Genomic DNA, 56,702 nt, shown 5'->3' with positions numbered 1-56,702 from the left:
TACTTGCAGTTCCTAGGGAGCAAAGAATGGGGAAACTCTGCATTGGAGATTCTGCTTTCTTTGTTTTTCTTTTAATACCAAAGCGAAAATATCCCATTCTTGTTCACAGTTCATCAGGAAAAGTGCAAATCGGAAAAACTGTGGAAGCCTCGGGCGGTGATGGAGCTGGACAGAGGATGGTACCGCTCTGACACCTGACTCCAGGTGCTCCCAACGGGGTTGGCCAGGAGGCAGGGTGTCCTTACTAATCAAAAGGCTGGTGAAGTCCCCTCTCCACCAGAAGAGGCGGCCAGCGAAGTCGGTCTAGAGCCCTCTGCTACCGGCTGGTACCTTAGTAGCGCGGCGACAGCAGACAGGTGCCGGCCCAACAGCGTGCCTTTGCTGGTAGCACAGCTGCTGACACAGTGCTGCTGCTGCTGCTGCTGCTGCTGCTGCTGCTGCTGCTGCTGTAAAATTGTCCGAGCGGCGGCGGACACGTTCAGCAAAGGGCCCTGGGGGTGCAACAGGCACGACGGGTGCTGGAGCAGGCGGCAGTAGCCCCATGGAGTCGGGGGCAGACTCTGCGTGGCCCTTCTTCCCTCAGCGCTGACTCCTTGCATAATACTCTCAATGCTGAAGGAGGTGTGCCCGCCTCTAGGCCGCGACACCGGGCCCTTGCCCTCCTCCCAAGGCTGTGAGCCCAGCGAGGGCTGCAGCGACTGGAGAGTGCTGGGAATTGCCAAGTCCGCGCCTTCCGCACTCCTGGGCGCTTCAGCGTAGGCCGGGGCTGAGAGCAGCAGGTAGCGTAGTGGATGTGGGTGCAGCAGTGCACACTGGCGGCTCCCGGGTGTGGTGGTGGGATAGGTCCCCGGGACAGGCTGCGTCGGGACCGGGGACCCTAGCAGGAGGCCTGGGTGGGGGCCGTGCAGGTTGGCGGGCGCGGCAGGCTGTGGGAAAGGGTGGTACAAGTGACCGCCTTGGGACGGGTGGTGGCGCTTGAAACGCTTCCTACGTCGAAGGAAGCTGCCGTTGTCAAACATGTCCTGGGAGGCGGGATCCAGGCTCCAGTAGTTGCCCTTGCCGGGATGGCCCGGCTCGCGGGGGATCTTGACGAAGCAGTCGTTGAGAGAGAGGTTGTGACGAATGCTGTTTTGCCAGGCTGGGAACTTGCGGCGGTAGTAGGGGAAGCGGCCGCTGATAAAGGCGCAGATACCGCTGAGCGTGAGGCGCTTGTGCGGGCTCTGCAGGATGGCCATGGTGATGAGTGCGATGTACGAGTAGGGGGGCTTGGTCGGCTGCGGGGCATCCCCAGAGGTCGCCGCGGACCTCGTCTGAGTCCTGAACTTGCTGACAAACTCCGAGGAGTCGCTCTGGCCATAGCCGCCCTCGGTGCGCTCTCTGGGAACTGGAATCGCAGCGGTTCGCGCCCCCTGAGGCTCGGGCTGGTGCGGCCGTTCTAGGTGTTTCGGGCTCCCCTCCACCTCCTGGTACTCCTCTTCCTCCTCGTCTTCATCTTCCTCCTCTCCCAGGACATCAATTTCACCGTCTTCTCCATCCGACCTTCGGAAGCTGGGCTGCGGTGTGAATCGACTGCGCTTGGCTCTTGGTAAGCTCATGGAAGGGCAGTTATTGCAGACGCAGGGAAGGTGACGGTGACTCACCTGGCTTGGAGTATGTTGCCTAAGATGAGTGTTTCAAGAAGCAGAAACGCTAGTACCTTTTTAGTCTTCGATTGTTTGTTTCTTCTCCTTTCCAATACCATTCGGCAAAGATGCACTTTGCCTTTTATTAAAGCTTCTTTGAAATCTTGAGTGCCGGATCCCCCCCCCCCCTTTATAACCTTCTTTCCCTACCTCAGAGCGGTGCCACTTCCCCTGACGCAGTCCAATAAGGAGGGTCAGCAGCGCAAACATTACTCAAGGGAAGAGCCCTCAGCCCCCTCCTCCTTACAGCCACCCGCCAAATGTTTGGCTTTTCGAGTTTAACCAGCCCACTAGCCCTGGTATTGCCTGGGTTCTGTGAACATGTTTTAAAACTGTGTAAATGAAACTGAAGAAAATATGGTCTTCAGCGGCTACCTTGACGTTCGGACCTTTCTGCAAACAGAATTTGGCAGTGGGGTGGAGCACTGAAATGTATATGGTGTTGAATTATCAGTAAAAGGATTTATTTGAGGAGAGGGATATTTCTTAGATGGTTAATCACCCACTTTCATTGGTGGATTTTGTCATCATCCAGAATGGTGGCCTTAATTATTTTTAAATATTCAGCCCAAGGAGTCTATTGTCCTATCTTCCATACAAGTTTCCCATATGCTCTCCCTGACAGGGAAACAAAAAATGTGAACTTTAGCTAATGATAATAAATCAAAGAAACCTTACACTAATTGTACAAAGCTACCATACCATTGAAAGATGTTAATAGTGTGTGCATAGAGGGAAACTACTACCTGCTTAATCTACTGTAAATCTAAAACTTTCCTTTAATAATACATTCTTTTAAAAAAATAAACATGGAGAATAAAAGGATCTAAGAGACAAAAACCAGAAACTTAAATGCCCATCAGCTGATGAGTAGATGAACTAAACATGACATATCCATACAATGGATATTATTCAGTAACAAAAAGGAATGAAGTACTGACACATATCACAACATGGATGAACCCTGAAAACATGATTCATGAAAGGAAGTTAAATAGGCAAATCTAAAAAACAAAAAGATTTGTGTTGGCTGGGGGAGGGGACAATGGAAAGTAACTGCTAAAGGCTGTAGAGTTTCTTTTAGGGGTAATGAAAATGTTCTGGAATTAGATAGTGGTAATATCTAACTGTAGGTATACTAAAAAACATGAAATTTATACTTTAAATGTATCGATTTTATGGCATATCAATTATATGTGAATAAAGTCATCCCCCAAATCAAATGTTAAAACAAAAGGGCTATAGCAATGAAAACTAAGTTGTATACGTTGGGAAAACTTAATAATGGTACATCACTCTAAACAAGAAAAAGGAATTCCTAACTTCCCACTCCATCAATTCCATAGTGTTGCCTTAAGAATCAAGTCTTAGCCGGGCATGGTGGTACACACCTGTAATCCCAGCTACTCAGGAGGCTGAGGCAAGAGGACTACCAACAGTTTGAGGCCAGCCTGGAAAACTTCGTAAGTCCCTATATCAAAATAAGAATGAAAGAGGGCTAGAGATTTCGCTCAGTATAGAGCATCTCTGGGAAGTATCCCCAGTACCATTAAAAACAAACAAAAGAATCAAGTTTTATTTTGTAGCTTCTACAACATTTAACATAGTGCCTTACTGGGCACTCAAGCATTTGGTGATCACTTATTTGTTTTAATTTTGTTTTGCCAGAACAACATTCTAGTTTGAAAACCAAACCTTTCTAATCTAATCTTCAAGAAGAATGATGATGTTTAGTTTTTCTCCATTCCACTCTATAAAAATTTAAGGTAATTTGGTCATCAACAGAGTTAAAAGGTAAAATTGATTCTACTATTAAGACTCATTCTGAGAAAATAATTCTAATATCTTTTTTTCTCATTCAAATAGGGTGAGTTGTCAGATAGTCAAAAACAGAATTCACTTCTTTCTATATCACCCCTAACAATTTTAAGACATTTCTGGAAGTGAGAAAATCTTCTTAAAGCAATCTAAAAATATAGTTTTCCCACCTACCAGTAATCTAAGGGAAACAATTAATCAATTAGCAACCAAACCCATAATGTTCTAAAGTAGTGAAAATCATTAGGGTAAAAAGAAAAATCATTAGCTTTTGCTTTACTTGTTGACAACTGCTTTTAACATTCACTATCTAGGAATTAAAAACTCTAAAAGATATTTTTGTTTATCCTAATTTCTACCCGCAAGTCTATAAAATGACTAAATTTCTCTTTAATTTTAGAATGTTATTTATTTATGCATTTGGTGCTGGGGAGTGAACCCAGGGATTTGGCCAGGTTAAGCATGTGCTCTACCACTGAGCTACAACCCCATGCCAAAGGATACTTTTTTTGTATGGTGCTGGGGATCCAACCCAGGGTCATGCTCATGCTAGGCATTCTACCACTGAGCTACACCCACATCCCCCAAGACAACTTTTTAAAAATAAAAATACTATAATTTGAATAGAAGCAAACCCCCCAAAATTAAAAACAATACAACTCTGGGTAGCAAGAAGGGAAGGTGATAAAAAGCCACCTCCACCCCCACCCCACAAGTCTGCTTAGGAGTCTAACAAAATGAAATAAGCTATCTTTCTAACTCACACACCATTGGTAGTCATTAGGACAGAGAAAACTTTGAAAGTTTTTACCAAGTTGACCTCTTAATCACCCGGTCCACCCCTCACACCTTATGCTGATACCTCCCTATATCTCTCATAAACTCAGTACCAATTTTCTTGCCTCTTTTTAACTGGAAAAGGCCTCCCAAGGAAACATTTGTTTTAAGGTGTGCAGAAGCCTTAATTGTATATGCAAAAAAAGTCTTGTAGAAAAGGGAATTCACATTTGTTGAGACTCTATTCAGGGTGTTTTAAAGTTGAATTCCTGGAACAATCCAAAGAAAAGTTGCCTTGTTACTTCCATTTTATGAAATGAGGCTCAGCAAGTATTGTAATTTATCCTGTATCTCACAGGATAAAATTTCAGATGAACCACATCTAAACTGTGATGATAATGATCATCATCATATTACCCTACAGATCTTCTATAGCATAAAGAAAGGTCCACATTAATATTATTATCACTTCCCAAACCTCTACAGAATATCTTTAGCAAGTTTCCAGTGTCCTGAAGGTATAGACTAAATTATGGCTCTGATAATTGGAAAATATTTTAGGAAAAATAATGAATAATATACCCTCAACTCAAGGAAGGAATAAATGTAACATACAATACAGTATAAAATCCAAAATAATCCATGAGATGCCAGTCCATTGTGATAGACAAGTTTCAGAAAATGTGTACTGCCTTACACTCTGAACAAAGGCAAAAGATAACAGTCTTTTGGAAGGCCAATTAATCAAAAGCTATTAAAAATTTTAACGTGCATATCCTAGAAGCTAGTGATTTCACACTTAAATATCTACTCTAGAAAAACATGCACACAGAGGTGTGCACAAAGATCACACTCAAAGTCACTTACCAGTGTACTAAGAATAATCCTAGCTGGGCACGGTGCCACACACCTATAATCCCAGCAGCTCAGGAGGCTGAGGCAGGAGGATTGTGAATTCAAATCCAGGCTCAGCAACTTAGCAAGGCCCTAAGACAGGGTGAGACCCTGTCTCTAAATAAAATATAAAAAAGGGTTGGGTATATACCTCAGTGGTTAAACACCCCTGGGTTCAATACATTGGAATTCATAACAGAAGTAATGAAGATAATAGATGATTGAAATACATCCAGTAGGAAGGATCCTAATGTTTAACTCTGTCCTACAAGGAACAAAAATCCTAGCTGCTACTACCCCTGCTTTCCACCGGACCCCCGTCTCCAAAATACATTATTATCTTGCCTACCTAAATGACTTACTCTCTTTATGTGGAGCTCCCTTCCTTACTTTGTATGAATGACTACTTTTAATTCAGTTCTCAATTTAAGGGCCACCTTCCATGACCACCCAATCTAAAGTTTATCTTTATATCAGCCTGCTTAGGACTGCCTCCTATTTTCTCATTTATGTATATCCCTCCACAAGACTGTAAGCAATGTGAGAATTTGGCCTTTATCTATTATGTGCTGTTTCTACACCAGCACTAATACAGAGGTAAACTGGATGGTCTCTATAAACTTAAAAAAAAATAAAAATAAAAAGTATTCTCTAATCTAAATTTCTATGCAGCAGTTAAAGAATAAGACAGATTTGTAAGCACTGTCATGGAAATGTCCTTGAGGGTATCTATGACAAATGTCTAAGTTCCCTGAAGAAGCAGCTTAGACTGGCTGTGATCCCTGGGAATCCCACTGTTTAATTCTGGGAAACAATGTATAAGTGAAAAGAAACAATGAATAAGGATGGAACATTGGTTTAGGCCTAAGAAGTGACAGAGATGAGGGAGGAGAGAGGGAAGACTCACTTTATCTGTAATGTTTGCATTCTTAAAACATACTCATATACAATACTTGTATAATGAAAAACATTTAAAGATTAATTTAGTACACTTCAAAGGAAACAGATATTCATGAGTGTTATAGATATTCAAGCATACAGATTAATATTATTTCAGAAATTTCTCCTACAACTAATGATAAAGCCCTTTTTCAGGGTCTAGAACAGATCGATTTAGACACTTATTATTTGCCAAAGAATATTATTGTGAACACATTAGTTATAAAACAAATTTAAATTGTTAGGAAGAATAAAATATTTCTATAGGCTCTGCTATGTGCCAAGAGCTGTGTTGGATGCATTATAAACCTATTTAATCCTGGAATGATTGCTATTATTACCCACTTGATAAATAAGGAAACCAATCTCAGGGTAAATACTTCGCCAAAGATTACACAGCTGAGAAGCAGCACAGCTAGACTTAAATCTCAGATCTGACTTAAAAATCAGTGTTTTATTGGGTTGATTTATTGTCTGTCACAAAATATTCTTTTTCTTTTGTTCTTGTCTTTTTGTTTTTTGTGGTGCTAGAGTCTCACACATGCTAAGGAAGCACTCCCACTGAGCTACATACCCCCAGCCCCTCAAAATATTCTCTTACACCTGAATTAAAGAGAATGGATTCAAGAGGCAATAGGGTGGTTATAGAGAAGTTATATTTTTAAAATGTAGAACAGAATAGAAGGAAGATTAGGATCAGCAAACTTACCAGCAGACTCCAAAAGAATGTAACAGCAATAACCAAATCAAGGTAATTTAATCCATTAGCTTTCTCTTTTCAACCATGACAACCATTCAAAACACAGATGTAACTCCTTAACTTAAAATGTATGGAAAAAAATCCAAAATTTTTTGATAGTCTTTTGATAGTCTTCTATCATAGCTAACAACTATTAGTTCGTGAAAGCTCTTCATTAAATTCTACCTACGCTTTTCCAACAATCTGCGTAAGTTATGCTGACTTGGCCCTTTAGATTCCTCAGTCATTATGTACTTACACACTAAATAAAGATTATTAAACTGTAGTTAGAGCTGATGGTTTGTACCTCATCACTTTTTAGCTCATAATTAGAATTAAAGAAGATGAAAATAATCAAGATGAATTTAATACCAGTAGTAAAATTAGCTTAGAAATTCTAAAATTGGAATCTCCTAAATATATTACAAAATAGCTGAAGTTTCATTACAAGATCAGTAAGGCTTGATTATAAATAAGAGATGACTTAATATCTTTGACTCAAATTTCTTCCAGATTTGAAGTCATTAGGGACAACAGAGACTTATTTTATTTCATGTAACAGAAACTAAGTGAAAATAATTGTTCAGAAAAAAAAATTTGTTAATAATCATATCTCTTGAGTCAGCTGAAGTTTTAAGGGAAAATGAAAATGTTCAAAGGCTTAATATTAATATAAATAATAAAGGGTAGGAATTCCACATATATCAACTTCAAATTGTGAAAAATGAATTGTGAAAGAAATTTTTGTGAAACATTTGGCTTTCCCCCATTTTAAAAAAAAAAACTTCAGAGGTTTTTTCTTTTAAATTTTATTGTGTGAATGTCAAATGTTTTATAGTACTGATTTACTAAATTTTATTAATTCTGTAAAATAAATACTATCTTAAGATACACTGGAATTCATAACAGAAGTAATGAAAATAGTAGATGATTGAAATGCATCCAGTAGGAACTTATTCTCATTTTTACCATCTGGTCCTTTTGATAAAAAATGCTTCTAGTGTTATGGACATACTTGATCTTCTTTGAACTGTGTTGTCCACTGCTTTTCTGTTTCGGTCACTGTAGCAATAAATAGTTGTTTAAGAATATTCTTATCTAAATTCCTGCCTGCAAATAAAAAAAATAGCATAATTATATTTTGCTTATTAAAGTAACATAGTTCACCCATCAACTTCAGATTGTTAAATGCTTAATGATCTTCAGAAATCTATAAAAACAACATAGTTAAGTGATTCCTTTTTTGATTTTCTAATTAAGCCTCAGAACCAAATTGGTACTTAAGAGTAATCACTTTTCTAAAATTATTTTAAGTGTAAAAGGCCTAATGAGTATCTGTGAATGTTATTACATGACTAAGACAAACACACTAACCACAAGCTTATTTTAATTAAAATAAAGCACATAATATCCTACTTATAAAGCATATAATATCCTTTTCAAATCTTTTTTTAAATTTTGCTTTAGAAATTTTATCCTTTGCCACTTACCAATAAAGACTAATCGATTGGTTCTCTCAGTGTCATCTTCCCAGCTCACTGGAGTCTCTTCCAGGTCATAGAGTTCATGGACACCTTGGACAATCACTTGTTGTGGTTTGTCTTTGATCGACACCAATCCCTGCTTCACAGAGAGTGATCAATCAGCCTCAGCTCAAAGTTAAAAGCAGAAATGATGCATCACTATGAAAGGCTTAATTTCTGCCATTTTTTTTTCAAAAAATTCATAAATCTGGGGAAATTATTTTACTCCAATTATTGTGCACTGAAAATAGTTTCCTAAAAGATAAATATTCTTTTTTGAGAGAGAGAGAATTTTTTAATATTTATTTTTTAGTTTTTGGTGGACACAACATTTTTTTATTTTATTTTTATGCGCCCCGCGCATGCCAGGTGAGCACAATATGGCTTGAGCCACCTCCCCAGCCCCAATAAATATTTTTTTTAAAAGGACTTGTGTACATTGATTTTTTTTTAAATCCTTTTTTCTAATAATAGAATTAACACCTATAGTAGGGTATTCTTTTTTTTGCATTATTTTTGGTGATACTGTGGATTGAACCCAGGGACACACTACCACTAAACTACATTTTTCAGCCCTTTTTGTTTTTTTATTTGGAGACAGGTTCTCACTAAGTTGTCTAAAACATATTTTTTTTTCCAGTACTGGGGACTGAACCAAGGGCCTGGTGCATGCTAGGCAAGCATGCTAACATTGTGCTACATCGCCAGCCTAAAAAAGTCTTTCAGTGTTATTGATCACAATCTAAAACGGAAACAACAAAATGATAAAATGTAATATATCACATACTATTGATTATTCTGCTTTTAAGCAGAATTAGTGAGAAAATTTGAGAAGTTAAAGGATTTGGGTGATTAATTAAATTATCTGTTCTAGAAATGTTTTGCAATAAATGGAGTAGAACTATTATGTTTATCTAAAGTTCACTTTGTATTGATTTACAGAAATGGGAAAGAAATTATCTGATACACTGGCTGCTATAGGGATGAAATTAATTTCTCTGAAATGTCTGTGACATATATTTTCACATATATATTTTTTAAATAGGAGACAAGCCGCTCACTCATTCCTACTATACAATTTTTGTGGGTTTTTGGCATACTTGTTTATTTGGAGGATATTTCCTTTCAGGGTTTTTTTTTTTTTTTTTTTCCTCCTATGTTCAGTTGTGTGATCTGCTTTTTAAATTTGAACTTTTGGAATAAGAGACGCCTTGGGAAAAATTATGCAAGCATCAGTTTTCTATTATTTATATAAAGATTGTGAAACATCAGCTGTTACTAGAGTTAACATTTTAAACATGGTGATGATTTTACGACTAATTCTTTTTAACAGAAAAGACTGTTTTGCTCCAGAATCACTTAGTGTTGTGATAGGAGGAGGGCCAAAGGCAGAGCCAAAGGAGGACAACTGCTGAGAAGGTGTCACACATTTTAAGGGCAAAACTGAAATTGAGATAGTACAAGATAAGATAATGAACTCTACATAGGTCATGGTGCAAGCATTAGTATAAATACCCAAACTTTGTCTTTCTAGATAACCACCCATGTATAGTACCTAGGGGATAAAAGCAGTTATGGGAAGAAATGTGTTCTGCCGGTTGAATCATGGGAAGTTGCTGGTGTTACAGTCATAAAGCAGCAGCAAGCAAGATCTGGGTTATTTCCTCTGAGTGGGTGGGATGTGCAAGTAGACCAAGATTCACCTGTATCACTGTGCAGAAAATCCTAGGCAGAGCCCCAGGAAGTTAGTTGTTAACTAGAGAGAGAATCTAGTTATGAACAGTAATAGAAACTTGATGCACACTTGTGAGATGACAAGAGTATACACTGAAATGACTGATTAGTTATGCACACACCTTAGAACCACTCCATTGAGAGGAAAAAATACCTTTTGACATATATACCCAAATGTCAAGTGATATGAATGACTTTCCACATAGAACAAGAATTCTTCTAGTCCTTAGTAACTTTGTATAGAGTATGATAAATGTTTAGTGTCTGCTGAATGAATCAAGAAGCATAAGGCTCAGCAGGGGAAGGATTTTCAACAAAATTTCTCTGTTAAATGAAGCTCTCCTGGAAAAATAAACACAGTTTTCTCTAAGTGACCAATCTCTGGTGCCAAGGGGAAGAGAATATGATGGAGTCAAGCTCACTAGCCAAAGAACTGCTCAGAACACCTGGGAGTAGAGAACAGGGACTAACATTTCAAAGCACACAGGTTGTTTTAGCAGCAATACTAAAATGAAGCTGTGCAAATAAATCATGCTTTTTGCAGTGATTTCCAAAGCTCCTTGACAGCAATGGGAAAAAATGAAAGTCTACAAAGATATTTGTACCAAAACCAGTGTTTTAATTTAAAATCAAATATAGTTTTTATTTAACAGCCAAGAAAACGACTTTGTCCAAAAGTCTACAAGGGTAATATTGCATACTGCACCTTAAGTCGTATGACCTCCATGCAGTGATTGTCCTTGTTTCTTACATTCTTTTCCCACAGGAGATTCTGTATCAAGTGAAATATTTTAATAAGACCAAGCATTGCTAATAATAACAACTATGCAACAAACAGCTGATCAATCATTAATCAGTTAAAAACTGTATTCACCTGAATAAATATATTTAGACTGTCTTCCTTCACATTTCCTGGTACTTCAAATGTGATTGTAACAATACTCTGTAAATCAACAGAAATAACAATTTTATATTAATATCAAATTTATTTTAAAATATAATCCATTTTAAGATGAAAAGTAAGGAACATATTGGGAATTTTATGTTGCCTTATAAATATGTTAATTATATTTTTCTTACTATAAGTGCTGAATTTTGGAATTAGCAACTCCTTTTATATTCTGCAGAGTTGATCAATAGTTTAATATTTACACAAAAACCTCTCATGAAAGGACAGTCATTATTTAATTCCTGCTCTTTAGGACTCTCATGAAAGAAGGAATGTTAACATACATTGTGGACCAAGTCCCGAGCCAGGCTCTTTTGCCTGTGTCATCTTGTTTCCTCTTTCCATTTACTCTTCACAGTGATACTGGTGAGTTCCTTTTCATAAATTGGGTAAGATGAAATTCAGCAAAATAAACTATCCAGAGCCAAGGTACTACTGCTCAAAAGTGAAAGTGTGACACTGATCTCATGGGAAAATAAGTACAAAGGAAAAGTTCATTTTCTCTCTAACTGAATAAGCAAGGGCTGAGTGGAAAAGAGATCGTAGAGATGAAAATGACATTTTTGGCTTAGAATGTTGAAAACATTATGTACAGAATATAGACTCTGAGATGCATATTTCCTCCTGATCTTGACAAATCTCTTGTCTACAGAACCAGAAGTTTAGGATTTCCTTGAACAGATAACAAAATTCAAACTCCTTTTTGCCAATATAACCCAAAATTTCAAATTTAGTGACAAAAAATTGCATAAAGGCTAAGCATAATGATAAAAATATAAACTTCACCTTGCATAATAAGATATTCAAGCCAAACTCAAATAGCTTAAAACAGGCATTAAGAACATACAAAGGCATAGCTTTGCATAACCTCCTAGAACTGTTTATCTGGCCCAGCATTTTTACTCATCATCAGAAAATCATATAGGAATAGTAGAAAACATGAAAATATCAAGAACTGTTTTTTAGTGAACACTTAAAGTATTAAAGACTAATTTAAGCACAAAGACAGGGACATCTAGTTTCCACTCTTGTCAGTAATAGAAAAGGAGAATGTGCTTTCTTGCTTAAACAGGAGGCATACAAGTCAACTTTTTAAGAAAAAAGTTTCAAGTTGGACTTTAAAACAAAAAAAAACAATTAAAAAAGACTTAGAGGAGTCCAAGTAATCCACAGGAAGTACATTCTAAGACCACTGGTATACATGCCTGAAACTGCAGATAGTACTGGGCCACAAATTTAATGCCCTTTCCATCTTAAAAAAGCACTTGTCATGTACTATGGTTATAACTTTTGTAGTATAAGGTGTGACAGTAAAACTGGCACAAATTTCTTTTTCCTTCTTCATAATTTCACTCACAGATTCATTCTTAGCACAGATCTTAGCAACTTCATCATATAATTTTTTTTCTTTCCTTATGATAACTTTCACCTTATTGCTAAATGGAAGCACCTTACAGTTTCTCTTTGTCATATCCAAATCGTCAACATCACTACTCTTGTGCTCTGGGGCCATTATTAAGTTAAATAAGCACTATGATACTGTGACAGCTGATCTGACAACTAAGATACCAAGAAGTGACTAATGAGCACTCAACAGAGTGGATATGCTGGACAATGGGATGAGTCACATCCCAAGCAGGCCGTAGCTGGATGGTGACAGATTTCATGCAATTTCATTTAATTGCATGCAATTTAAAGTTGCTGAACTGTTTATTTCTGAATTTTCCATTAAATATTTTTGGACTGTAACTAAACATAGGTAACTGAAACTATGGAAAACAAAAAAATGGATTATGATGGGGGGAGTCTACTAGTCAGATAACTAAAAGGTAGTAACAAATGTCAATCAAAAGGTAGTAACAAATGTCAATCAATAAGTGAATATAGAAAATGTGGTATCTACATACAATGGAATATTATTTGGCCTCAAAAAAGAAAACAGTTGTCATATGCAACAATATGGATGAATCTTGCAAATATTATGCTAAGTAAACTAAGCATGATTCTACTTTTATCAAGTGTCTAAAACAGTCCAAATCCATAGAAATTAGAAAATACAATAGTGGTTACCAGGTAATGGGAGGGCAAGGAAATGAGGAGCTGCTATTCAATGAGTTACAGTCATATAAAATGAATAAGTTCTAGAGGTATGCTGTATAATAGTGTACATACAGATAATTACATTGTATAATATACTTAAAATTTTGTTAAATAAGTAGATCTCCGGCAAAGTGTTTTTTTAAGCAAAGTAATAAAAATACTTTAAAAAATCTTAATAAATAGACTATGTTTTTAAACTATTGGTTTTCTATATAATTTAAAGTAATACTATTACACTTAAGCAAAATGACATTTTCTTTCCTCATTAAAAGAAATCACTACAAATACTTACATTTCCATATCAAAATATGAGCAAACCAAAATATATTGCAAAAGATTGCCAAATGAAGCACAATTTGTCAGTTTCAAAAGATAGCAATTAAGTCTTCAAAGTTTTATGATGTATTTTATTCAAGTTGGATAACTCAGCTTTTAATATTGAGATTGTCTCAATTTAGGATTCAATACAGTCTTAATTTATTATTAAAGATTTTATGATGATATTTTTCTTTTATAGGTTAGAGATATGACTAATATTTCAGGGGGTACAATTAACTCCAATGTGAAACAAAAAAGATTTTTAAAATTAAGATGATACATAGTGGTGCTCAAGGAGGGCAATCTATATTTTGGAACTATGGTTTTCTAAATCAGTAGACTCTTCTCATATTAGAAAATTCTTAGCAAGATGAAATCCATAAATTCCAAGTGCTATCTGATGAGAGTCAAAACTCAGAATTCATAATTGCCTCTAATAATAAAGTAAACATAGATTGTCACTTGGGGTTTCTGGCCTACCTTCCTACCCTTCAATCCCCAGGTCCTCCTTATGTGAGCAAATAAGGAAATCATGAGGGGGGAAAAAACAGAGAACTACATTAAATATTACTCAGGGATAAAACTTCAATAACCCATGCATAGATTATCCGATTATCCTAGCTATTCCAACTTCAGACTTTTTTTAGTTTATTTTTATTTTGAATCTAAAATTAAGTCTCCTTTTCCTAAGTCTGGAGACATGAAAGCAGGTAAGTGAGGTAATAATTCAGAAAACTAAAACCTACAAAAGGAAATGACTCAAAAATAAGATTTAAGAATAACTTATGTTTGCTCATTTCATCTTTCTTTTTTTTAATCCACCAGGGTATTTCTCAGTTTTTTACTCTTTTGCAAACAATCCACAGTATGTAATAAACTTATACATGTTTTCTTCATCTGGAAAACAATCCACTGATGTGCTTAAACTCAACATCTACATTTCCACACTCCAGCTGGTGTCCCTTTTTGCCTGGGTATGATATTATACTATGATGTTCTGCCACTCTTCATCAAACCTCATACACACACACACACACACAAATATCCAGGTTTATCCATTTCTTTAAGCTTTCATTATGAAGGCTTCCATGGCATGTAAATTTAATAAAATGATGGGTTTTCTTTTGTTAATCCATCTTCTGTTATTATTAGGACCTCAGCCATGAACTTAGTGATGGATAAAGAAGAGAGAGATTTCTTTCTCTATACCTCAGATCCACTAACAAAATGACACTGTTCATATCTTCAAATCACATAGCCCCTTTTCTGCAATATTATATTTTGCCCTATGTTTACATACTTAAAGGAGGAAAGAGCTTCAGATTCTTCTGTAGAGTTTTTATAAAAATAGCTGGGCAAGTGGCACATGCCTATAACCCTAGCTACTTGGGAGGCTGACAATGGAGGACTACAACAAACTTGAGGCATAGCCTGTGCAGCTGTCATAAAATAAAATAAAAGGGTTAGAGATGTAGCTCAGTGGTAGAGCACCCTGGGCTCAATCCCCATTACCACAGAATAATAAAAGAGAGCTTTTATAAAAAACAGACATGCCCTATTTACTGGTGAAATGACATAATGTCTGGGATTTGCTTTAATACACTCCAGCAGGGGGATGAGTACATACAGGTTCGCGATGTATTTCTGCTTCTGAAATATTCTGTTATGTCTGAAAACAGCCATATATACTTTTAAATTCCAATAAAAAAATACTGGGAGGATAGATGAAATAAAATTGGCAATATACTAAAAGTATTTAAATTGGATGATGCATACATGGGGTCCATTTTACTATTCTTTCTACTTTTGTGTACCAAATAGAAAATTTTTGTAATAAAATGTTTAAAATACATATTAATATGCATATCTAAGTCCTATTCCTAAAAATTTGAGGAGCAGAAACTATTAAGTATGTTTAATTTTTTTTAAAGGCTCTATAAGTGATTTTGAATACCTACATTTAAGAATCACTGATTTTCATTCTTTTAACAAATAATTCACTGAGTACCTCCTTCACACCAAGTCCTGTGCTAAGCAATGAAGAATTTAAATTTAATGAATTTATATAGACTATTTCAACCTACACTACAAGACAGGATAAATGCCAGCATGGGGTACCATCAAGATACTATGGGTGTAGATATTAGCCATTATAAAGGTTCATATAAGTAAGTACTTTCTTCATTTTTAAATTCCTTATGATTTCTAGTATGATGTCCTTCATTCACAAGCTCAAGAAGAATGTGTTTCAAGTTCATCTTTATGAATGTTATCACAAACAGTCAATATTTCCCAAAAATTTCACTAGCAAGGACTTGTACTTCTTTTAGTCATTCATTTTAAAGATGTTTCTCCTAGGAATAACTTAAGATAAACAACACAAAGAAAGGTGCCACAAGCATGATGGTATAGCTCCACATAAACATAGCAAAAATACAGACAAATGAACTAGAGGCTGCTGTTAACTTGGCCCTACGGAAACTGAAAATGACTCAACTGAGCAATCACTGCCAGACAGAAGAGGGAACACTGCAGTGTGCTGTTACACTCACACAGCCTCTGGGTGGGTATGGGTATGGGTGTTAAATGGAATGAGGAATTATTCTAAAGGTCTACCATCTATGATCTGCTTAAAAAAAAACATGAATACAGTGAAAATATATATAAGGTTTGTTTCTAGCATCTTAAATATCCACATCAAGGATTAGAATTTTAGATCATGAAAAATACCTTACAGAGTTCAAATTTAAAGGGCTACCTAAAGGTGAAAATCAAAGTCGACTTTGTTTAAATAAGTCTTGCTTATACAAGACTTTTACTTAATCAGTTGTTTCAAAATAGTTAAAAACAGACTGTAGGTAAAGGCCTCAGGATACTTTAAAGGAGAAATTTCCATAGTAAGAACTGAGCAAAACATACTGTGACAAAAGAGAAGCCAGAAAGTAGGATGTCCTAAGATTCTAAACAACAATGGTTTGATGAATTCCTGTTAATGTGTTTAAAAGCTGGATTAGACAATTTTAAAAGCATTCAAAATTCTGAAAATTATCAACACAGTTCAAAAATACCATTTTAGAAAGATGATAATAAAAAAATTTTAAACATGGCCAACTAAGTGAAAGAGACGCTTAAGATGTTTTTTTACCTGATCAAGGTGAGATTGTGTGGCTGATACATGTTGAAGTTTTTTCTGCAAACTAAGAATAAGTGATTGTAAGTTCAGAGATCAATATGTTTCTGATTTGATCTTATACATTACTCAGAGAAACAAAGCCAAATAAGGAAGAGATTTACATTAATTGAATCTATTCCACAGTTTCAATTTTGCATATTATTCACTTATTTTAGTAGATAAAAGTGAAAAAAGTTGTTTGTTTTCCCGTGGTGCTGGGGGATGGAACCCAGGGCATCCCACAACAAGGTAGGCAAGCACTCTACCCCTGAGCCAGAATAGATAGTCTTTAATAATTACCTTATATGTACATATATTCACACACATAAACAAACACATAATAAAGACTGATTTTTCAGCAACACTCTTTTGGGTGTTAAATATGTCAGTACATTTCTTAATACGTCCTATTTGAGCTTAGACAAATATAAATAACAGTTTTATACTGTTCAAAGTTCCTTAATTTTCCCTATGCTTTGTTATCTGAAAACAATGCTGATAGCTAAAGAAAGAAAGGTAAGTTTTTCCTTATCAAAATTTTCCCATAGGAACAACTTAAGATGAACAACATATACAAATACATATCAATTTATTTAAAAACAAGAAGTATCCATAAATACAAACCTATACACAGTTACTGGTCAAGAGAAAAAAAGATTAGAATCTTAAGAATGCATTGTCCCAATATGAAGAGTCAGAAGATCAATATGGCATAACAAATTACAACCATAACAACTGTAGTATACATTTAGAGACTGATGGGGACAAGATGGAGGAGGGACTTAAAACCTTGCAGATGTTTTGCCTCCAAGAACAGCAAGGAGTAAATTAGTAACAGCAAGTTTAGGAAAGAGAAAGAGCTTACAGGAGCTACTTGAGGGAATAAGTCTCATTGGGGGGTCTCACTAGGAAAAGTGTCAAATTAAATCCTTCCCAGCCCATTGTTCAGGAAAGGATTACCCTGGTTAGCAGCTAAACACAAAGAAAAGTTCTACAAAGTCCTTACCTCTAGTGGTGGGATCACATTAAATAGTTACTTCTTTAAGTGTCCCTAAAGCACTATAATTCTCTTATAAGTGTAGAATAGGTTAGAAAACCATTGAAAACTCATGTTTTTCATAATCCAATATTTAATATTTTTGGACAATGCATACAACTTCATATGCAAGCAAAACATCAAAAATTTAACAATGAACATGTTTCAGTTTCTAGTAAGTCTCAGAATTTTGGATCCTTAATTTGTTCTCTATAATAAAAACAAAGGAAAATGTGCACTGGTCTATTGGATAAGTGAGTTACCAAAAATCCATGAAATTTGTGAATCAGAATCCCCATTTTGCATGTTTACTAATAATCTTGTAACAATTTCTGACTCTATACTAATAAAAGTGTATAAATTTAAAACAGTTTGGTGTTCTATATGTAAACCATTTTGTTCTGTAAAAAACAGTTAATTTAGTTCTTTTCATAGTTAGATAGAATAAACAAATTTTCTATTCCTTTCTTTTTTTATTTTTGGTGGTGCTAGGGATAGAAACCAGGGCCCTGTGCATGCAAAGCAATGACTAAACCAACTGAGCTATATCCCCAGTCCCACAACTTTTCTATTTCTCTAGGTAAAAATACAGATTAATATCAACAACTAAATGCTTTAAAGAAAATACCTCTAAGTACAGCAAATTATAGCAAGACATGAGTAGAAATGAAAAACAAAAAATGATAGTTCAAATAGCAAAACAGGAAATAATTTCACATTATAGTCCTTTTCTTAGGAACAAACTACTAAGGAATAAAATACATAAAAGAAAAAACAGTAATTTCAACCAAGAAGTATTTTAGTGTTTGATATTAAATGACAACTTGCAACCTCTTAGGCTCAACAAAGAAAAATTAGTTTAAGAAAGGCAAACTTAAGCCAGCATGGTAGCGCATGCCTCTAATCTCAGTGACTCAGAAGGCTCAGCAGGATTGATTGTGGGTTCAAGAACAACCTCAGCATTTTATTGATGCCCTCCACAATCTAGCAAACCACTATCTTAAAAAACAAAAAAATAAAAAGGAATGAGTATATAGCTGATTGATAAAGGTACACTTAGGTTCAATATCTAGTATTTAGAAAAAAAAAAGAAAAAAATGAGGCAAACTTAAAACAATATTATTTCATTTCCCCAAATAAAAACACTTCTAAATATTACAAGATCTGTAACCAGACCTGGGGATGTGGTAATGCGCTTGCCTGGCATGCGCGGGGTGGTGGGTTCTATCCTCAGCACCACATAAAATAATAAATAAGTAAGTAAAAATAAAGATGTTGTGTCCACCGAACTCTGAAAAATAAATATTAAAAATTCTCTCTCTCTCCTCTCTCTCTCTCTTAAAGAAAAAAAAAAATCTGTAACCACCAAAACAGCCCATGGCCTCAAATAAAATAATACAGTTCTAAGCCAGATGTGAAGGGTAAGAAAAAAGGAACATGGCCCACTGCTGAAATGTCATTAAATATTCGTGTGTAATGTACAGTAGTTCTGGAATAAAAAGAAGAAAAGTAATGGACCTGAAAAATAAAAACCTCGGATGGGCTAGGCTTCTGTCCATTTGAGAAATGAGTAGCAAAAGACAAAATTATCTAATTAGGAGACAGCCTCAGCCAGTCATCTCCCTAGTAAAGCCAGAACTAAGAAAACACCGTTTTGTAATGACTAAATTAAATTTAGCTTAGGGCCATAATCATTGGGGGGAGGGTGGGTTTTATTTATTTTAGAAACACAAAGGCTTTGTATGGAAAAAAAAAATCAGTAAATTCTGAATGACTGTATATTCAATCATTATTGAACAAAAAAGATACTAAGAACCTGATGACTGACATTAGAGAAAATGGCTCACAGCACTAAAGGAACATGTTAGAACTTTGTACAGGAGTGTCTTGAAAGGACATAATTATATGTCCTATAAAACAACAAGTAAGGTGCCAGATGTGCTGGCCACAGCTATAATCCCAGTGACTTGGGAGGCTAAGGTGTGAGGATAACAAGTTCGAGGCTAACCTTGGAAATTTAGCAATTGCTCATATGTAATTTAAATACAACAAACTTTCCTACCTTTCTACTAACTGGAACCAAAAAGCAGATGTGGATTTCGTCTGGGTACCTGGAAATGTCTGTACTTTAACCTGTTATTCAGTTACTCTTAAAAATCCAACATTAAAGGATATAGATGAAATAAATAGCTCTCAAATGATAAGCTGACATCTACAATGACTAGTTCTAGTCTTGACTTCTAGAGTGACAAGTTCATCTCTTTGACTTTCAGTTTTCAAACTGAGGAAGAGATAAATGCCCTGCCTGTCTCACACTTCCAGGTGCCAAAACTACTCTATTTTTTTAACCACACTAAATGTGAATCTAAATTCTCTAATGCATAAGGGTAAAGAGATCCAATAAAATATTATCATGCTCTATTATCCAATTGCTTTAGATGCTACTTTCAAAATATGAGTAAGACAGGGTGAAAAAAAAAAACAGTTGAAAATAAAACTGGTTTTAAAGCCATGGGTGTTAAAATTACATATACATGAACTGGAATTTGAGTCACAACTAGAGAACTATGCACCACGTCTAACTGTAAGCAAAACTGGCTCACCAATTCAAAATACCTAAAGAGCTGTACATTTTTGTGATCTTATATGACATATACAGGGACTTAAAAAGATATTGGGGCTTCGGATGTGGCTCAAGCAGTAGCACGCTCGCCTGGCACGCGTATGGCCTGGGTTCGATCCTCAGCACCACATACAAATAAAAAGATGTTGTGTCCGCCGAAAACTAAAAAATAAATATTAAAATTCTCTCTCTCTTTAAAAAAAAAGATATTCATTGCAAGCATTATTCACGGAGCTAAGATGTGAAAACAATCTAAATGCTCATCAAGGATGAATGGATAAGGTAAATGTGGTACATACATTAAATGAGATATTATTCAGGCTTAAAAATTAAGAAGAAAATCTTGCCATTTGTGACAACGTGAATTTACCTTGAGGACATTATGCTAAATGAAATAAATTAGACAATGAAAGCCAAATACTGCATGATTCCACTTACAACAGGTAGGTAAAACAGTAAGATCCATAGAAACAGAGTTTAGAATCGTGATTGCCAGGGTGTAGAGGGAGAGGGCCTCACACATGCTAGGCAAGCGCTCTACCACTGAGCTACACCTCCAGACCAGGTGCTGTTATTAATGAGTATAAAGTTCCAGTAAGTTCTAGAGATCTGCCTTACATCATTATAGAGAACAATACTGTATTGTATACTTAAAAATTTGCTAAAAGGGTAGACCTCATGCTGTATGTTCTTACCACAATTTAAAAAATACTAATGTTCAAAAACAAACAATTTTTCTTCCCTCCCTTATCAGAAAGATTTCTCCCATAAAGCTGACCCATCACTAAAGGAAAGGGAAATGTTTGTATGAACACCCAAGCTAAAATTTTCTGTGTATATCATATATTTTCCCAAAGAAAAAACATTATGAAAAGAACAGTGGTTGGCATAGAAATATTAACAATGAATCTAAGGTTCACCATCATTTACTTTAATTTCATAGGAAAATGCATTGTGATTTCCAAACAACCAATTAACAACACTTTCAAGGACATAATTCATTAACAATGATCATATACTGCTGGATATGGTGGCACATGTCTATAAATCCAGCAACATGGGAGGCTGAGGCAGGAGGATCATAAGTTGGAGGATCATAATTGGAGGGAAGGCTGGGCAACTTGGCAACTGGGCCTCAAAATTAAATTTTTAAAAAATGGTTGGGAAAAAACTTAGTGGTGGTACACTTGCCTAGCATGTGTGAGGGACTGTATTCAATCCCCAAAAAAACAAACACACACCCATATACCCACACCCATACACAGAATGATCTTGTATGTCAAAGGAATGACAGAAAGTTTAAATAAATATAAACAATCCCTATAACTGTGGAATAAATGGAAATTACATTTTAAAAATGACCAAATTATCAAAAACATACCTTATTCCAGAGAGACTATCAAAGGCATGAAGATCTAATACATTAGAGAGATCAACTCTAAAAGGACAAAAATCCAAATGAATAATTGAAAATTCTGTGAAATATATCAATTAACCAAGAAAAATATCTCTGAGACTCTTATCAAAATATATAAGCATAAGGATTAACCAGTATATCATAAGGAAATGCATATAAATGACAGACAAGTTATAAAAAAGCTTCCTGTATAAAAAATACTTCCTATGTAACATTCATAAAAGTGGGTGAATGAGCAGATCAAGGCAGAAAATTACTTGGTTATTGCTTCAACAAACTATAGTAGTTTTTTGTTGTTGTTGACTCTTAACAGTCTTTCCAATCTTGAAATATAATTTATGAGTTTTTCAAATACTACACTTTCACAGCAGAAAAAGAAAAACAGCTGAAGAACTGAAACTTTTCCAAGTAGCTTATTATTCCAAAGATAAATGATAAATGGATGCATAGATACATTACAAATACCCTTGAAATTTCTGTATTTATTTTACTTCTCCTCCCAAGATAAAAGAGGTAATATAAAAACATTAGGAGTCAGGAGCTGGGGACACAGCAAAGTGATAAAGAATGTGCTTAGCATGCACAAGACCTAGGTTGATCCTCAGAATCAAAAAGAAAAATTTAAAAAAGAACCAATCAGCCAATGTATAAATATTAATTCACTCTAGGATTCCATTTACATGTGGGTTTGATTTCATTCATTTGGAATGGGTTTGCAGATAGAATGAAACTTCCTATTAGTGCTCTATCTCAATGGACATTATTTCTCTTGGAATTATTTAGTGATAATTAAACCTTATTAGGAATGCAGAAATTTAAATTAGATGAGAATAACATCACAATTAGTATTAGGTTCAGCTTAAAAACACAAAAGTAAATTTATAAAGATGGGTGGTTGATTTCCAATTTTAACATAAGCCCCCAAAAGAGCAGAGATCAGTAACTTCTTCATAATCAAAGTTAAAAATGAAGGAAATGTCTAATGAAAATGACAAAAACACAAATTTCAAAATCAGACTCCAGGAGCTTTTCAAATGCTTACTAAATTTTTTCACAAGGAGAACAATAGTTTATTTGTCAGATTCATACTTTTTAAAATGTATAATCATAAAAGATAAAATATCTACTTTAATTTAGAACTGACCAGCTGGCCTGCTTTGGTCCCTCTCAGAAGTCTGCACACTGTTAACTACAAACACTTTCTCTTGGCATAGAGAAACAAATCCCTATCTTATTAAAAGAATACTCCAAAGTTTTACATTAATAGACTATAGAAACATTTTGAATTCTGGACATTCTAGATGTGCTGAGTTAGAAAAATAATCAAACAAAGTAGTAATGTCCCATGAAGAAATTTTTGAATATCATTTTACAAATGATATTCTGAAGACCAAATTCTGAAGATTAAACATATTTCCCTTTTCACCTTCACAGTCAGTGAATATTTATACTGACAGGTAAAAAATGAATTGACTCCTCCCACCAAGTTAATTATCTTCACCTTAGAAAACAGCTTCAAGTTCAATAAAGTTGGCACATGCAATTTTATGAATATCTAGTTGTTCTAAAAAATTACCTTCTAAATACACACTGTTCCTGTCTTTGAGAATATGTTTTATATCCAGATTTTTTGATATTTCCAAAACAGACAGGATCAATAATAGGTATGTATATGCAACAAATAATACTCTATAGTGAAAAATAAAATATCAAAGATTCTCACCAAATTCTCAATGGAGAGTAAAAGAGGAAAACAAAATGGAAGCTTCTAGATGGGAAGTTAATATGAACTTTCTCAAAATGTAACACTGCCATGAAAAAATCCTTCACTCATTCAAGGCATATGACTAGAAAACTAATATCCATGGCATTGGATGCTTTTATGTTCCTCCTTTGGAGATATAAACACCAGATCTTTTCCAAACCTTTTTAATAGAAAAATAAAAATAAAAAGACAATTACCATCATTTAAAAACTAAATGGAGGAATAAAGCAAATAAAAAGAGGGGAGAAAAATTTCAAAAGCTCACTTTTCTCCTAATTTCTTTTTCTTTTTTCTTTTTTTTTTTTTTTTTTTTTTTTGTGGTGCTGGGGATTGAACCCAGGGCCTCGCACATGCAAGGCAAGCACTCTACCAACTGAGCTGTAGCCCCTGCCCTTTCCTAATTTCTATAAGTACTGATTAAAGCTGCTACTTTAGGAATATTATTTAAGAGTCATCTTTTCAAACTCTAATGAGTCTCACCAACAGGGTATGACAGCTAATTCCAGATTTATGTGATGCAGATATTGTTCAAAAGCTCAGTCCTGACTCTAGCATTAAATTTCCAAATGCTTTCCCAGTGGTACCTCAAACTCAAAACTATTTATTAAAAAGAATGAACTGACTTTTCCAAACCTACTTCCACCACCACCCCATCCAAGTTAATATATTTCCTATACTTTAGAGAATAGCTCCACATTGAATTCACCTCCCAAGAGTCATACTGCTTTTAGAATCCTTTACTGACTCCTTGTTGCCTACAGAAGAAAATCCAAACTGTGTATCATGCATTAAAGACTCTTTGTGGTAAGTTCTCCATCTCTTCAATCATATACTTTTGCTTTCTGCTATATAATACCATGTGTTCTAATCTTTCTAAAATATCCGCAGGTCCCTGGAATATAAAATCTTCCATAAAAAATTAAAAAAATACAGATTATAATTAATATGGAATTAATATACCCAAATTATAGACCTATAAACATATTTTTAAAAATCCATTTTTAAAAAATCTTCCCTATGCTTGGAAAGTCTAGACCATCTGTAAAACTCTCATTAGTATTTTTCTATTTCTTCATCAGTAAGAGTTGAGCAGTGATTCCTCTAATTTCCTTTTCATATAGGACCTATGCTTTGAATATTCCTCTTGTGATATATTAATCTTGCCTAACATGTTGCTCTTTGCTAGTTTGCTTCTGTTTTCCCCAAATCACTCATCTTGGGCAATTTTTGTCTTATTCATTGTTTAAATCCTTAACCTGCCATGAAATGCCTAATAGCCAGTAGAATTTCCAATAATTTCCTGAATTGATTCACTTATTATTGAACAACTGGATTCTAGTTTTCCTTTGTTCTGTTTGTAAATCTCTAAAGTTAACTCTGGAAAAGACAAGAATGGCACGTCATCTAACGGTCCCCTTCCCCTCCGTCTCTCCCTCCCTGACCCCCCTTTTTCTTTGTCTCTCTGTTCCATCCCTTAAACCTAATGGCGCATCTTCTAACAGTCTACTTTATTCATTTATTTACTTAGTCTTTTTGGTCCCCTAAAACTATGTTTGCCTCTAAACCAACTTAAGCCAATAAGATAATGCTACACACTTATTCCTTAAATATTCAAGGTGAAACTTTTTGTACACATGCTAATAGCAGTTTTACTTCTGTCCCTGTTTGTCAAACTCAACACAATAAAGGAATTAAAATTTAAAAATTAAATGAAACAAAACTTCATAAGGAATTCTGGAAAATTTTTAATATAGACCCATGACCCAATATAAAGAATTCTATTATGGATGCCTTATCTTCACTGAAAAGGATTCTAACCCAACTTTAACCCTCATAGTACTGTTTTAGAAGATCCCTAAATTCTCAGATGCACTGACCAATACCAGATACTGAATAAACAGAAGAAAAAACATTTTATGCACTTGTTCATTCACCCATTTAAAGTAACAATTAATTACTATATGTTTACCATTCCATAATATAGCAAATGTTAGAAACAGTAAACAAAATCATCACACAATAAACTAATTAAGAGAAACCTTTATTCATGGAACTTTCCAAACAGAAGAAAATTTAAGATGCTTATAAATATGAACTGAATACATGCTATTACAAAACTACAGATATTTATGGATATGATTTTTAAACGTTCATTTAAGCATTATGTCATTTCATGAAGGAAAGAAAAATTAAGGAGAAAAGAAATATAGAGTGTTAACAGAAATGATTCACAGTATGAGTTACATAATCATAGTTTCTACAATGCAATTTGAACCGCAGGAAGCACATTTGGTGTATGCTTGTAGAAGACTTACACTAAGGGCATTCTTCTACTACCTCTGTCAGCAAATGAATGGCTTCTGAGAATACATTCCAAATTAATGCCCCAGCTGTTCCTATGCTTATAAACAGCTGCTGCTGTGACTGCCTAACACTTATGGTGGTCTGTCAGCACTTCTAATCTCTGCCATTGCAGACAAGCCACTCAGCAAAGGCCTCTACTGCACTCCAAGGGAACTATTCCTCAACTAAGAACAGGGTGGTACTTGAGTTGCCAGCTGTGAGCCTCAGAGCTGCTGGGCCCAAGTTGCATGTCTCCCAACTGCTAATCATTCTCTCCAAAAAAGTTAGCTTAATAAAATACCCTTGTATAGAAATTTTCTGAAATCATGATAGTATTTAATAGAAAATTAGTTCAATCTACAAAAACACATTCCATGGATGTTTTAAAAGCATATCTATTTTATAAAGAAATGCACCTCTGCATGAATAGAACAAAAAGAGAAGTACCCGAAAATGGAAATCAAAATTTAATGAAGGACTATATCAGTAACCTAAAGGAAAAGATTCTACATGACATTTATTTTTGCAATTATGAAACACCAATGTGGTTTCAAAAATATTAAAAGGCCATTTAAATACATCAAATTAAGATTCCTTGGTATACTTTTCAGATTTCTGTACTGAATTACTTTCTTAAGTGGTTGAAAGTATTATGTATTCTTCCTTATTAAACAAAAGCAGTTACATAGTATTATCCTACTTCTGTAATCTTCGTTATAAGAGGCAAAAGTATTAACTAAATATGCCAATTAATTAATAAAGAGCATTCAATAAAAACATTTTGGGGTTCCATTTTTTTTAAAGTACACCTATATTTCTTGTATTAGAATCAAGTGAATATATACATATTACTTAATATTTACTATTAATAACTAAAGAAAGTATTTGTTGTTAGTAATAGCTTTTCGAAAGTACCTTGATCTTTGTGTTTCTAAAATTTTTCCCAGTCCATTTATTGATCTGAAATAAATAAAAAGCAAAAAAAAGTAAATGTTCACACTGTTGTTTTCAAAGCACAAAATCACATTATTTCTAAAACAGGAAATAAGGAAACATAAATATAACTGCAACCAGAAAAACTGAAAGCAGAAAAAAAAAGTTGCATTTTGTTATGTTTAATTATTCTTTCCCTTCAAACCCTAAATCTGGTATATTCTATTCATGCATTAAGAAAACATCATATGCAAAAATCTACTATACAATTGATAGACTAGGGATGAGTTTATGATTTACAAAAAAAGCATTCACTTCAGAAAAAAATGATTCATAAATAATAATTCTAGCAAACTCTCAAAATTTTTAGTGATAGCATTTTTCCCCAGGAACAACATCATGGAGATGGCTATATAGACACTAAAAGGATGGTATATGACTCTCTTTGTATGACATCAAAAATTACTTGTTAATTTCTTTTCAATACATTGAACAATCTATTTATCTTTATATCATCAATTCCATAGTCTTTACGGTTACTTGCCCAAGATATGTGGTACTTCTTCAAGCTTATTCTCAAGGGTAAGGCTTCCTACATAGGGTGATTCTGAGGCAAGTCTCCACACTACTTCTTTCAATTATTTACAAAATTCTTCATCTTCTCTTTTGAATATATTCTATAACCTGATAGTCATTTCTCCCAAAGCATGTTTAACTTATTTCCTCAAATCTGGTTTTGAGTCAGGCATAAGTCTCATGTACAACAGAGGGTTTAAAAAAAAAAAAAAAAAAAAAAGCCCCCCTAAAGGCCTGAAATTTATCAAACTTTTTTTTTCCAAATTCTTTTCTGGTACTGTTGTAAAGCACAGACTGACCAAAACAAACAAACAAACAACAACAAAAAAAAAAAAACTGGCTAATCATTAATAATGCTAGTGCTAGAGACCCAGCTTAGATATAAAAGCTAGGTGATAGTAATTACTCCTTTTATGGCAAAAATGTTTGCTAAAGAGATGATATTCTTCTGAGTAAAATTTAAAGATATGACTATTAATAAGAACAAATATAAAGAAAAGTATGAATTTCCTTTTTCTCCAGTTACTATTCATTATAAACAATCTCTTGATGAATCTTACATTTATTGATTCAATTTATAACATATACTATATCAACTAGCACAATAGATTCAGAAGTTGTAAATACTGCTTCTGTCTCCCACTCTCACAGCCACTGCAGTACACTGAGCTCCATAGAGACAGCACCAGGGCAAGTGAGAGCTGGAGAGGCACTTGGCAATTCTGTGCCTTGCTGAGGAAAAACAATTAAACATGGGCAAAGGAGATCCTAAGAAGCCAAGAGGTGAAATGTCATCATATGCATTCTTTGTGCAAAGTTGCCAGGAGGAGCACAAAAAGAAGCACCCAGATGCTTCAGTCAACTACTTAAGAGTTGTCCAAGAAATGCTCAGGTGGAAGACCACTTCTGGTAAAGAGAAAGGAAAATCTGAAGACACAGCAAAGGCAGACCATGCCCTTTATGAAAGAGAAATGAAAAACTATATACCTCCTAAAGGGGAAACAAAAAGAATATCAAGGATCCCAGTGCACCCAAGAGGCCTCCAATGGCCTTCTTGTTCTGTTCTGAGTATCACCCAAATCAAAGAATAACATCCTGGTCCATCCATTGGTGATATTGAAAGAAACTGGGAAAGACTGGAATAACACTGCTCCAATGATAAACAGCCTTATGAAAAGAAAGCTGCTAAGCTGAAGGAAAAATATAAAAAGAATATAGCTGCCTATAACGGAAAACCTGATACAGCCAAAAGGGGAGTTGTCAAGGCTAAAAAAAGCAAGAAAAAGAAGAAGGAGGATGAGTAAGATAAAGAGGATAAAGAGAAAGATGAATTAGATGCTGATGATGAATAAGCTGGTTCTAGCAGTTTTTTAATCTTGTCTATAAAGCATTTAATCCCCTTGTACAAAACTCACTCCTTTTAAGGAAAAAAAATTGAAATGTAAAAAAAAAAAAAAAAAGTTATAAATACTAAGTAAAGTAATTTTTGGCCATTATGCACAAGCACTGTACCCATTAAAGATGGCCAGTAATAAAAGCTATTGAAAGTCTCCTTATAAATTACATTTACTATGTTAGATCATACAAATAAGTCAAAACAAAGTCCCTGAACTCTTTAACTTCCTTTGAAAAGCCGATCTTTCGTTTCAAAAAGAATGGCAGTCTCCACAACAGCAAAATGACTGTTGCATTATTTAATACACAATCAAATATCATTCATATTGCCTTGCTGATGCACACTTAAGACATTAAAACAAATTGGAAGATAAGGCATAGCTAATAATCACTGAAGATATAAAGTCAACAACAATTCATGTAAAAGTGAGACCACCAGAGTTAGGGACACTTGATAAAGGACATAACTGGAGAGGGAGAGAGAAAATAGGCTCTACTGAATAGATAAAATTGCTGAGAGAGAAGATGAAGGACTCTGAAATTGGCAAAGCAAGAAAAACATTATGAACAATGCAGGGATTTGGCAAGACCCATTCACAGAAAAGTAAATTAACAATCTTGGGTAAAGTCAGGGGGACTTGATTTTAGAAAGGAGTCAAAGAGAAGACAGGAAAAGAAGAATGGAGTCAGAGGACCCTGAATATCAGTCTGTGAATTTTGAACTATTTTCTGCAAATAATGGAGAATGATTTTATATATTTCTATTATATAGCAATCTATTGGCCAACAACAACTGAGATTTCTTAATGTCCTTGAAGCAGGTCAACCTTGAACTTTAAGTATCTACAGGGCAACTGTCATAGTAAAGATACTTTGTATATTGTATTTGGGGTACTTAAAAGATTTATAATTTCTGCCTTATATTCTTCTTTGGACTTTAAATTTAAAATAAAAATTATTCACATTAATCAGATACCATGTGATGTTCTGATGCATGCATATATTGTGTAAGACTTAAACCCAGTTAAATATCCTTCTCCTCAAACATTTATCATCTCTTTATGGTGAAAATATTCGAAATCCCATCCTCTAGCTTCTTGATCTATATGGTACACAGCTGCTATCTACTATACCTAATGATTGCTCTTAATTTGTTTAGCTCCTCTTCTGAAATCAAGTCTGTTTTATTGATGAGAATGATATCTGCCAAAGCAACTTGCCTAAAATAGCAAACAAAAAACAGATGTCAAAAGAAAAATGTTGAGATTAAAAATAAATACAAATAAGTCATTCAAATAAATATCAGTTGAGAAATACTTAGGGTTCTACAGCAGTGATCCAGTGTACTCCAAATCTACTTATTCTTCAGACAGTACAGGGGAATTGCATTTATCACTATATAAATTCAGATTTCACATTATACTATTCATATTCTTTATTATATATTCATTCATTTACTAAGTACCCTTAAAACTCTGGAGCTATAAAGATAAGCCCCAAAAAGTTTATAATCAAAAGGATGATTTTCAACTGATAATTATCTTTATGAAGAGGCATAAAATTCAGAAAGCCAAAGAAATGAAAATAAGGAAAATTTAGTTACTAAAATATCTCAATGTTTACTATAATTTTCAAATAGAAAAAAGTTCACTTAACATAAATATACATTAAACAGTTTTGTTTAAAAAACTACACTTCAGAAGATACATCAATATATATCTTCTTCATCAGTACAAATTATATATTATCTCTGTAAAACAGATACACAGAAATTCCAGTTAAAGAATACAGCTGACAGACGCTACATAGCAAAACAGTTATTATAATTGGAAGTTCTATTTTCTATTAACAGGAGTAGTGAAGCTAAAAAATCTTTCAATTTTCCTAAATTCTTCAGGAAATGTTAAAAACTAGACTATTAGTTTCTGAGTCTTATGCTACATCAAAAACAAATTCTCATGAACATATTTCTATTTAAGTAATTTTATATGAATAAAGACAGAATGTACATATTTGCAAATACAGTCTTTAAATTAGAGGACTTTTATGTTTAAGCTATTTTTGGCTTTTGTTTTTGTTTTTGTGGTGCTAGAGATTGAACCCAGGGCCTTGTGCATTCGAGGCAAGCACTCTACCAACTGAGCTATATCCCCAGCCCATCTTCTTTTGGCTTTTATAACATTTTGCTATTTTCTATTTGGCTTATAAATATTTTCTATAAAACATTTTCATAAGGAAAAACATTACAATAATGTTTAAGTTCATTCTAATTTGAATCATAATTACATATCAATTGCAGTGTTTAGGTAGGATTACAAAACAACAGGGTATCATATTCCAAAATGATAATCAACTGTTTGCTGTTGTCTTTATTTTTTATGTCAACATCATCTGAACCAAATCTCAGGGGAGTCTTACTCTTAAACACAGCAGCATATTTAGTGAGTGTCATCTACCTCAAAACCTTTATTTCATTAGCAAGAATATGCTCAGAGCAGGCAAGTTAATTTAAATATTTATAAATCTAAAGACAAATCAATAAGGAACATAAAGTTACTTAATAAATGTTTTAAGTGCCAAGTTAAAAGTATTTATATATTCATCTATTCTGAATAACAATGAACACTGAGGCAGTTTTAAACTTTTTTTTGTAATAATCTTCAATTCCAAAGAAACTGGATGAGAATAAGAACATATTTTTAGTAGGGTGCAGTGACACACACTTGTAATCCTAGCAGCACATGAGGCTGAGGCAGGAGGATTTCAAGCTCAAAGCCAGCCTCAGCAACTTAGCAAGGCCCTACATTAACTTAGCAAGAACTTGTCTCAAAATAAAAAAATTAAAAAAGGGCTGGGGATGTGGTTCGGTGGTTAAGAGCCGAGGTACCAAAAAGAAGAAAGAGAAAAAAGAAAGAAAATATTTTATCCTACTACTTTCCAAATTCCTCATAAAGCATTCTGGTGTCCAGAATTCACATTATGCTACAATATCAATGGTTTTAAATAAAATGTCAGTTATTAATTCATTATGGATACAAAAAAAAGAAAATAAATTTGCTTTAACTGTTTTCATATTTGTTTTGTGGTTTCATATTACTAATTTTTCAATTAGTCAGCAATCAATATTTTAAGTATGAGTACCTAGTAGCTTCACTGATTAGGCCATCAGGTTTTTCTTCTGTTAAATGCTAAATAAAAACAAAATTTATAAAAAGTTACTGTGGTATAATGCAAAATCTAATGTCAACACAAAGAATTTTACTTCAGAGAAATCTTTTTTGCCTCTAAAAACTGTTTTGTGTTTAAATTTTTTTTCTTTAAAAAAATATTTTCTTAATTGACAGGAAATAAACTATATATCCTCATGGTGTGATGTTTCAGTATATTTATACATTGTATAATGTTCAACTCAGGCATTTAGATTACTCATCATCTCAAACAGTTATCATTTCTTTATAATGAGAATATTCCAGACACACTTTTTGCTATTTTGAATTATATGACACAATACTCTTGACTATAATTACTCTTCTGGGTAATTATAGTTACACCACAATTATTTCTCCAATCTGTCTGTGACTTTGTATCCATTAACTAATCTTTCCCTTCCCGATTCACTCTCTAAACACTATTTGCTAGTTCTCTAAGCTTACCTTTTTTAGATTTCACATGAGCGAAATCATGAAAAATTTGTCTCTCTGTGCCTGGCTTATAAGACTAACTATTTTGCCTAAAATTCTTTTTCTCCATTTCATTTTTGTTTCCCTAAGTGAAACTAAAGGGTTTTTTGGAGAGAAAGGGGCTTAGGATTTTGAATTCCTGCTCTTTTTCTTAAAAAGAAAACCCCTCAAATGAATATAAAAAATATGTAAAGCTATAGTTCAGATTTTAGGTATTTTCCTTTTTATAAAACTGCTCATTCTAAATTATTGATTATTACTTATAAAAGAATAACCATTGAAATTGTACCTTTTAAAAAGCTAACATGCTTCCTTCCCTGCATTCCTATATTCATGCCCAACTCCTCTTCCTCAAATCATGTATAATATGAACTTAGTATTGTGCCTTTTAAATTTCCTAAAAAAAAAAAAAGCTATGGGAAAGACACAGCCCTAATAATTCTGACCTAAAAGCAGTTTATTATTTGTAAATACAGAGTGATCTGATCTCTCCAGTGCAATTGCCTATCTTGCTAATTCTCCAATCAGGCTCACTCCAAAAAATTATTGACACTGACTTAGACACCTATGAGATTATAATAGTGTTCATTTTTCTGGTAGCAGAGTCCCCTCCCCCATAATCCTATTTAGAACTCTAAAAGTAATCAATGCCATAAGATCTTCTGGAAAAATCATGTTTTCACCTGTATCACCTCAGCCCTCCACACAGATTCCCTATTACAATAAAAAGCTAGTTACTGAGAGAGGCAATTGTAGTAAATTCTCTTTAAATTTCAATTAAACTTCTTAAATTATTAAATTCTTTTACATATGCTATCTCATTTAGACTTTAACTATTCTTATTTTATAAAGGAAGACACTAAATCTAAACATTCTCACCATCACAGAATACCAATCTATACACCATGAGAGGGCTATTATTACTATATTTGTAATAAAAAACAGAAGTAAAGTCAACATAATTTAAAATTTTTCATAAAATCCTTTTATGTCACATAAAATAAGTCTTGTACACAATGTCACAGGTTAATAATTTGCATAAAAATTAACAATTACCTAAATTAATATTCAAATTAAGTTTCACAATTCATTCGGAGGTGACCGCTAAAGTACTTAGATAGTTTAGTACCTAAAGGAAAGTTGGTAATAATTTAACTTAATAATCTTGGTTCAGACTATGGAAAGAGAAACTTTTTCCTTTCTTTAAGCTTACCAAATACTATTTAGGGGGAAACAAAACTAAACTAAAATCATGGGAATGATACACTCATTTTTTCTTAGAGAACAATCTTATATACTCAGGGGCAGAATCACTCTGCATTTATTATGGAAGTTATAGAACTTGGAGAGTATTGTATCAAAAATTATTCCATACCAGAAGACCAAGTTTAATATTTTTTCATTATTATTCTTGGCCCAAGGCCTCTAGAGAATAAAGCTATTAACAGACCCTTTAATATTATCTGGCTGACAGGCCCAACAAACTTTCCTTGAATGAATATTAGTTAACACCTCCTATTTGTTGACATAGATTCATAAATGTTGTTATCTGAAAATTCTATGTAACATGTAACAACAAATCCCTTTTCACTGAAAAGCAAATCTCTTTAACAATTATACACTGTAAGCAAGGCATCTGACCTTGAATGATCCTGTAATATTGAAAATTCTTTCAAAAGCCTTAAGAATTTTTCAAGACATTATATTTTTGACCTTTTGGGAGCCTCATTTGGGGTTATCTGGCTGTGAGTTGGTTAGGTGTAAAAAAGATATAAGAATTAAAAAATTTGTTTTTTCATTTCCATCCTAAATGTAACTAATAAAAAGGTAGTTTTACAATTACTCTCAATGTTTTGCATCCATTTACTTCTCCATAAGATTAGAAAATTTCATTCAAAGCAAACTGGGGTGGACTAACATATTGTACTACCTCTAGGCAGTCAAGAAGTATTAAATACAAAAATAAGCTAAAATCCCCAAAATAAAAGTCTATCAATATGCATAATTCTATCAAGAATATGCCTAATAATAATAATAATATATAGTCATAAAGAGACAAATGTCCTGTCCTATTGACATATGAAAGCTATACAAACATAAAAAATAATAAACACAGCTGGGCATGGTGGTGCACGTCCATACTCCCAGCAATTCAGAAAGTGGAGGCTCAGATTGCAAGTTGAAGGCTAGTCTCAGCAACCTAGTGAGGCTCTAAGCAACTTAAAAAGACCCTGTCCCCAAAATAAAAAATAAAAAGGGCTAGGAAAGCTTGGAGCATTGGTGTACACCTGTAATCCCAGCAGTTTGGGAGACTGAGGCAAGAGGATTGTGAATTCAATGCCAGTCTCAGCAAAAACGAGGCACTAAGCAACTCAATGAGACCCTGTCTCTACATAAAATACAAAATAGGCCTGGGTCCAGTGGTCCAGTGCCCCTGAGTACAATCCCCAATACCGAAAAACAAAAACAAAAAAGGGCTGGGGATGTGGCTCAGAGGAAAGTACTTCTAGTTTATATCCCCAGTACCAAATAAATAAACAAATAATAAGAAATGCCTACTAACATTTAGATATCAACTCAACATCTCCCTTATAAACCCTCTTACCTTCACAAGTGAAACTTGCACCAAAACAAAACTAAAATATGCATCTGCTCTTCAAAAGAACATTCTACAATATTTGGTCATTAAGTCAGATGATTTTTCATTTATCAAATACAATGTAAATTTGGCATCTATTCTACCTGCATAGGCAAAGTCCGCAAACTTTTTTCTAAAATATTTTATATTGCACATATGTCCAAAGTATTCCTCCTCTCTGCTTAGAGACTGTAGCTTTTGCTTTTATATAAAAAAGACTAATAATTTGTACTAATAAAACATATTCAAAAGGTAAAGCTTCAAACTCCCAACTTGCCCTACCACAAGAAACAAAGGGGAACAAAAGGATAAAATAGGGTCTGAGATGTTGGTCAAAGGGTACAAAGTCTCAGTTATGCAGGATGAATACATTCTGGAAAGCTAATTATAGCATGATGACTATAATTAAGACTACTAGATTAAATTCTTGAACTTGCTGAGCTAAAATATTAAATGTTCTCACCCCACACCTCACTTCAAAAAGTGGTAACTATGTGAAATTATGTGTCCATTAGCTTGATTGTTTCACAGTATTTTTCACTACACACACACACACACACACACACACACACCTCAAAACATTAAGTTGCACAACTTATTGCTACTTTGTGTCAATTATAACTCCACAAAGTTGTAAGGAAAAAAAGGAACAAATTCCTTGAAATAACACTACTACAGTCACAACTTCAAGGGCTACAGAGTATCTTTAAAAAAAAAAAAAAAGAAATAAAGAAACAATTTGGACAAAGAAGAAGAGGAGGAGGAGGAAGAGGAAGAGAAAAAAGCTAATGGGGCTGGGATTGTGGCTCAGTGGTAGAGTGCTCGCCTAGTATACTAGAAGCACTGGGTTCGATCCTCAGCACCACATAAATATAAAATAAAAAATATTGTGTCAACCTAAAACTAAAAAATAAATATTAAAAAAGTTCACTAGCTAAGAAAGAACACTGTTGTAAATGAAAGCAGAAATACATCTAGTGTCAAAGATGTCAGACATCAATGATTAAAAAAAAAAAAGCAGCAGCTATTTCTTTCAAATGGATTGGTTATAGATCTAACACAATTTCAACTTTTAAAAAATTATTGCAGGGACTAGGATTGTGGCTCTGTGGCAGAGTGCTCACCTAGCATATGTGGGGTGCTGGGTTCGGTCCTCAGCACCACATAAAAAATAAAATAACTACAACTAAAACAAAATATTTTTAAAAATTATTGCATGTTAGTCTATTTATTTTTCCAGGCTTTTCTAAGCAAACTGTTTTCTGACTGAATTGTTTCAACAGCTTGTGTAATATAAAAGAAGAACCAAAAAGAACCCTCTCACTTGACCTTTCCTACGTAACTTCATTCACTGATTCTATTGCATTAAATGCTGTCACATTTGTAGAATTGAAAAAAACAATGTCAGTAGCCCAAGTGTCAAGTCCTGAGAATAGAGAGCTGTCATTTTAAGTTGTCCAATTCTTTGCCCATGATTAAAAAATGAATATTTCAGATCAATGGGTGACAATCCCATTAGAGTGATAGCCCATGATATCAATTACCACTTCAGTTTCAATTTGGCTGGCTGGCCACAGGGTACCATTTCTCAGCTTTACTTGTGATGGGCTCGCTCTGTGAAGCATGACACCCTTAAATTGCTGCCCATTATCCAAGTGTCATTACTTGTACTGCCTCAGAATTCTCTGAATCACAAGCAGCTACTGAGGTCAAGCTTTGCAACCAGAGGAATTGGACAAGTTGGCAAATTCTTTATATAAAGGCAAAGTTATTTATCTGGCATCCGACTTAGAAAATCTAAAGTTTCCATTATCTTGACAGTATGTCAGTTTTGTGCAGGTATATTGATTTAATAATTTAAGAGGTTTTATCAAGGTGGCAGGGGGTTAAATGTATACCGTGTTTGCATTATTCAGAATGTTGCTTTGGGTTTTTGCTTTTTTTTTTTTTTTTTCCTGCTTCTTCCATGCTACTAACAGATTCTATTTAATTCCTTTGTATACCCAACTATACATATAAATTATTCTCAAAGTCATAAAATACATAAAGAGTTTGACTTCCAGTATGACACATTAAGTTTATCAAAAATAAACAAAACAACACCACAAATGAAATGACCTATCTATCCTACAGATATCACAAATTTGGGAATAAATTTGTAGATGACATGTATTCAAACATGCCTGTAATATTCAAGATGAAGAATTTACTTTTTGTTTTGCTTGCTATCTCCAAGATACTTTGCTAAAAAGATGATTTCAGAACATTCAGTCATTAGAATATTTTTGAGCAAAATATTTGGAATCGATCTTTGAATCTTTAGACAATTCATAAATTGAGATTCTAAACTCTAAATAACAAAGTACTGCCCAAACTTCTCAAATTAGGGTGCTTTATCCCAGGAGGAAGTAAATGACCAGAAAAGGAGTATCAGTGGCCATTTGACAAGCCTAACATACCTTCTTAGAGCATAATGTCATTGGAAATTTTGAAAACAAACTTTAAATATTAGTAAGTTTAGATATATCGTAGGGTAGAATACAAAATTAATACAGACTTTTAAACACTGGGTTTAAACTTACAAAAGATTATTATTTTGGACCCCAGATTGAGGTGCTGGGACAGAGGTGCTGAGGAAAGAGATGCTAAGGACAGAGGATAATTTCATGCTCAGAGGCCTTTAGTGATGTTTCACTTGGGAAGTCAGAAAACACTATTTTATTTTATTTATCCATATGTTTTAAAAGATTTCACTAAGTACATTTTATAAATTGAGGCCAATTAAATGTAGTTGATGATCTTAGTAGTTAACAAAAACATTCACAGAAAAAAAAAAATTCACAGCAGGATATCTTTTGATTTAAGATTTCTCCTCACTAATCCCATGCACAAATTCTGATTTCTTCAAAATGAGGCAAAGAAATATTTTTTAAAATCTCATTTCCAGCTTGTGTTTGATAGCATTTATAACAAAAAATAAGATCTCCTATGCTTTTACCATGTTCAATTTGTTCTATCAAACAGGAATACTTTTCAATACTGGGGTTGAATTCTAGTGAGGAGTTACACATACCCAAACTTTATCCTCATACCATATCCTTATTACAAAATATAATAATCCCAAATTTTGTGACAATATTAAACTAGACGAAAAGAAATTCCTAACTTAAAAACACAAAATAATTTAATAACACACAAATTGCACCTACTATTCAGGATAACTTTTGAAAAACATTTTTGTTAAGAAAGGTTTCAAACAAATACAAACAGAAAAAATAATACAATCAACTCTTATATTCCTAGCTCTCTGCAAACTATTAGCAACCTATAATCTTCAACTTACTTTTAATCCATATTTTGAATCTACAACAGTTATGATACCTACAAAAGAATAAACATTTTAATCATCCTTTATTAAAAAGATGTTTATTAATATTGTATAATTACACTTGAGAAGGACAATTAAAATTAATCTCAGTTCAAGAATGCTCTTCAATAAAACAAATAATTTTTTTTCTTACCAGTGCTGCAATCTAATTCAATCCCAGGAATAAGTAAATGCATTTCAAATATATATAGAGTGCTAAGCACTGTTTTAAGAGACTATAAAAATATTTTAAACATTTAAATTATTATGTAAAGATTTGGGGCATTGTAAAATATTTTACTCCTAATCTCTTACCAAATCTAGCTCACAAAAATGTTATATATATATATATAACAAGTACCTAAGTTCCCAAATGATCAATTAGTTTAGAAATCTCTGAATATATATTAAATTTTTTCAAAGGATAATAGCAGCATGAGTTTAATGATGTCTATGGAATTTAACCAGCTACATGCCATATATATTAGAGCCCAATTAAGCCCAGCTTCAAAGACTTAAATTTCACCCTTTAGTCTATAAAGGTGAGGGAGGGAGGAATGGAAAAAAAGAAAAAGGGAGGAAGGGAGGGTGGAGGGAAGAAGGGAGGAAGGAAATACAGTTGCTTAACTTTGAAAGTTACACAAAGTTTATAAATTTATAGGTAAGACTGATAAAAGTGTTAATGTAAATAAAGTAAGGGTATGTATGTGCTGAATTTTTATGTTCAAGGGAAAATGAAGGCAGAAATGTGATTCTTACATTGTCTGGTTGATTAAAATAAAAACCTCTGACATTATGTTAAGTGAACAAATCAAACACAGAAGACATAGGAAATATACATAGCATTTTAGTAGAAAAGGCTTAGTGCAAGTGCTAAATTCAGAATTGAGATTAAGATTTGGTAATTTAGTTCTAACACCATCTGGGTCTGTAGAGTTTACGTGAACAAAAATATACTTCATCATAAACCAAGCAGTTTGAAAAGAATGATAATGCCATGGATTAAATTATAAAAAAACATTAAACTTAACAGTAAAGAAAACTGTTTTTTAACTTACCATCAAGATAAATATCACTCCCTAATTCAGCATCAACCCAAAACATAGAAGCCACAGCACCTGAAAAATATATAATATTCATCAAATAAAAAAATTTTTTGAAGCACAAAACATGATTTTATATACATTTTAATTTGCCACAATGAAATTAGCAGAAAAACACACATGTAAATTAAATCTGGGTTTCTCATTTTCTTTGGGAATTAATTTTACTACTTCTATTCATTTCTATAATCTCTCCCATTTCCTCAAAAAAAAAAAAGACCAACTTTTACTACACACAAATCAAACAGTAAGCTTCTACCTATGCCAAAATAAGTTATGAGCAGATATTATTAAACAACTTCAACACTATGGCTATGTGCACATAGGGCTTATTTTCATTTTCTCATCTCCTGAATATGAAAATTATATGGTTCACAAATAATGAATCATCTCTCTAAGGAAAAAGTAAATGAGATGTAAATAATTCAAAATCACTTGTCAAAAAAATTACATTGTAATTTTTATAGGAGAAAAAGAACAAGAAGTAAAATTATAAACTTTCTGGTATTATTAATTAATCCTCACACTACTTATTTAGCACTAGCACAAAACTTGGGTTTCAGGAAAAATTATTTCTGAATAAGAAATTAAAACTTGTTTTTGACAGAAACCGGTTCAGTACCAAACCACACACCCTGATTACTATGCCACAACACAAGAAAAAGGAAACTGACAGCAAGGAAAGTATTTGATTTTTCAAAGCATCACAGGTCCAGTTAGTGACAGTGCTGTCTAAAAGAATGAGCATAAGGGGAAAACAAGGATAACTGAACTCATTCCACTGTCTAAAGCTGTCCACCTACCCTGACAAGATGTGGTCCCCCAAGCATCACTCTGTGTCAACAATGAAATACCTGTCAGCTGTTTACAGTGATTACTCATGCAAGATATAGCAAGGGCCACAAGATCTAATGGTTTCCTGATACCTATTGATTTTTTTCCCCAAAACTTAATAGTTTTCCAATTTGACTGAAATAGGATCTGTGAGTAACAGGGGCTGAATCAATGTCTGTCCTTTTCAAGGAAATTACTTTACCATGACAATTATTTAGCTTAGAACTGGAGAGTGTCAGTCTCCTAGATGGGAAACAACTGAATTGCCAATAAGAATTTTCTTTACTTTCTTGACTAAAAACAAGGTTTTAATTAATAAGGGAGAAAAAGTAAATCCATGTGATTATTCTAAATAGTAAGTCACAGAAAATGTATTAATTTTTCACTCAGCAAAACACTTAACATCATCATTTTATAATTTTAAAAAATGCACTGATTTCTATTCAGATAAATAGCTAGTAAGTTGTACCATAATGTTTGTTATTATTAAGTGGAACTGTAAGAGTGCATTACAGCTTTTATTCTAAATCTATTATTGACCTTTGATGTAATTCTTGCAAGCCTAGAAAAGAAATATTTAGAATCTGGAATGTAGGTGTATAGGAGGAGTAAAGATAAGTAAATGAAGTGGTGCTTTTTCTTCCCAGGGAATATTTGCTAATGTCGGTAGAAAGTTTTGGTTGTTCCTAGGGTGATGTTACTGGCAGTTAACAGGTGGAAGCCAGGGATACTGTAAACATCCTACAATGCCCAAGACAGCTCCCTACCCGCAAAGTATTTATCCAATGCAAAATGTCATTGTGCCAAGGCTGAGGAACTGAATAGATTATAGAATCTCCCTTCTTCAAAACCTAATAAAATAAAAATAATAAAAAAGTTTAAGTCAAAATTTTATCAGCAGCAACCCAACATAAAAAAAGAACATACATCCTCCTACCACAAATTTTAAACAGTGACAGTCAAAATGAAAACAAAGTCTACTTTCACCCCTAATAAGAGGTTTTAAGAAAATAGTTTACAAAATCCTAATACTTTTCAGAAATACCACCCAAAATGCAACAAGTTGAACGGAGGGAAGAAAAAGTAACATAGGGAAAAGCAACTTAAAAAAAAAAAAAAAAAAGCCATTAAAGTTTCTAGCCATCTCTACCTTTGGGGGATAAAGTCACTTTCTAGGGCCAAGAGCAAAAGGAAGCATGAGTTCTGAGGTCCAAAGGGGTGTATTGGGTATTTTAAAAGAGCAGAACCTAACAGCAACATTGCCCCATGTGGCTCTTTACATGATCTGTTTTCCCTTTGCTTCCCTCTCCCCCACCACCAACAATATCCAGTTTGCAAAATGGGACTCAAGAGAAACATGTTTGGATAAGATGAAAAAGGTATTAAAAGGAATTCATCATGAATACATCTAAGTAGATAAAAGCTCTAAGAGCATCCCAGATCAAGCACAAACACACATTCAACCAGGAAAAGCAAAAAATTAAAAGAATGGAAGAAGGAAAAAAAAAACTGAAGAAATGAATAGGGCATACATTTGACAAAGAACCCATTCTAGAACAAACCATAATCCCAGAAACCAAAGAAAATTATGAAGAACTTCTTCATGACAAAAAAATTATTGATAATACGATGTTAATAAAAACAAGCTTGAAATTTAAAAAGCCACAATAACAGGAAAAGACAGTTTGTTAACACTGAAAAAATAAACTTGGGGTCAATATGACACCATTACTTAACCAATTAATTCATTTTAAACAAATAAGGAATAGAACAGACACTGGTAGAAACAGAATTAATAACAAAAAGAAAGCCTTTAAATGATTACAAATGCAAAAGCAGATGCAAAAGATGAATCAAAACAATTAGAACAGATAAAAGAACAAAATAAAACTCAAAATGAAGAAAATTGGCCTCATGAAGTAGAGTACCCCATAATCTGACAAAATTATTATTCATGATAATAAACAAGGCTAATGTCCTTAAGTGAAGAACTAAGGGTATATTATAATTCAGAAGAAAATGATTATGAATGGTACTCAAATACTCAGTTTACATTACTGAACTTCAAAAATAAAAACAAGAATTTTCAGGTATTTTGGATGAAAAAGCAAGTCATTGGGGGAGGAGTAGAGGACAGAAATCAGACTTTACAGTAATACTCAATATTCTAGCATAATAAATTATGGACCACAAAGTTCTAACAAAAGTGTTCTCAAAGGGTAATAACTGCCAAGTTGTTTTTCAGGAATGAAAAACATTCTCAAACATTAAAGGAAACAACAAGCATTGAAACTCAGTCACTACAACACTCACAAATTCTTCCTGATAAAATAAAAGGAGAGGGCTGGGGATGTAACTCAGTGGTAGAATGTTTGTCTAGCATGCATGAGGCCCTGGGTTTGATCCTCAGCACCACCAAAAATAATAATAAAAAATAAAACAAATCACTGAACAAGGAAAACTGACCAATCTAGAAATTACTAAGAAACTATAGAAAAACTCTTGCAAAACATGAGGGAAAGAAATTTTGACCCAAAATTGAATCCTTTAATATAAATATAATATTTATATAACTATAGAAATATAAGTAATCCTTTAAGTATAGAAACAAAAGACAAGTATTCTCAAACAAGGAAATAAGCAATAATTCAAAGAATGCAGCACTTATAACTTGAAAAGATTACCTGACTATAAAACACAGTCAATCAGGAGATAAATTTGTGTGTGTATGTGCGTTTGTGTGCTGCTGTGGACTGAATTCAGGGCTTTGCTAGGCAAGCACTCTACCACTTAGTTACACCCCCAGGTTAATACTCGTTTTAAATATTTCTCCAATATATCTATTTAAAAAGTCAAAAGAACAATATTCTGATTATTAATAATGTCATTTCTTACCAGGATCTGCTAACCCAGTAGTCTCTAACAGTATGTAATCAAATTTCCCCTTCTTCTGCATCAAATTCTCAATAGCTCTAAGGCCATTATCCCTGGAGAATAGCAAAATGTAATACATAGAGTTGATTACCTGAATATTTTTAAATGTTCATCATGAACATTTTAAAATATATTCAACAACACAACTCAAAAATACCTCTAGGTATGTGAAAATTTAACTTGCTCCTAAGTTTCTAATAAAATGTCCATTCAATATTTACAATGAGGAGAAGTAAATAGATGCATATATACACACAGGTTAAAAAAATGTAATGTTAATACTTCATTAAAATTAAAAGCAGAGAGAACTTCATTTGACTAAAGTCAATGCTATAGTTTTATGAAAGAAAAAAATCAACATTCAAAATAATGATAAAATTTATTAGCCACAATAATTTAATAGTTAAAGGAACACTGTCATTAAATACCATTTAACTCTATTCTGAATTAGGGTACAAGATCAAATTTCCTTTTTTTCTTATAATACAAAAGTGAAGAAAAATACTGACTATATGACATTCTGGTTGTTTAAGAAAGTCAGTTATGACTTCATGCTTCCTAATTTATTTGACTTAAAGTCAACATATAGGGAGGAAATTATGTAGAAGAAATTAATTCACTAGAATATACAAAATCAATAGTACATGTGTTAGTTTCCATAATTTATCAAATATATGAGTTGCTACTATGTACAAGCTACTCTTCTAGGATTTATCACAGTTTAGTGAACAAAATAATGTCCTTGGAAACAACTAATGAAAGGTTACTTTTTGATAGTAATTTGTTTTTGTTTTAAAGAGATCAAATACTTGGAAATGAAATTAATGATATATAAAATTCAAAATAATCATCTTTTACATATGATATGTGACTTTCACTCATGAGAAATTAGTAGTCAAATAAACTTGAACACCTAATATAAAATTCAATAAAAGGAGGAAAGAATTCAAGCAGGTAAGAAAATAGTAAAAAAAGAATTTTAATAAAATACACTCTGCTAAGTTTATTTTCTATTCGAAAAATACAATGAAGCAAACAGTATGTAAATTCAGTTAATTTAATCAGGAAAATCGAAGATGGAAATATCAGTAAACATTTCTAGTAAGCTAACAAACACATAGTGAACAGATTCCTTACTTCACTGAACAGCAGAGGCAACCGTTTCCAAGTTCCAGCCACTCTTCATACAGCTCTCCACCTTGGCTGATAGCTAAGGATTTCTCTACTGCACTTCCTAGAAAAATTAACAAGATAATTTTACAACATAATCAACATAATCTCTTTAGATTATGTTCAATAGCTGACCAAAAATAAAGATGAGAATATTTAAATGTGGAGCAGATTTCAAAGCACAAATACATTTTATAATTTTTATTCTTTCTTTCTGTTCATATAGCCTGAATATTTAAATTATAGTATTCTAGATTATTTTAGCTTTTCTTTAAGAAGATTTTAAGCCTGTAGAGAGGCAAATCCAAAAATCAATGAGTATACCTATTTCCTCTTGAGGCCTCCTCTTGACCACTTCTATTTCTTGATAAAGCAGCTGCCTTGGAAGCATTTTTTTCTTGTCCATGGAAAACTTTCTAGGCAGACTAGTATGTTTTATATAATGGTTTTGGTATACCCTTTTGTCAACTGATAAGCCTGTATAACTACTTTTTTTTTTATTCTTCCTATATCTTGTTTGTTTATCTTGTTTAGACAGATAATTCAAATTCCCAGTATAAGTACTAGTCCATTTTAAAGAAATTTATGATCAGAGTATCATGTGTTCATTTAAAAAATAAACTTTTTGTCAAATTTACAAAAATTTCCTAGTAAAAATTACGTGGGAAAGAATTTAAGAATGATTTTAAATGTTTACTTTTCCTGCAAAAAAGAAATATACCAAAGCCAAGGAAGAATCTTAAATGTCTGGGAAAGCAAATGGCCTTGTCTCCAAAAGAGAAACCCATCGTTTTACATTTATATATATTTTTGTTCATATTTGAGGTAGATGATGATAAAGAGCTTTTAAAGGGATTGCCACAAAATTCAAGCTATGTGGAATGTTCATAAAACATAAAGAAAAATATTGAGAATGCTATGAAGGACAAATTTCTGAAAATGAATATCAAAAATGAAGAAAAGCAATGAAAAATAACACAATGAATGTAACCAGTGTACAACAGAAAATTAGTTAATAAGAAGTTAGAAAAGGACCAGTATGAGAAATCTCAAAGTTTATATGGGTAGGAAGTGTAGCACAATGGTAGAATGCCTGACTAATATGTGCAAGGTCCTGGGTTTGATCCCCAGTACTGCACAAGAAAGAAAGAAAAATAAATCTCAGTATTTTTATTTTGTCTTTTCTCTTTAGTTTACTGAAATAAGAAATCACATTTTACTACCAGGTGTCCCATGGTGTTCATAATACCTAGCTCTTTTACTCATATACAATGGAAAAAGAGTAGACTTTAACAAACTTTCTAACACAAATTATGTTTTGGCTAAAATGTTAGATTTCATTAAAGTTAATACTTGTATCTAAAACTGATGAACAGATTTATTAACAACAGTTTAATGGTAAAGACAAAAAGTTAAGCACATATATTTTTATAGACAATTTGAGCACTCTGAAAATGGAGACAATATATTAACTAAATTTTAAAATCCTCAGTTTTAACTGCTTTGCAGATAATAAACATTTAACAAGGTAAACTTATAATATCTGAAGAATTTCAAATATATTCAGGAGCAGAAATACACAATATAGTTAGTACCAAAGCACCTTAGTGCCTTTAAAAAACAAAACAAACAAAAAAAACCTTTTCTTTCAAATAGTAAGATTTTTACCTCTGGGGACTGAGGTTGTAACTCAGCACTTGCCTAGCACATGTGAAGCCCTGGGTTCAGTCCTCAGCACCACATAAAGACAAATAAATAAAATAAAGGTACTGTGTCTACGACTAAAATATACATATATTGCATTTATGTAGTATAAATTTTTTTAAAAAGAGAAAAGATTTTTACCTCTAGATTTATTTTGCATAAAAATGTATTTTAATTCTGTTGATATGAATTTCAAAGTTACACAAAATAAAAGTTTTAGAAATTATCTGATGTTAATATTCCAAATCCATAAAAGTACAGCTTAACAGAAATTAATCTAAACTTTTCAAAGCTATCCCTATCAGCATGCGTGCATTATAATACATACCATTTTCATTTTAAATACTGAATATCAATTAACCAGCAGAATAAACTGTCCTCTAAATTACTGAAGCATGACATAATACTGAAATTTACTTACCTTCTCCAAATTCATTTAAAATAACTGCTATTTTTTTACTATGTTGTTCTGTCAAAATGTAGTTCAGAAGAGTTGTCTTTCCAGCACCTATAAAATACATTAAAGTAGCAAAATTCAAAGACTAATTTTAAAAGCACGAAAAGGATAATAAAAGTCGTGATATTTTTTAACAATTTGTGTGCTATTTTTCATACTTAACTATGGTACAATAAATTCTTTTTTGTTGTTGTTGTTGTTGTATTCTTTTTTTATTAGTTGTTCAAAACATTACATAGCTCTTGACATATCATATTTCATACATTTGATTCAAGTGGGTTATGAACTCCCATCCCCCCCCCCCCATACAGATTGCAGAATCACATCGGTTACACATCCACGTTTTCACATACTGCCATACTATTGTCTGTTGTATTCTGCTGGTACAAGAAATTCTAAAGGAAAAGATTAAAGCAATCTTTGAAAAATATAATATTCTTTATATATTTTACAAATATTTACTAATACTACAAGTTAAATCAGTTTTTTAACCTAATTTTACTAAACGAATATGTCTTCTTCATAACTTATACAAGGGAATCTAAAATTTCTATTAAACAATGAATTAATAAAATAATGATTTCAGAGGAATAAAATATAATTTATAAAATTCAAAATCTGCAATTCCCTTTTATATTATGACAATATTTCTGAATGAAGACGACTTGGTTTACTTCCCTAAACTTTACATGTAAATAACTATTTTTTTGTATAATTATCGATTAAACATACACAAATTCAGGATGGCTATATTTCTACTTTTCGTATGCTTAAAGCAATCTATAAATGAAACAGAAGTAAGAACTGTCAACGAAAGATGGGAATATTCCTTATTTAGAAAGACATACTCATAAAGCTACACTACGTTCCTCCAGTAGGTGGCGTATTAAATCTAGTATGTGTTCATTTCAAGTAGAAGAAAAATGTTTATATTATGAACCAAACATATCAAAGTTCATAAAGGAATAAAGGAAAACTTCAATTGTGTACTAACATATTTCAATTGCATGAATACATCCTTTATAATCTATTTTTGTTGGTGGACATTTGGGTTGTTTTCAGCATTTTATCACAGTGCTGCTAAAAACTTCTACATGTAGTTTACAGGTGTCCACTGAAATACATACTCAAGTTTTCTAGAGTATAACTAGGGAAACCAGTGTAAGTGTGAGAGAGAGGTCCGAACATGAGTGACACACAGGGCAATGACAGTGAAAGCTGAAATAAGCTGTGAATATAAAAAACCTTCTGATAGAAGAATTACTAGGGCTTAAGAATTAATCACATTATGAAGAAAAAGATCTTAAGATATAGTCCATTCTTTCAAAAGTATCTACTATGAACCATATTTATACTGGGTCTTGATGAAAAGTGTACAAGGCAAAGGTAGTATTGCCTACATGGAGCTTATGGGTGGGAAAAGATGAATTTAGATAAATAAAGAGGCAATTCAATTATGTCATAGGATGATAACATTCAACAGATGATCAAGATGCTACCCAGAACCCAAGACAGGTATAGCCAGAGGAGTAAGAAAAATATCCCAAGGGACTAAAATACTGAGTGATTTTAAGAAGTAAAATTAGTTCAGTGTGCTGGGCCACCATTTGGCAGGCTGCATAGTGTAGCAAAAGCCAAATCATACAGGTCCTTGTAATTCACGTTAAGGAGTTTGCACTTTAACTCAAGTAGAAGCCACTGAAGGGTTTAACAAATCAGAGTAACATTTATAAAGATCATTAGGGCTAACCTACAGAGAATATATTAAAGGGGAAAAAAAAAAAGAACCTCAAGATTATGGTAGTTAGGAAGCTGTTAGAGCATCCCAGGTGGTCGGAATCACAGGAATAGAAGCATTTGAGGGGACAGTAACATGTAAATTGCTGAACATGTTAGGTTTTGGGATTTCTACAGGACATCAAAATTGAAACTATGTGGAAGTCAAGCTGAAAAATGAATAGGAAGAGATGGCTTAAAAAGCCAGAGAAATACACAGAAAAATGAGAAGAGAATCAAATAGAAACTGATGGAACAGTGTTTCAAAAAAATAAAATGATCAAGGGGTCAAATTGTATCCTAGATTTAGTAACAAGAAAGATGCTGACATTTAGTTCTCACTCTGGCACTTTAGACCATCATCTCCAATGCTTTACCAACTATATTGATACTATTAGTATGTTTTACACTATCTATGAAATTGATTTTTACCAATAAGCAAAATGAGGGTGGCAAGTTTAAGTATAGTGTTGTAGATAAGGAATTTGTTCAACTTCTCAGTAGTATCACCTTTGAATCGTGGGGAAGTACCAAAAATCCATTCTTTTAAAAAATCAGTTCTGAAAAAAATGAGAATAAACTTACAATCCATAAAAAAAAAAAAAAAAAAAAAAGGAAACATCAGTGATTTCTTATTTTTATGTAAAAGGCCCTCAAGTCCTCATCAGTCTCTAGCACCATCTAGGAATGTTGGTATTTCCCGGAAATAGTATCACTTTATTCACCTCTTTTAACTGTTTTCATCTTTTAAATATAGTCATGTATTTATTCTAGCCCTCTTATTTAACTGTAGGGTTTGTAAATAGCATTCTCAAACGTTTCGGCGAAAAATAAGGGCATAAACTGCCCTTCAGAAAATGGTACCATGTTCACAAACCTGTGGTTTCAAGATTCCTGTGTAATCGTGAACTTTCTAAGTTTGAGAAACACTCTCGGAGGGCAAAGATTTTATTCTTACTTTCTCTCCCAGTCCTCTGCAAAGAAACCTCAATAAAAATGTTTGGTTTATAAGTACTTTTTCATAATGGCTGGAGGAATTTCGCTCCTGGGGACGTGCAATATACCAAGGAATGTCCCGTAAGTGTGGGGCATTGTACAGACAGGGCAACCTTTAATGGCAAATGCTTTTAAGGTGGGTGTTTCCTGCCCGGTTTTGCAGATGAGAAAACAAGCTCAGGCAGGTGACCAGTATTATTTCCATTTTCGAGTGAGATAGATGAGTGGGAGGTAAGATGACTTGTTAGGGGTCACAAGAATAATTAAGGGGTGAGTCCAGGCTTCAAAGCCCAGGTTCAAAATGAGTGTCTAACTTTAATCTCACTTGAGATTTGGAGAGGCAATCCTTACAAGGATCAAGTGACCCAGCCCCTACCTCAAACACCCTTCCTGTCGGCCAGGCGGCCCCAGTGACTAGGGAGAAGGGGCCCCAGCAGGCCCCAAAATCCCAGAGTTCGTGGCATTTTCTGACCGGGATGCTTAGTTACCTAAATACCCGGTGATAATTGTGACTGGGATCTTAGCACCGGGGCCAGGCTTCTCCTCCTCTTCTCCCTGCTTCGTCTCAATGGGAACCAATTCAGGACAGTCCTCCTCCGTGTGCTCCTCCTCCTCATCCTGAGCTCCAGCAGTCTGGAACATCCCGGCCTACCGCACGCCTCACGGTCAGCTCCAAGGCTGACACCCAGACGCGGAGCCGCAGCCGCGCACTCAGCGCACGCCACACCAGGCCCGGGTCTTGCGTCATCATCCCGCGCCACGTAACTTCTCGAAACCCGCCCATTACCTGGGCCATGACTGACGCTCTGTTCACCCCGCCACGCCCCCAGGGGTTCTGGACACGCCCCCACGGGAGCAGGACACGCCCTCAGGGCGGACTCTGAACCTGAGCGAGGCTGCGCGGAGCGAGGCTGCGCGAAGCAGCCCCTCAGAAGCTCTCTGCATGTCCGCAGCCTTAGTGCTACCGGCTGTTGTCAGGGATAAGGCTAGTTTGAACTTGGGGTGGGTGGCCTGACCTAAAGTGTTTCCGCAGACATAGACCTTGTCAACTTGACATTTTTGAGCTTTATCCAAGTTGTCTTTCTAATTTTCTTTTTACAATGTGTCGTTTAATTTGACTTCTTTTTCAATTTTATAAAAAGATTACCATATAATATATAATGCCCTGGAATTTGCTATATTTTCAACTCCACTATTGAGTTATATTTTATTGTGTGACTGTACGGTTATTTATCCATTTTCTATCAATTGCTTTCAGGTTTTTCTCTCAGGCAAACGTGAACATATTTCCTGGTGTATATGTGCTCAACTTTCCCTTTAATGTGTTTGTAAAAGCAGAATTGCTGTATCTTAGTTATTACAGATGTTACATTTTACAAGAAAAGGCACCATTATGTTTTCAAAATGTTTGTACAAATTCATACATTTCCCCAACAATGTATTAAAGATCTCATTGAACTGAATGTCAATTGAATACAGAATGATACTTCATTGTAGTCTTCATTTGCATTTCCATGGTTACTTACAAGGTTGTGCCTATTTTAATGTACTGACAATATTCAGTTCTATGTAGTGTTGTTATCCCACTTTTATACATAAGGCAGAGAGATTATATAGCCAAGTTAATGTATCTGATACAAAAGCCATATTTTTTACAATTTTCCTGATACCAAATAAATGTTTGATTTCTTCTTTCTTCAAACTACTGTTTGGTATAACACAGCTATTGAGAACACAGCTAAGGGAGAGGATCCCAGGAATTCAAGGATCTTATACTCACATATACTCGACCTAAAAAGTCGAGTATATGTGAGTACAAGAAGTAAAATGCTTTGCCACGTCTCATAATGTAATCAAGAACTGGCATTGGAAGAATTGAGGCTAACAAGTAGAACCTGGTGGTTAAGTTCACTTTAAAGAAGCTGAGGTGGCCAGCCCACAAGAGATAGCCTTAAGCCCTCAACAAAATAATCACAAACTTTTTGGCTTCAGAAACGCTATGGAATATTGAAATTTTTGACAGATCAAAAGAAAAAGTAGCATTGCACCCACAGGCATTGCCTTATTCACATGGTGACACTCCTGTACTGCACTGCCACCTGAAAGGAAGCGATTACAATCCCAAACTCCTCCTTTTACATATCTTTCAAGTAAGTTCTTCCAGATTCCCTTAACATGGCTTTGGATGAATGTTTTACTAATATCTCTTATCCCTCACAAAAAGCAATCTGGGCCTTATGAAGACAGTTTAGTTATGTTACAGCATACTCCAAGTAAAAGCAAGTTTTTATATTGATCAAAAGTTAAATGTATCCCAAATGTTCATCTGCTGATGGGCAAATAAAATGTGATATATCCAATGGAAAATTATCTGTCACAAGCAGGAAGAAAGCACTTATATCCTGTCACAACATGAATGAATCTCTAAAACATTGTGCTAAGTGAAAAAGCCATTTTGCAGAAGACCACATATTATATGATTCCATTTAGATAAAATGTCCAGAATAGGCAAACCTAGAGAGATAGGAAGTAGATTAGTGGTTTCCAGGATGTGGCAGGTAGGGAGTGACTGCTAATAAGTACTGTGTTTTTCTAAAATGTTCTAAAATCAATTGTGGTAATAGTAACAAAATTCCGTGAATGTGCTCAAAATAAATGAATGGCACATGTTAAATTGATGAATTGTATCACTTGTGACTTTATTTCAAAGTATTATTTTTTAAAAAGTTAAAGGTTCATCTGTGTATCCAGTTGTTGGGGTTACAGTATGCTTTGTAGAGAAGTGCTGACATCAGTAATTTCTAGTCTTGACCTTAGGTATGAATATAAAGATTACAGGTTGAAGAAAATTTTCCTTTTGTCTGTTTCCATATTCCTCTTCAGGAATATGGAAACTTATGGACAATTTATAATTGTCCTTAAATTCTGTGGGGTACTGTCATTTTCTTTTCTGATTCTAGTAACTGGACAGAATTTAGCAAGTATGTATCTTTAAAAAGCCAGATGGACATGGTGCCACAGGCCTGTAATCCCAACAGCTCAGATGGCTGAGGCAGGAGACTCGTGAGTTAAAAGCCAACCTCAGCAATTTAGTGAGACCCTGTGTCTAAATAAAGTATTTAAATGGCTAGGGATGTGGGGGACGCTGGGGTTATGGCTCAACGGTAGAATGCTCACCTAGCACGTGAAAGGCCCTGGGTTCGATCTTCAGCACCACATAAGAATAAATAAATAAAATAAAGGTGTTGTGTTCAAAACTACAACTAAAAAATTAAAAGGCTGAGGACATGGCTCAGTGATTGAGTGCTCCTGGGTACCACCCTCCCAAGCCAGGGTTTTTGATTAATTCAAATACATAATTTATAAATCTCAGTTCTGTCTGAATCTGACTCTTGTATGTTTACTTCTATTATAACACAACATTTACCAATTTTATCTATTCCCAATGAGTCTTTGTCACTGTTTAGTTCAAAATGCCTTTTTTTTTAAAGAGAGAGTGAGAGACAGAGAGAGAGAGAGAGAGAGAGAGAGAGAGAGAATATTTTTTAATATTTATTTTTTAGTTTTCGGCGGACACAACATCTTTGTTTGTATGTGGTGCTGAGGATCAAACCCGGGCCGCACGCATGCCTGGTGATCGCGCTACCACTTGAGCCACATCCACAGCCCCAAAATGCCTTTTTTTTAAATATTTATTTTTTAGTTATACGTGGACACAATATCTTTATTTTATTTTTATGTGGTGCTGAGAATCGAACCCAGTGCCTCACACATGGTAGGTAGGTGAGCACTCTACCTCTGAGCCACAACCCCAGCCCATCAAAATACCTTTTGAACCCTTAAATATTTTTGTTGGGAATGTGAATTAGTACAACCATTATGGAAATCATTATGGAGTTTCAAAAAACTAAAATCGAGACAACCATATGATCCAGCTATATTATTCCCCAGTATCTATCCAAAAGATTTAAAGGTAGCATACTTTAGAGAAACATACATTCTCATGGTTAAAGCAGACAATTCACAATAGCCAAATTACAGAACCTGCCTAGGTGTCCATCAACAGATGAATGGATAAAGAAAATGTGGTATGTATATACACAATAGTTTTATGCAGCCATAAAGAAGAACGAAATTATGTCATTTGCAGGAAAATAGATGCAACTTGAGAGCATCCTGCTAAGTGAAATAAGCCAGACTCAGGAAGTGAAGTGTCATTATGTTTTCTCTCACATGTGAAAGTGGGGTGTGGGGGGGAACAAAGCGAAAGAGCAACCTCATAAATATACACCAGTAGTGTAGGGGAAGGAGATTGGGGGAGGGAGGAAGAAAGGCAGAGGAAGTACTGAAAAAAGAAATTGATCAGATTATGTTATACACCTGTACAAATATGTCACAATGAAATCCACTATTCTGTATAATAAATATGCAACAATAAATGTTAAATCTTTTCAAATAAAAATAATTTCTAAGTATAGTAGGAACTTATTACAGCTTAAATTGTACCTTAAATTTTAATTCTCATTTATTTCTGCAATTTTGCTTATTCTCAATGAATTTATGACAAAACAATTACAACTATTATTTTTATAATGTGTTGAGCCCTTACTACATGACAAGTATTATGTTAAATCCACATTAAATGGATTATTTCATTTAAGTCTTTGAGGAAAACATGATTTATATGCCCCCTCCCTTTTCCTTAACAGTACTGGAGATTGGACCCAGGAATTCATGAATGCCAGGCAAGTGCTCCACCACTGAGCTACACTGACAACCCTTCTTATTTTAAGTGGCCCAGGCTCACCTTGAACTTGCCATCTTACCAGGAAGCTGATGTTACATATGTGTGCCTCATCTTACCAGGAAGCTGATGTTACATATGTGTGCCACTACACCTAGTTGTATGCCTATTTTATAGGTGAAGAAGCTGGATCTTAGAAAAATAAAATAGCTTAATCAAGGTCATTCAATCAGTAAATGGAAGCCCTGGTGCTCAATTCAGTTCTACCTGACACTGAATTTCAAGCTATTCTAACCTAAATAGGGATCTGCAACCTTTTCCTATAATACCAGTTAGCAAATATTTTAGGCTTTATAGGCCAAAAAGCAAATGTGAGGACATTGTATTGGTGCTTACATAATAGGAGAGAAAAAGAATTTCTACAAAGCCTTAAATCTGAATTTGATAACAATGTTAACATCATGAAATAATAATTTTTTAAAATTTTTTCAACCTATTAAGCATGTTAAAACCATTCTTAGCTTGCAGACTACACCTAAAGAAGGAAGGAAGAAAAATAGGAAGGAAGGACGGAAGGAAGGAAGGGAGAAAGGAAGGAAATACAGCAGGCCTAACTGCCAACTTTCAATGTAAGCTTATATAATATAATGTTTTCTTAAACTAAACTAATGCCCTGCTTGAGAAAGACCAAGTAGAGATAGCATATGAGCTCTCAAACTGTCTGGAATCCAGCAGCTCAGCTTTGTTACAATAACCCTGCATATGACCTTGGGCATAACCCCCTACTACTCCCCATTGCTTCATGTTTTTCCATTGAAAAGTTATGTTAAGCTGCCATGAGAAACAGCAAGGACCCTAACTATATCTAAATCAGAGGAAAGCTAAAAATAAGGTCAACTTGGTTTTGTTGGTCTTTTTTTTTTTTCTTCTCATTTTTTGCAACTTCCTGCAAAGGCAAGAACACACTACAGGGCAGCAATTGCTACTGGTTTAGAAAAAAAAGGAAGTTGAGGGTTTCAAAATTAACCCAGTTCCTCTTATCTAGCTTGGGCAAATAAATAAATACTTTAAAAACACTTAATGTCTATCAGTGTATTTGATATTTTCCTTAAGCATTCATGAACTTCTTGGGAACATATCTGTAAAGCCAGAAACTAATGCCTTTTATTCATGTGATTGTTTTATTTAAGAAAGAATATCAATGTTCAATCAAGCACCATATAGTCCTCTGTTAAGATATACAACCACTATAAGGATATGAAAAAAATGTATTTCCTCTCCAGAATATTAGAAATGGCTAGTAGATGAAATATGCTCATTTCAGTGATTTTAGAGTGGTTCGGCTTTCATTTCAAAGGCTGTCAGTAATATTGTTTGAATCCATTTTCTTGGGTGGCTAAACCATGCAATTAGTAAGTGTTAGCTTATGGTTTAGGCACATATAAATCAACTTCCTACAAAATTAAAAGGGAAAAATACTATTTGTAGGCACATGTAAATCAATTTTCTACAAAATTAAAAGGGGGAAAAATATTATTTGAAGCCTGCAGGCTGATCTACTTAAATCACTAGTGCACAATTGTCTCTAAAACATGCTATGCAGGAAGGAGGAGGTATTGAGCAAAACAGAAAATGTTATGCAATGATATATGTTGTAATAGTTTAGGAGACAGTCTGAACAATATCCTCTTGACAATAGAAATTTAAAACTGACAGTTGTGACATTAAGTTTCACTTTTTTCATGTTTATAGTTTTAGAGAAGTATACAAAAACCCAAAGATACCTGTTCATTATTTCTTAAAAGTAAATAAAACACAGAAACAAATGAAACACTTCCATTCTTTCTTCCCCTTTCTATTCCCTAAAAGTCTCTTTAAGAGTGTTCACTGCAATTAAATAAAATAGTGTGCTATTGGTGGAGTCAGATCTTCCCACTTCAAGACAAGTGTCTTTTGAGCCCTATAATGTCTCACGTCTTCACTCTTAGTCCCTATATGCTGCTACAACAAAATACCTGAGAGTGGGTAATTTATAAATAAGAGAACATTATTTCTCACAGTTCTCTGACTGTGAAGTCCAAGATCAAAGCTTTGGCAGGTTTGATGTCTGATGAGGGCCTGATCTCTGTTACCAAGATGGTGCCTTGAAGGCTGTGTCCTCCAGAAAAGACAAATGTATCCTCACATGTCAGAGACACAGAAAAGTCAAAGCCCAAACAGTTCCAATTTACCTTTTTTTTTTTTTTTTTTGTATTGGGTATTGAACCCAAGGGTGCTTTACCACTGAGCTCTATCCACATTCCTTTTCAATTTTTGTTTTGAGACAGGTTCTCTAAGTTTCTGAGGGGCTCACAAAATTGATCCTGCCTCAACATCCCCACTTGCTGGGAATATTTTTTTCCATTCTTTTACCTTCAGCCTGTGGGTGTTTTTGCCTACAAGATAAGTCTCTTATAAACAGTACATAGCTGGAACTTGTTTTTTAATCCATTCTTCCAATCTGTCTTTTTTTTTTTTTAAATATGCACCACTGCACCCAGCTCCTTAAACCTCTTTTAAGAGATGA

At 34.0% G+C, this 56,702-nt stretch overlaps 2 protein-coding genes and 1 pseudogene across 3 annotated transcripts; 1 reads left to right on the top strand and 2 right to left on the bottom strand.

Moving 5' to 3' along the window:
* Positions 1 to 248: 248 nt before the first annotated feature.
* LOC143390961 (forkhead box protein D4-like 1) lies at positions 249 to 1,595 on the bottom strand. The gene has a single exon (XM_076843451.1). The coding sequence runs from the start codon at positions 1,593 to 1,595 to the stop codon at positions 249 to 251; it is 1,347 nt and encodes a 448-aa protein (XP_076699566.1).
* Positions 1,596 to 7,650: 6,055 nt separating this feature from the next.
* LOC143390959 (zinc-regulated GTPase metalloprotein activator 1B) lies at positions 7,651 to 50,113 on the bottom strand. 2 transcript variants are annotated; one of them, XM_076843448.1, is made up of 15 exons: positions 49,881 to 50,113; positions 46,585 to 46,671; positions 44,427 to 44,523; positions 43,251 to 43,342; positions 39,477 to 39,536; positions 38,395 to 38,432; positions 31,875 to 31,921; positions 29,867 to 29,953; positions 26,745 to 26,789; positions 21,686 to 21,742; positions 16,619 to 16,670; positions 10,981 to 11,049; positions 10,813 to 10,878; positions 8,340 to 8,472; positions 7,651 to 7,959 (listed from the first exon to the last, which is right to left on the bottom strand). In XM_076843448.1, exons 1-15 carry the CDS (start codon positions 50,032 to 50,034, stop codon positions 7,853 to 7,855), a joined length of 1,191 nt encoding a protein of 396 aa, XP_076699563.1. In that variant the 5' UTR covers positions 50,035 to 50,113; the 3' UTR covers positions 7,651 to 7,852. The 2 variants fall into 2 exon arrangements, with proteins under 2 accessions (XP_076699563.1, XP_076699564.1); XM_076843449.1 differs by having other exon boundaries at positions 8,340 to 8,469.
* Positions 28,091 to 28,690, top strand: LOC143390960 (high mobility group protein B1 pseudogene; annotated as a pseudogene).
* Positions 50,114 to 56,702: the final 6,589 nt, after the last annotated feature.

Source organism: Callospermophilus lateralis, chromosome 2 (genome assembly GCF_048772815.1).
Source record: "Callospermophilus lateralis isolate mCalLat2 chromosome 2, mCalLat2.hap1, whole genome shotgun sequence".
Classification (NCBI taxonomy): domain Eukaryota; kingdom Metazoa; phylum Chordata; class Mammalia; order Rodentia; family Sciuridae; genus Callospermophilus; species Callospermophilus lateralis.
This window is presented reverse-complemented; position numbering and strand designations above follow the sequence as displayed.

Coding starts and splice junctions, on each gene's coding strand:
- LOC143390961 (XM_076843451.1), bottom strand. CDS start 1,595: ATGAGCTTACCAAGAGCCAAGCGCAGTCGATTCACACCGCAGCCCAGC.
- LOC143390959 (XM_076843448.1), bottom strand. CDS start 50,034: ATGTTCCAGACTGCTGGAGCTCAGGATGAGGAGGAGGAGCACACGGAG. Junction 26,790..29,866: donor AAATTAAGAGCAATCATTAG/GTATAGTAGATA, acceptor TATTTATTTCAG/ATCAATAAATGGACTGGGAA. Junction 11,050..16,618: donor CACAATCTCACCTTGATCAG/GTAAAAAAACAT, acceptor GTTGATTTACAG/AGTATTGTTACAATCACATT.